This window comes from Cuculus canorus, chromosome W (assembly GCF_017976375.1).
Source record: "Cuculus canorus isolate bCucCan1 chromosome W, bCucCan1.pri, whole genome shotgun sequence".
Classification (NCBI taxonomy): Eukaryota; Metazoa; Chordata; class Aves; order Cuculiformes; family Cuculidae; genus Cuculus; species Cuculus canorus.
The window spans coordinates 7,317,252-7,389,340 of NC_071440.1; the positions used below are offsets into that span (position 1 = coordinate 7,317,252).

At 43.4% G+C, this 72,089-nt stretch overlaps 1 protein-coding gene across 1 annotated transcript; it reads right to left on the reverse strand.

Annotated features, from left to right (window-relative positions):
* Positions 1-5,375: 5,375 nt before the first annotated feature.
* On the reverse strand, positions 5,376-57,011 carry LOC128850205 (creatine kinase S-type, mitochondrial-like). Its single transcript, XM_054053190.1, has 8 exons — positions 56,901-57,011; positions 26,118-26,339; positions 22,658-22,732; positions 13,700-13,770; positions 13,343-13,466; positions 10,181-10,315; positions 9,659-9,784; positions 5,376-5,495 (listed from the first exon to the last, which is right to left on the reverse strand). Exons 1-8 carry the CDS (start codon positions 57,009-57,011, stop codon positions 5,376-5,378), a joined length of 984 nt encoding a protein of 327 aa, XP_053909165.1.
* Between the last annotated feature and the right edge of the window lie 15,078 nt (positions 57,012-72,089).

Genomic DNA, 72,089 nt, shown 5'->3' on the forward strand with positions numbered 1-72,089 from the left:
TGCCTTTTGCACATTTTGCCCACGGGGAACAGCCTTTCTTATTCCCTGTATTATTATATTCCGCAGATCACCCATATGGGTTCGATGCTGTGGGTCTTGGTTGTTCCATTGGGGATTCTGTAGGGGCCATTTAGTGTCTGCTAATGGTCCCTGCTGGTGTTCATCATCCCAAATTCTCATGCCCATTTCCCTAATCATTCTCCTTTCCTCTGCAGAGAATAAAATTCCCAAGATAGATTGCATTTCTTCCCAAGTATAAACACTAGGTCCTAAAAACTGATCTAACCGTTCTGCCACTCCCAGTGGGTCTTCTAATAAATGTCCCATTTCCTTTTTGAATTCCCTAACATCCCCCGAATTTAATGGGATGGATACATACCCTATTCCCAAGATCTGGGCGGGCTGCCCTGGTTGTGCTGCATTAGGGTTGGGTACCACTCCCATTCCATGCTCTCTAAGGGGAAACATACCCAATTCTCGCTTCTCTCTTTTTCTAGTCCGGCTTCTAGTCACCCTTCGAGGTATTTCGGGGGTACCTTTGTCTGACCCTTCGCCCTCCAATCCCTTTTGTACAGGTACCGAAGGACCTGTATTATTTAGTGGCGAAGGTTCTGGGAGAGGGGGATATAGTTGCTGTGGTGGGGGTGGAGGTAATGGAGGAGGTAGTGGTGGTGGTGGTATATAGGAAGGAAGGATACCCGGGGGTAACTCTACCTTGTGTGGTCTCTTTTTCTTCCCCCTAACATTAAGAGCAAATAACTTTGTCCTTGTTTCCCCGACTATCCAAAGGGCCGCATACTCACTTTCTTCCAAATTAAAGGGTTCTTTAGAATTAACATAAATATTCAAGGCCTGGCATATCCAATCTTCGAAAGACCCGAATATCGGCCAAAATAACTGATCTCCTCTTATTTGCTTTCCTCCCCAGACCTCCATGCAGTAATGAACCATCTTGGTTCTGTCTTTTCCCTTCCTAGAGGGGAAAGCGTTCCAATACTTAATCATTACTCCTAATGGACTGTCCTCTGGAATGTGGGGAAGCTTTACAGGGGTTCCCCCCCCCTCCCCATGGGTTCGGAGGGCTTGCTTTTCCTCTGACCCATCTTCTGGAGTGCCTTCACACACACACACACACACACACACACACTTCCCCCAATTCGTGGCCCAGTCCGTCGCCGGATATGGGAACCGCACTACTATGGGGTCCGCACTTTCCTCATCCTAGAGGGACGTCTCACTCAGCACACTCCAGGATCCCAACCCCCAACCGAGCGGATCCTACTTCCCCGAAGCAGGACACCTCCTACGGACACAAGGTCCTTCGGAGAATACTTACACCATCCGATGTCTTCGCCCGGGGCTTTGTGCACAAAGATTAAGGGGGTTGCCAGCAATTCTTTGCTTGCTATCGGATTTTAGGTTTGTCGGTCAGGGCTTCAGGGAAGATTTCTCATGCGGGGCTTGCCAAAAAGAGACGGCAAGGGCGCCTCCCCGGGTGGAGCCTTCCACCGGGGCTGCCTGATCCGAGTCACGGCACCAAATTTGTTATATGTTAGAGGCGAATAATTGATTCAGCCTTTGAGGATCAATTCACAATTTTATTAATTACAGCAAGCGATAGCAAGCAAACAGCGCTGGGTGCAGCCGGGGGGTCTGCGCTCCACCAACGGCTCACACCTTTTCCTCTCCAGCAGTCCCCTTTTAAGGTTTTCTTGATAACTTCCGTGCACGCATCTCTTAGGAAAAGACTTCTGTGTTGTGCTGATAGGCAAGGGCTTCCGTGTTGTGTTGATAGGCAAAGGCTTTCTGTGTTGTGCTGATAGACAAAGGCTTCCGTGTTGTGCTGATAGGCAAAGGCTTCCGTGTTGATTTTGCAAGTAGGGTAATAGGCCTCTTCCTTGTGGTTGTCAGTTCCTGCTAAGTCTGCAGAGCTTTATGTCATATATAATCATTTTATTATTTCACAGTATTTGTCTACCTTCATATTTTATGGTTTAGCCTTTACATAGTTCCTCCTGCATTCAAGTTTCCATTCTTGATGAACAAACGTGTTATTGTTATTTTTCACAGGAACTCCACATGCAACATGTGTTTCTTTGTCCAGCAGGTCCAAAAGATGGTGTGCATCCACGCACAACACACAAACACAAGACAAGACAAACAGAGAAGGACAAACAGACAGAGACAACAGAGAGAACAGAGAGACAAGGCAAAAGAGAGGGGCAAACAGACAGAGAGAGACAAGACAAACAGAGACAACAGAGAAAACAGAGAAACAGAGAGGGACAAACAGACAAACAGAGAGAGGCACAGACAAAAGGAAAAACAGTGTGTTGCAGGCCTTTGTGGGGATTTTTAAATTCTCTGTCCCTGCCCTTCACCTCATCAGGTGGGGAGGGCAGGTAACAGGTTCAGGCATGTCCCTCCTCCCTAGACAAGTCCAGACATGCTCTCCAGCACTTCCTGCCTTACCACTGAGGCTGGGGGACAATCACCTGCTTTGAGCCATTCAGCTCATGCCAGGCCAGGTCCATGCATGTGTGCACATAGTTTCTCAATACCTTTCATACTACAGGTACCTTGGAAAGGTTTGAGAGTTGTTTCAGTCTATTTTTCTTCTGTCTGGAAAGCCAGGACCATGTAGATAGCATCGCTTTCATAAACAGCAGTAGAACCCCTTAGGAATTAAAGTAAAAGCATGTTCTCAGAAAGTCGCCTTATAAAAGCCTCAGTACACTGACTCCAAAAGCTTAAGGGACAATCTGAGTACTTCATACATTTTGTTTTGTGACTCTGGCATCAGTGGTTAGTGACAGGAGACCGGACTTTAAACCTAGACAAGGGATGGTCCAGAATTCTACCTTTCTTTAAACTTCTCTTCAAGACAGGTTAAGTTCTGTAAATGAAGGAATGTAAGAGGAGGTAGCTTAGAACTTTCAGGAAGGAAAAGAGGAAACTTAAAAAGTTGGTTTATGTGAAGTGGTGGTGATCGTTACTTCCATAGCTTTCCATAAATTTCATAGGATGTGGCACTGGTGAGCAGGAAGGAGGTGCAGTGAGGCCACTCTTGATGAGATGAACATCCTTGTCATTAAGTGTGAAGCGATACAGAATCTATCAAAATAAAACAAAACCATCCAACTGCCTTCTCTACCATCAGGATTTTGGAACATATCCAAAACTCTAGGCATCCAGGTTTGAGGAGCTTAACTAGAAACATCCAAAAGACAGTAGAGTTTTGAAAAAGCACTTACCAATTTTAAGACAGATTACTTTGGATGCCATATATATTACCTCCCAGAACCATCTCCCCAAGCTATGTAGTCCAATAGCTGGTCTTTAAAAGGCACAAAGGAGTTTGAATAGATAGCTGTTAGAATTCTTAGAATTAGAATGTTTCTTTTTCAAACAAAAGTTTTATTGCAGTGCTTATTGTTAACTACAAGTACTCTGTTTCACAATGTACTAAAATTTATTTCAAAATGCATTTCAGCCCGTTAACCCATATTTGCAACCCCTTTAGTATTTTGGGTCTATGTCCAAATTATGTTTAATAAATGCCTATATATTTAGGGCTAGATCCAAAGGAAGTTAGCTACCTACTTGCCAGCATAGGTGTCGAAATCCAAAATTTAAATTCTCCAAACCCCTGTCCAAACATATCTTGGCTGTGAAGACATTTAAGAGGATGTCCTAATAAGAAAGGACAAAAAACTGAATTTGCTCTGTCCCATAGGCAGAAAATGCAGGGTGAGCAAAAAAGCTGATGGATGAGAAGCTCAGCATGAGCCAGCGACGTGTGTCTGCAGCCAAGAAGGCCAACCATATCCTCGACTGTATCAAAAGAAGCATGGCCAGCAGGTCGAAGGAGGTGGTTCTGTCACTCTACTCTCTTGTGAGACTTCACCTGGAGTACTGTGTCCAGTTCTGGAGTCCTCAGTATAGGAAAGACATGGACCTGTTGGAATGGGTCCAGAGGAGGGCCACAAAAATGATGTGAGGGCTAGAGTATCTCTCCTACGAGGACAGCAATTTCTACCCCTTCTCAAATACGTTATCCCAGTGCTGCTACCAGCACTGCCGATTGGATCAGCTTTGGCCAGTGGTGGGTCCATCTTGGAGCTGGCTAGAACTGGCTCTGTCCTACATGAGGGAAGCTTCTGGCATCTTCTCACAGAAGCCATCCCTGTAGTTCCCCCCCCTCAAAACCTTGCCATGCAAACCCAATACATGAGCAGATACTCTCTTCTTTTACATAACCTTACAGATACTACTCCCAGCTCAATAGCAACACAGACAGCATATTCACCAGAGTACGTTTTGATTTTTTCTTCAGAGAAAAATTGGTGTTTTGAAAGGTTACTGTGAAACACTGCATATGTTTCAATATGCAAAAGAGAAGCAAAGAGACAGCAACTGCCTGCTGTTTCTCCAAGCTGCTCACCGCATGGAATAGTGGTGAGCACTAAGATTTTACTCAGGGTGGCAATACATCCTAGGTACTTGGATAACTGGTGCTAGAGCCTGGTCTCCATTACCTGGGACCTAAAAGCTGCAGGAAAATATTGGAATAGGCCATGCTGCACAGGTTTCTGCTGGATACAGAATATCAGCAAACTGATGTTTGTTACTGCTCATTTTTAGTTCAGCTTGCTGCAGCCTAAAGCCACGGGCCAGAGGTAGCGCTCTAAGAAAACACCTGAGAAGTGACCTGGTGAACTGTCCAGGGATAAGAAAGTCTAAGGGCTTGGGATGACATGATAAAGAAGTTTGTCTACAACCCAGCCCCAGACAAAGAGACAGCTCCCATACAGAGATACCAATGAGTTTCAGATGACAGGTCAAGTGGTGAACTTCAGAGACTGAAGCCGCTTGCAGCTGCCTACTCTACTTAACTATTGAAGTTGCCATGGTGTTGAATGCTGAAAAAGTAATTAGCACTTTGTAGCACCTGCCCTTCAGACTGCCAGATTTTGGATGTCTGGATAGTCACTCGAGAGAAGCACTTCTGTGAATAAAAATCAGGTTCCCATAGAAAGCTGCGTAAATATGGCCACATAAATGCACATGCAGGCTAGAATTAAGGATTTGTGCTTTTTGCATTATTCAAGAAACACTTTCCTTATCATCAGCCAAGAAAGAAAGGTTCAAAGCCTAGGTAAAGCTTGCTGAGATAACAAAGGGAAAAGAGAAGCAGTCCCCACAAAGTGATTGTCTTACTAAAGCTGCACTAAAACTGTCAGTACAATCAGGCATCTAGAGACACATCAGATATTAGTGTTTTATTACACAAGGTATTTATACAGAGATATACAGAGGTGTCTTTCTGTCAAAATGGCAGCCATATTTACCATCAACAGTCATCAGCCGCAAGATCACTTTCTGCCAAACTGAGGTAATGGTGGTGGTACTTTAATGTCTTGACCTCTTTCCAGTTTCTTCTCACAGTCAATTAGATAGTTGACCCCATCAATGACAATCTGGACTATTTCTACCTACAACAACAAGAAGCAAAACAGTAATAATAAAAGATTTAGGTAACATTGTTAATAGAGGAAGGAAAAAAATTGGCTTGTATGGCAAAGACAGCAAGTAAAGCCAGACACAAGGATGGCCATAGAGGCCTTGGCACAGAGGTCACATATGCTGTGGCACAGGGAATATGAATCATGCACTGGTCCAGTGGAAGCCCATGGTAATTCCCTTCTCCCTACCCCTTCTGCTGTTCGTGCTGAGTTTGGCCTTCTGACAATAGAAATTTTCAAATAGGCCCCTAAAGGTATTTCCACCAAATTCTGCTCCTACACATATCCCTATGTAAACAAACAAGCAAACAGAAGTACTTAAATAAAATCTTTAGGCATGACTTTAGAGACTTCTTTCAAATGTTACCACTCTGAGGGTACGAGATCACCCCTGGACATTTGCTGAGAACTGCAGCCTGGTACAGCCATGGGTTCCCATCTGCTGTCTTCTCAGCATTCATATATTAGGACAAAGAAACTGAAAAGGCAGTGCCATGGATGTTGAGAGCCACCGGGCAGTTCTCTCTGAAGCAACAAATGCCAGTGTAAGTAAAGAGACTCTGTGTTGTGGGATTTTGCCAACAGCATCTTGTGAGGTTTGGATTAATTCCTTTATCCAAATGCCTTTGGGCTTAAAAGCTATTGAACATTGGTCTGACATTTGGTAAATAACTACAGAGACTATCTTTCTGCTGTAGAAAGGAGGGGAGTTGTATTTTCTTGATGGCTAGGAATGAGAGATATGAGCAGTACTGAAATGATTTGAAGAATCATGCAGAGCCCTGCCTTACTGTTTAGCATGCCTGAAGAATCTGTACATATGTGCTTACTTCTTGATGTTTTAGACTCTTGCTTTCTTATGTTCTGTGAAACACAACAGTTTTATCCAATATACAGTCAGTACTGTAGAAGAAAGAATGCATTGCATCCAAATGGACATCAGTGAATTCCAGAGGATAATCCATTCTTATGCATGTAAGATATAGATATAGAATATGTAAACATTTACTACAAAAAGACAAGGAAGTAAAAGACATAAGGATCAGTAATCTGTTCAGTTTATGGTTAAAAAACCAAAATAGTTCTGTTTAGAGGAGCCCTCAGAATGCTACATATACAAAAGAATTCAAGCAAAAGCAGGCCTTCCTTGTTCCTTTCTATCTCTAGGCTTAAATCAAAATTATAACAATAAGAAAAACGTCATCCTGACACTCTGGCAATTAATATTAGCTATCTGAAGATCATAGGAAAAAAAATTAACAAAGCTACCATCAGTCATGCATAAGTACAAATAAAGACTCTGACACTTCTTCAGCAGACAAAACTTCTCTTTTAGGGGTTTGAGAATTATAAATATTATCAGGCAGAACAAAAAACAAAGTGACTTTTTGAACTTTCTAAAGAACCTGACACTGCGACACATTCACCTGCACAGCCCTGCCTGTATCACATACCAGACTACATGGAATGTCTTTATATTCCTTTTCCAGTTTACTGCAGGCTTTGTCTGGACTCTACATATGCATCTGCCTAAACTACCTCAGTTTCTTACTCTTGTATCTTTTTTTGCCTTTCCTAAACTTTGTATCATCTATAATTTCTTTGTTTTCAGCATATGCACTCTTGATGTACACTGGCATGATCGGATTCAGACACAGAGCAGCATCAAAATTTGCAATTCTATATCACATAGAATAGTGACATCTTCGTAATCTTTTTCAAAATTACTTAGGAATACAAGATATCTTGTCCTCAGCATAATTCCTCCACAGGCAGTGACATGCTAGGACTCCAGACCCCATGGCATTGTTATCTTCACAGTAGCCAGCAAGATGTTACTGATTTTTCTTAATCTCCATGAATGGTTCATTAGCAGTCTTTAATGGCTGGTTTGTCAAAACTTAATGCAAAGAATAAATCCCACTGTGTCTTTATTGTGACAGTGATTTATTTTCAAGAGATTTGTTTTTAGTATAAAGCATTCAGTAGCTTAGCAGTTTATTTTACTGTCTTTTACAGACTAGCGAGCAAAAACGGGAATCCAACTGGATGAATGTGAACCAGTTTTAATCTAGTCGCAGTCTAAGTGCATTAGCCCAGGGTTCTATTTGTGTTGTGAACTCCTGGCAAGAATCAGTCTGAACTCAGGTGCTGTGATGTAGTAATAGGACCAAAACTGCATACATACCTGAGCTGCTAAAGCCTCTCATCTCTATGCTGGTCTGTATAAATATACCTTGACAGTACACTCTATTTTGCCGTGAAGTTTTAACTTGCAGCAGTCTCCACAGTAATTAAAATTTTGCTGCTGTGCAGGCAGGCAGCCTTTCAAATCCTGACCCATACAAGCAGGTTGGCATCTGAGACCAAACCCTGTTTTGTGCTGTTAGTAGAGTCCAGTGGAGTAAGAGTCCTCAAGAGACATCTATCCCACTAGGGCCTGCCCAATTGACCATAATGGAGAGGTTAGAGTACTCAAATAGGAAGTGAAAGACATGTTTGACAGAAGATTTGAACCTATATTTCCTATCTACTAGAAAAGTACTCGAATCACTGGGCTTACAGGGTCTTGCAAGGTTAATTTTTACCATCTCAGTTGTTCCTGACGTGTCCAAGGATGAATACAGCCCTGACCTCAGTGAGGAAAGGGAAGCTGTATAACTCTGCTACAGGATTTAGTAAATGATTTGGAGTAACGATTTGGCTCAGGTGGAGCTAATGGAAGTGGGCTACAACTATTTCATACTGTTGGTTTTTCCCTGTTCACCTGTAGATTTGCTCTTTGGAGCTGTACTGCTGTATAAAATACTTAAATATTAAACTGAAAAGAGGTCTGGGACCAGTCTTACAGGAAAGCAACTTCGACAACTGTCACCCAACACTAAGGGGACACCATCAGACAATAGGGCCATTTCCACTCTCTTTCTGGCTCAGCGAATATGCATTCAAACTGAAATAGCTTCAAAAGAAGTATCTGAGACTAACCCATTTCATCTTAGCCTATAGTCCAACAGGGAGGGCTCAGATGTAACAAATCAAATCTCTGAAGGCAGAAGGCTGATTTAAACCCAGCTCTCTTGCATCCTGTGCTCAATGTGATGGTGGACATGGCAAGATGGCATCAAGTCATCCTCCTCCATTTTTTTGATGTGAAAGGATTGGGTCAAACTGTAGATGTGGTGGGTTGACCTTGGCTACCTACCAGGTGCCCACCAAGCTGCTCTATCACTCCCCCTCCTTAGCAGGACAAAGGGGAGGAAATTAGATGAAAAACTCGTACGTGGAGATAAAGGCAGTTTAATAAAGAAAAGCAAAGGCCGCATGCAGAAGTAAAGGTAAAAAAAAGTTTTCTCTACTTCCCATCAGCAGGCAATGTCCAGTCACTTCCTGGGAAGCAGGTCCTCAGTATACGTAGCAATTACTTTGAAGACAAACGCCTTAATAGCAAATTCCCTCTGTCCTCCTCCGTTCTCTTAGCTTTTATTGCAGAGAATGATGTCATATGGTATGGAATATCCCTTTGGTCAATTTGAGTCAGCTATCATGGCTCTGTCCCCTCCTTACCTCTTGCCCACCCCGAGCCTATTGGCCTTTGGGGTGGGGAGGGTGGGGGTGTGTGTGCGGTGGAGAGACAGTTTTGATGCTGTGGGAGCACTGCTCAACAGTAGCCAAACCACTGGTGTGTTAGCTATTCTTAGATACCTAACTCATGTCCAGCAGTGCAGAGAGAACTTGAACACCTAGGTCATCACTGTGTACTCTAGCAGGCATTCAGGTATAACAGTTGATGCTGACAAACATTGTCCCAAGGGAATTCTGTTACTATAGCCATATGTTTCCAGTACCTGCACACCTTCAACAAAAAACCTCAGCACATGGTGTAAACAAGTCACATTTATGGAACTTGATCAGTTGGTTCTTTTTTCATTGTCATATTTGGCAAACACTGCATGCACAGTAGTAATTTTTCATCGTGTAAGCCTTTCCATTGGATGGAATTCGCCACGAGAAAAAACTGCTATAGCTCTAAAATGTGACTCTAAGATCGGAGTGAACCCAAATGGAGGGAAACTGACATATCTATCAGTGCAAATTTGAGTTTAAAAGCAAGGAAAAAAACCCAAACAGGTTACCTCTGATCGACCCATGCGGTCCAGGTTGGAGATATCATACACATCTGCTACAGCTGCTGTGTCCACTCCACCAGTGCCGCGCTTCTGCAACCTCAGGTTCTCCAGGATTTTTGAAAACCTAGGATCCTAACAAAAGAAATAGGTTTGTGCATATTGCCTTTTGCCTTGCTTATTGTTATTATCTTATCCTAAATCCAAAACACAGCTGCTAGGAAGAAAATTCATTCTATCCCAGCTGAAACCAGGACACCATGATTTAATAGCATCTCCAGAAAGACAAATAGAGTTTCTTCTGTCTTTGGATTATAGCCTGTCTTGGTGGCTGTCTGCTGAGTAAATTAATTTCCATAACAAATACAATAATTTACAGAATAAAAGTATTCTCAATTAGTCATGCGTTATGCCTAGGACCTAGTTGTTGCACAGCATCCAAATGCTGTAAGGTGTCATTTTTTATTTGTTCCTTTATAAATCAGATGAAGACCTGATTTATGTCACTAGCTTTTTAAACAACTTATGTACCTTGCTAAGCTTTGGCAGCCTAACATGGACTCCAGCACGTAAACCAGTTCCCAGGTTGGAAGGACAAGTCAGGACATATCCAAGATGTTCATTCCACATGAACTCCCAGCCTCGTTCTTTAATTAATCTTTCAACCTATGAAAACGAATAAAAAGAGAAAAGAAAAAGAGAGACCTGCATACAAATGTCTCATCTTCTGACACTTGTTTATAGCTGAAATTCTTTTCACCTTGTATCTATGTTGATGATGAACCTCTGTTCTGGTTTGAGCTAAAGCAGAACCAATTTTCTAACTTCTCAGCTAAGCCTTGCCTAAGTAACTTCATTTTCTGAAAGTTAACTGCATGTTTTTCAGACAGTGTCTATCTCTAGGAGTGATAACGCTTAATATTTATAGTTATCACCAAAGCAATGGGGCATTGGCATGCAGAAAGGTCATTGCTTATACTTATTCCTGTAGTAACCTATAGTAGTCAAAGGAGTGAAAAAGGATCACACCTGCAGGGAGGAGCGGACAAAACAGGTGACTCAAAAACTGACCAACAGAATATTCCATTCCATATATGTTATGCTCAGTATAAAACTGAGGGATCACGAAGGTCAGGTCCTCTTCTTCAATGGCTGGCATCTAGTAAGGACCTTGTCCATCCTTCTGCACCCTGATCCCAAATCTGTGCCTTCCTGAACCCAGTTCTTGACTCCAGCTCCCACCTGCCACTGAGTCCAGTCCAGGACCTGTCCCTGTGCCTGCTCTGCAGCATCAGTGGTATCATATAGTCATTGGCAGGGGGGGTCGATTTTGTATATTTTTATATATATTATTATATATATTATTATTTTTATTTTCCTTTTTATTATTATAGTTTCATTAAAGCTGTTTTAGTTTTAATTTCCAACCCACAAGTCCCTCTCCCCCATTTCCCTTTCCCCTTGCCCTGTGGTGATGGGGGACTGGGACACAACGACCGTGTTTAGCTGCCAACCAAGCCAGGAGGGGGGCTAAACCGTGACAACTTCACTATTCACTGATGGAAATGCATAAATATATAAATACATATAAATAAATAAAGCCCAAGTAGAGTCTGTTTTGGCTCTGGTGTGAACTTTTGTATTCATCAGGCACCAAGTTCCCCAGTGAATATTACAAGGGTTTCTTCATCATTTTCTCATTCCTGCTGACTTGAAGGCTCTTTGTGACTTTATCACATAGCCTTAGCCCGTGCAGCCATATGTTTACATAACAATTATGGCTTTTACCTAGAATATAAATGAGTTTCTAGCCTTGATGCTTTTAGAGCAAGGTGGCAAAGCACAAGCCCAAATAACTCAAACACTGTGGAGCAGACAAAAGGAGCCAAAGTCTAATTTTAAATAATTTTCAAGGTGATTCCATGATGATAGGTGAAGGACACTCAATTTTAAATGCTTAAATTTCACAGCCCGGTTTCCACTATAAAAAGACTACATAGCTTCTATATATTACTTTTCATTAGTAGTTTTAAAACTCAGTTACAAAGGAGACTGAAATCATTATCCTCAGAAATATCACAGAGGTGTATTGCCCTTTGAATAAGCCACTATTCTATCCATTCAGCTATACTTCCAAGACTTATTTCTGTGATCCCAATACAATTTCAGTTCAGTAAATTCACTATCTGAAGAGAATCAGATACATATGCCAGCTCAGATTCACAAGACCTCTGCACTACAGGCAAATAATTCTATTCTGCAGAAGGATACAAAATAATGGACTCTCCTGACATCATTTGTCCATTGTGTGAGGACATCAAAATTGTTGGTAAGAGATTAGACCTGATTTCTTGCCTCAGACACCTGCTATGGTCACAGTTCCCAAAGCTATTTGACCATTTCTCATTACAAGGTCCATAGGTCTGCTTCTGTTGAACAAGAACTAAGCACAGTAGCAGAGGCAAACCTGGAAACATTCACAGGCTATGTCACTTAAGCCATACTCCTGTACATTATTCAGTCTCATGGGTGTGCCTGAAAAGCATACCAGATCCCAGTGAACCACTCAGACGCCAAAGAAGCGCTTTGGTTTTTCCATGTTTCCAAACTCAATACATGCTCAAAATTTCTGATATGGGAATGCACAGTTATACGAGCTCTACAGCAGTTGGGGATTTCCTGAGACAAAGGAGTCTCTAGAAAAACAGAGAAGCTGGAGTGAAAGCTGTTTTGCCAGAGTGAGAGGAACAAAGCAAGTGGTCCAAGGAACAAAAGCAGTGTGATGGATATAAACATTGTTCCTCTACAGTGCAGATGCATTGAGCACGTTAAGGACCTCAATGGGGAGAAATAATTTTTTTATGCAGCCTGAGTCTTGGAGACAATATGAGCCCAGTTTTAACCTTACATAACTTAATCTCTGGGATATTATATATCGTGGTAATCTATTCAGGGGTGATGTGGACAAGCACAGCGGAGAACAGCATTCTGACACATCACCTATCCCACTCTGCCTTTCTTCGCTAGTATTGCTTCTGGGAATGCTTTTTCTCTGTTAAAGCAACTTTTTCTTTGCCAGAGCAGTACACAGGCCTGCATTGGGCCCAGAGACAACTTGCTGTCATACCTGGATTGTCTAGACGAAACTATTTTAACCCACACATCATTCTATGAGGGCTTTTTTTTCTTTATTAATAGCTAGACCAGAATAATATCCAGGAGCCCTGGCTATCAGTCCTTAGTATTCTAGTCACAAATCCCAGTATGTCCCCAAAGGTGGCAGTGAGCTCAGGAGTTCTATGTCCTGTGTACAACCTCAGCAACATCCAGTCCACTCCCATAATCAGGGGTGAAAACCAGTAAGGTAGTCTTCCAAAATGAAATGCTTTATTTATGAACTCCTACAGTCTGCATACATGAGGTGGCAAAGAAGAACCATTCCTCTAGCCAGCCAGTGCTGAAGATTCTAATATAAAAGCTAAAATGACATTTTATCTATTTTTCCCTACAACTCAGCTAACAATTTGTCTTTGTTTCCTTCTTTAACTGCCATTAATGTGAGTTTCTATTTAAATGATGTTGCTTTGTTTTTTTCACTTCTAGAGATGTCAGTTTGGTGTTAACCACACTAAGTAGTGCTGACAACAGCCCAACAATAAACAAACAGGCATAATAAATTAATTGAGTTACTACCTCTTTCAGACCTCGGCAAAATCTTTCAAACACCCGTTTCATGTTGCCACCCTTTTCCATGGAGATCACCCTGGTGTGGTCCTCTTCATTAATCCAGATAAGAAACGTCTTGTCATTGTTATGCCTGGTTGTGAGAAAAATGAGCAGCTTTAAAGCACAGGATAAGCCCTGAAAATAATCCTCAGTATAGTTTGTTTTATCACACTCTTTCAGGACTATAAAGAGGTTAAGCGCTGCAAAACAGCATTGCTCTGCACAGCTAAGGGCATGAGTTACGTTTACAACTTGATCCCCCATGCCAGTGGAATTATACAGGTTTCTTAGGTCGCAGTGAGAAGAGCGATTTTCTCTGATCACATCATGCTGCCCTGACGCTGAGCTATGAAGAACATATCATCAAACATGAACACAGTTAGGAGGTACAACTGCTAAGGGAACAGACAAAGGGAGAAGCCAAATTCTGCATCATCAGTCACTGGGGATGTTTTTTATTGTTCTTAGAAAATTGTGCAGGTAGAAAAAATACTGAGGGGGTCAGCCATATGACCTTACTTAATTGCATTGTCTCCTGAACTAAATCTCAGTGCCCTTCATATCACTTAGTAACACCAGATTGCCACATCAGTTAAAATATATGTCTGAGGAAAACAGCTACATATTGTTTCGAGACACTGCATTAAAGATGCTGTCTTGTCAATCAAGATAAAAATGCCTAAAGAGGAGTTATCTGCTCTTGCTTCAGACAGATCAGTTAGGGCTTGACCTGCTGAAAAGCAGCTCTGCGGAGAAGGACCTGGGAGTCCTGGTGGACAACAAGTTAACCATGAGCCAGCAATGTGCCCTCGTGGCCAAGAAGGCCAGTGGTATCCTGGGGTGCATTAAGAAGAATTTGGTCAACAGGTCGAGGGAGGTTATCCTGCCCTTCCACTCTGCTCTAGTGAGGCCCCATCTGGAGTACTGTGTCCAGTTCTGGGCTCTCCAGCTCAAGGAAGACAAGGAACTACTGGAGAGAGTCCAGCGGAGGGCCATGAAGATGATTAGGGGACTGGAGCATCTCTCTTATGAGGAAAAGCTGAGAGACCTGGGTCTGTTTAGCCTGGAGAAGAGAAGACTGAGAGGGGACCTTATTAATGCTTATAAATGTTTAAAGGGCGTGTGCCAAGAGGATGGGGCCAGACTCTTCTCAACAGTGCCCAGTGACAGGACAAGGGGCAACGGGCACAAACCAGAACACGGGAAGTTCCATCTGAACCTGAGGAAAAACTTCTTTACTGTGAGGGTGACAGAGCACTGGAACAGGCTGCCCAGAGAGGTTGTGGAGTCTCCTTCTCTGGAGATATTAAAAACTCGCCTGGACGGGATCCTGTGCAACCTGCTCTAGGTGAACCTGCTTTAGCAGGGAGGTTAGACTAGATGATTTCCAGAGGTCCCTTCCAACCCCGACCTTTCTGTGATTCTGTGATTCTGTGATTCCATGGCTAGTTTTACAAAGTGCTAGGTCAAACCTGAGGTTACTTTTCCTGGCTTTTCTCCATTTTGTTTATCTTTTACAACAGTCTTTCTACAAAATGTAGAAGGTGATTGATAAGATTAGGCTTGTTCATACGAATAGTGGAATATGACCAAGTTTGAAACACATGAAATTTGAAACTTCATTGAGAGTCTAACTTGCATCTTGTCTTTTACTGCAACTCACTTTTCACACTTGGAGTTTGCCAATGCAAAATCAAACAGGTGCAAACATCCTGTGGCCTGACATTAGAGTTACAGAGAGGTCAGTTATCTAATTTTCTTTCATGTAAAAGTATTCAGGGTAGGGTTTTCCAAAGAGGTTGATTTTGGCCTGACTCAGCTCCCCCTTTAATTAAATGAATCTTCACATTGCTTTAAGGAATGCAGTATGAGACAGCACTGTGGGGAAAAAAAAAATCTATTCTGTGGCAATACTGGATCATGTTCGCAAACATATCCAGTATTATTCTGATAAGTTAAACTTGCTTTGCTAGGGAGCAGGCACTGTGAAACCTGATCAAAATCCTGTTGGAAATCTGTGAGTTTTTTTTTATTTCAGTCATCTTCCGATTAGTTCCCCAGTGCCTATTTAAATAGGAGGAAGAGATTTGTTCTGGGAAAATGATAAATCTGAGGCATTCTGTTCATTGCCTCTACCACCAAAGAGAAAAAGCACCAACAATGTAAATGCTATCCAGGGATCCCCTGAAAAAAACCACATATATCTGATTTTGGCTTGTCTTACATGTAAAATATCAGGCAGAATGGGGAAAAAAAACCCCAACAAAAACAATGTTAGTGTGACTGGAAAATATTTCAGTGAGCCAGATTTGGAAACCCTACCCTTCTTTTACAGGAAATTGTTGTCTAAAAGAGTACACATTATGACATCCTCTCTGAAAGTCTTGAACCTGCCTAGGGCAAGGAGATAGGACAGAAGGCTTCTCAGAATCCCTTTTAGTCTAATTGTCTAGAATTATAGCATCTGGTAATCCCTAGAAATATATCAGGATGGATGCAGATGCTAGGCACTGTACAGCTGCCTCCATCATGTGATAAGGTGTATGTGTGTGCGCGCTGTACTGGGGGCTATTATCCCTTCCTCTAAATATGTTCTATTTGAGCACAAAAAAATACCAGGGTTATAAAAGAAGAAACAGACCTAATAAAAAAGGAAATTCAACTGTTTCTGTATTCACTCTTTATCCAATTTATTTGGAAAGAAAGGATTGCTTTCAACTTGGAGAACTAAAATAACATGCTGTCTCTCAAAACTGGGGAGGAGGAGAAGGAATTTACAGTGTAATAACCTGCAGCTGTATTGCCAGTGGTTCCTAGCTGAGAGTGTTGCTATAATCCAGTTTTAGGCTGCATTTATAACCTAACTCTGCCGATTTCATGGTGATTCACTGGGTCATTCTCAAATCAAATTTTTATCTTGAAATAGGAAAAACGGGTATAAAAAGAACATAGAAGCAGACATGCTTAAGATGCTACGTTGTGTTGCTGATATTAATGATTGCTTACATAGAATCATAGAATCATTTAGGTTGAAAAGACCCTTAAGATCATCAAGTCCAACCATAAACCTAACACCGCCAAGTCCACCACTAAATCTTGTCCCTAAGCACCACATCTACCTGTCTTTTAAATACCTCCAGGGCTGGTGACTCAATCACTTCCCTGGGCAGCCTGTTCCAATGCTTGACAATCCTTTCAGTGAAGAATATTTTCCTGATATCCAGTCTAAACCTCCCATGGTGCAACTTGAGGCTTATCACTTGTTACTTGGGAGAAGAGACCAGAACCTACCTTGCTACAACCTCCTTTCAGGTAGCTGTAGAGAGCAATAAGGTCTCACTTCAGCATCCTTTCCTCCAGACTAAACAATCCCAGTTCCCTCAACTGCTCCTCATAGGACTTGTGCTCCAGAACCTTCACCAGCTTCATTGCTTTCATCTGGACACACTCCAGCACCTCATCCACCTGCCCCTTAAACACCTCCAGGGAAGGTGACTCAACCACCTCCCTGGACAGCCTGTTCCAATGCCCAATGACTCTTTCCATGAAAAATTTTTTCCTGATGTCCAGCCTGAACCTCCCCTGGCGGAGCTTGAGGCCATTCCCCCTTGTCCTGTCCCCTGTCACTTGGGAGAAAAGGCCAGCTCCCTCCTCTCCACAACCTCCTTTCAGGTAGTTGTAGAGAGCAATAAGGTCTTCCCTCAGCCTCCTCTTCTCCAGGCTAAACAACCCCAGCTCTCTCAGCCGCTCCTCATAAGACTTGTTCTCCAGCCCCCTCACCAGCTTCGTTGCTCTTCTCTGGACGTGCTCCAGGGCCTCAACACCCTTCTTGTGGTGAGGGGCCCAGAAGAGAACACAGTACTCAAGGTGCGGTCTCACCAGTGCCGAGTACAGAGGGAGAATCACCTCCCTGGACCTGCTGGTCACGCCATTTCTTATACAAGCCAAAATGCCATTGGCCTTCTTGGCCGCCTGGGCACCCTGCTGGCTCATGCTCAGTCGGCTGCCAATCAACACCCCCCAGGTCCTTCTCCTCTAGGCAGCTTTTCAGCCACTCTTCCCCTAGTCTCCAGCCCTAGCTGTACGGGGTTGTTGTGCTCCAATTGCAGGACCCGGCATTTGGCCTTGTTAAACCTCGTGCCATTGGTCTCAGCCCAGAGGTCCAGCCTGTTCAAATCCATTTGCAGAGCCTCCCTACCCTCCAGCAGATCCACGCTTCCACCCAGCTTAGTGTCATCTGCAAACTTGCTGAGGGTGCACTCAATGCCTTCATCCAGGTCATTGATAAAGACATTGAACAGGGCTGGACCCAGTACCGAGCCCTGGGGAACCCCACTTGTAACTGGCCTCCAGCTGGAGTTAACTCCATTGACCACCACTCTCTGGGCCCGGCCATCCAACCAGTTTTCAACCCAGGAGAGTGTGCGCCTGTCCAGGCCAGAGGCTGACAGTTTCTGAAGCAGAATGCTGTGAGTCCAAGAAGACTACATCCACAGCCTTTGCCTCATTCAGTAGTCGAGTCACTTTGTCATAGAAGGCGATCAGGATAGTCTGGCAAGACCTGCCTTACGTGAACCCGTGTTGACTGGGCCTGATCACCTGGTTCTCTTGCATGTGATTCATGGTAGCTCTCAAGATGACCTGCTCCCTGACCTTCCCTGGAAGGAACTACAGGCCTGTAGTTCCCTGGATCCTCCCTGCAACCCTTCTTGTAGATGGGCACAACATCAGCCAGCCTCCACTCTAGTGGAACTTCCCCAGTCAGCCAGGACCACTGGAAGATGATGGAAAGGGGTTTGGAAAGGACATCCTCCAGCTCCTTCAATACTCTTGGGTGGATCCCATCCGGCCCCATAGACTTGTGGGTGTCTAGCTGGGCAAGCAAGTCTCTAACCACCTCCTCTTGGATCATGGGAGCCTTATTCTGCCCCTCTAACTCCTGGGTTTGTACACAGGGAGAACAACTTCCCTTACTATTAAAGGCAAAGAAGGCATTAAGTACCTCAGCCTTGTCATTATCCCCTGTCACTGTTGTTCCTTCTGCATCCAATAGGGACTGAATATTCTCCCTAGTCCTCCTTTTCTTGTTGATGTATCTGTAGAAAGATTTTTTATTATCTTTCACAGATTTAGCCAATTTGATTTCTAGTTGGGCCTTAGCCCTCCTGATTTTTTCCCTGCACGATCTCACTTCCTCCCTTTAGTCCACCCAAGACGCCTGTCCCTTCTTCCAAAGCTCATAGACATTCCTCTTCTTTTTGATGTCTCTCAAGATCTCCCTGCTCAACCAAGCTGTTTTTTTCCCCCACCAGCTCCTTTTCCGGAACACAGGGATGGCTTGCTCCTGAGCTGCTAGGATTTCATTTTTGAAGAGTGCCCAGCCCTCGTGGGCTCCCTTGCCCTGAAAGACTCTCTCCCATGGGACTTTGCCAACCAGCCTTCTGAACAGTCCAGTCTGCCCTCTGGAAGTTTAATGTGACTGTTTTGCTAATCTCCTTCTTCATCTCACCTAGAACTGAAAACCCTATCATCTCATGATCGCTTAGTCCCAGGCGTCCTCCAACCGTCACTTCTTCCAAAAGGCCTTCCCTGTTCACAAACAGCAGGTCCAGGAGGGTGCCTTCCCTTGTCAGCTCGCTCACCGGTTGTGTGAGGAAGTTGTCTTCCACACGCTCCAGGAACCTCCTAGACTGCTTCCTTTCTGCTATATTGTACTCCCAGCAGATATCCAAAAGATTGAAGTCACCCACGAGGACAAGAGGTAGAGATCTAGAGACTATTCCCAGCTGTTTATAGAAGAGCACATCAGCTGCTTCTTCTTGGCTGGGTGGTCTGTAGCAGACTCCCATCACAATGTCTGCCTTCTTGTGGGCTCCTCTGATTTTAACCCATAGGCACTCAGTCCCTTCCTTACCATAATCCAGCTCAAGGGTATCAAAGCACTCTTTAACACAGAGGGCTACCCCGCCTCCTTTTCTACCTTTCCTGTCCCGCCTGAAGAGTTCATACCCCCCCCTATAGCTGTACTCCAGTTATATGAGCCATCCCACCATGTTTCCGTGATGGCAACGACATCATAGTCACCTTGCCCTACAACAGCTTCCAACTCCTCCTTCTTATTGCCCATGCTGCGTGCATTGGTGTAAATGCACTTCAGCTGGGCTGACGAACCTTCAGCCCTCATAAAGGGAATAGAGTTCATTCCCGATTGACTGGTCCTTGGAATAACTAACTCCACAGTGCCAGTTTCATCTTTACTGTCCCCAGCTGTACTCGCCCCCACTTGCTCAGTGGTGATGTACTGGCGGTCCTCTCCAGCACACCATATCTCAGCCGCTGGAGTCCCACTTCCAGGCTCATTCCCAACCAGCCTTGTCTCCTCCCCCTCCCCCTTCACATCTAGTTTAAAGCTTTATTTAAGAGCCTAACTAGATTTTTAGAAAGTACTTTAGTCCCCCTTGGAGACAAGTGTGTCCCATTCCTAGTAAGAAAGCCTGGGAGTGCGTGGGTCACTCCACGATCAAAGAATCCAAAGCCTCTCTCCTCACACCAGGCTCAGAGCCAGGCATTAATCAGCTGTTTTTCCTTGACCTCCTGTTCCTTATTCCTTAGTGTTGGGATGGAACTAAACACCACTTGTGCTCCAGAGCCCTCCATCATTTTCCCTAGAGCCCTGAAGTCTCTCTTGATGGCTTTCAGCTTTCTGCCTGTAAGTCATCATTGCCTATTTGAAATACTAGCAAGGGGTAATAATCTGTCTCCTTCACCAAGGAAGGAAGTTTTCTAGTGACATCCTTCACTGATGCCCCCGGTAAGCAGCAGACCTCCCTGTGGAGCGGGTCTGGTCTGCAGATGGGTCCCTCCGCTCCTTTTAGAAGGGAATCCCCTAAGACAATCACTCTCATCTTCTAATTTACAGAGGATGTTTTTAAGGTCCTCTGAGGATGCCGGAGCCTAGGGAATGTTTCTAGGCTGTGGGAGGCATCTTCTTCATCCTTGGGGATAGGATCCCCCTGCAGCACTTCATATTTGTTCTTGAGGGTGATTTGGGGGTTTGTTGTCTGGGTGGGGGGAGCAGGTTTCCTCCACCAGACAGGAACTTGCTGCCATTCCCCATCTCTTGTTCCTCTAGCCTTGCAGTCTGTAGGTAGGAGCTGCTTAGCCACACTGGCTCCAGCAGCCTGCTGAGTTTGTGAGAGGGCGCTGCTCCAGCGATCTATTTCCCTCTCACATTCCCTGATGGTCCTTAGCCTATTTACTTCCTCCCTCAGCTCTGCCACCATGTGAAGGAGTTCCCCAACGCAAGCAGAGCTCCCACAAGTATAGCCAGTACCAGAGGCATGAGCTGGTGTGGCAGGGGGGCATTGCTTACAGCCCAGGGTCTGGGTAGCTGCATGTACCCACTGAGGTTCTGTGTGGGTGGCAACATCCATTCTGCTCGCTGCAGCACCCGGACCAGTTTTAATCTTCTGCCTGGTAGCCACCAATGGCCTCAAGCTGCACCAGGGGAGGTTCACGCTGGATATCAGGAAAAAAATTTTCACAGAAAGGGTCATCGGGCACTGGAACAGGCTGCCCAGGGAGGTGGTTGAGTCACCAGCCCTGGAGGTATTTAAAAGACAGGTAGATGTGGTGCTCAGGGAAACGGTTTAGTGGCAGATAGGAATGGTTGGACTCGATGATCTAAAATGTCTTTTCCAACCTAGTGATTCTATGATTCTATGATCACCAAAATCCTTTCTGGGAAATTAGCATGCCTCTCTAAAGTTCCTGTACACTAACGTGTGCAGCATGGGGAATAAACATGAGGAATCAGAGATCTCTGCACAGTTGCAGGGCTACGATCCTGTTGGGATCATGAAGACATGGTGGAATGGCTACCAGGACTGGAACGTTGCAATGGAAGGATACAAGCTCTTTAGGAAAGACAGTAGAGGAAGACAAGGAGAAGGAGTTGTCTTTTATGTTAGAGAACAACTGGAATGTATGGAGCTCTGTCTGGGGATGGACGATGAGTCAACTGAGAGCTTATGGGTAAGAAATAAAGAGCATACAGGTATGAGAGACACTGTAGAATCACAGAATCATAGAAGAGTTTGGGTTGGAAGGGACCTTTACAGTTCTAGTCCAACCCCCCTGCAGTGAGCAGGGACATCTTCAACTAGATCAGGTTGCTCAGAGCTCCATCCAAGCTGACGTTGAATGTTTCCAGGGATGGGGCATCTACAGCGTCTCTGGGCAACCTGTTCCAGTGCTTCACAACTCTCATCCTCAAAAAAATCTTCCTTATATCTAGTCTAAATCTACCCTCTATTAGTTTAAAACCAGTACCCATTATCGTTACAAGCCCTACTGGAAAGTCTTTCCCCATCTTTCTTATAAGCCCCATTTAAGTACTGAAAGGCTACAGTAAGGTGTCCCTGGAGACACCTTCTCTTCTCCAGGCTAAACAAGCCAAACTCTCTCAGCCTCTCCTCGCAGTGGAAGTGTTCCATCCCTCTGATCATTTTTGTGGCCCTCCTCTGGACCTGCTTCAACAGGTCCATGTCTTTCCTGTACTGAGGACTCCAGAGTTGGACGCAGTACTGCAGGCGAGGTCTCCAGAGTGGAATAGAGGGGCAGAATCACCTCCCTCGACCTGCTGGTCACACTTATTTTGATGCAGCCCAGGATATGGCTATTTGGTCGTAGCTTTCCAACAGCATGGTGGATTCACCTCTTCCTGTTTGTTTCCCATGCTGCATTCATTGGTGTAGAGGCATTTCAGCTGGGCTGTCGGCTGTGTCACCTTCTTAGAGGAACATCCCTTAATTCCTTTGAGGTAGCCCACCGGTGTTTCCCTGTTGGCTCCTATTACCTCAGGAGCCCCTGGTTCATCGCCGTAAGACTTCAACTGTGCTCCAGTGCACTCAGCACATCTCAGAGCAACAGGCTGAGGGCCCTCACTAGCACCCCATCCCTCTAACCTTGGCATGTCATCCCATAGCTTGCCATGGGCAAGCCTGATATTATCCCCCTTGACATTGTAGTGGATATCTGCTATAGGCTGTCTGACCAGGAAGAACAAGTGTATGAGGCCTTCTAGAGACAGCTAGGATCAGCCTCACGTTTGCCAGCTCTGGTCCTCCTGGGGGGCTTTAACCACCTCAGTATCTGCTGGAGGGACAACAGAGCAGGACATAAGCAGTCCAGGAGGTTCCTGGAGAGCATCAACGACAACTTCCTCACCCAAGTGATAGAGGAGCCCATGAGGAGAGGCACTCTGCTGGACCTCCTGCTCACCAACAAGGAGAGGATGAGAAGGTCAAAGAAGGTAGCCTTGGCTGCAGTGACCATGAGATGGTGTAGTTCAGGATCCTGAGAGGGGAAGGAGGGTGAAAAGCAAGCTCACAGCCCTGGAATTCAAGAGAGCAGAATTTGGCCTTTTCAAGGATCTGCTTGGATGAGTCCCATGGGATAAGGCCCTGGAAGGAAGAGGGGCCAAAGAAAGCTGATTGATATTCAAGGGTCACCACCACCAAGCTCAAGAGCGGTCCATCCCAGCGAGCAGGAAGTCAGGCAAAGATCCCATGAGGCCTGCATGGATGAACAAGGAACTTCTGGCCAAAATCAAACGCAAAAAGGAAGCATAGAGAGGGTGGAAGCAGGGACAGGTAAACTGGGAGGAAAACAGAGATACTGTCTGAGAATGCAGAGATGAAGTTAGGAAAACCAAAGCCCACCTGCTGAATGGTGCATGGGATCTGGTGACACAGGACATGGAAAAGGCTGATGTGCCAAATACCTCAGTATTTACTAGCAAGACCGCCTTTTGGAAATCCCAGGCCCCAGAGACCAGGAACAAAGGCTGGAGCAAGGAAGAGCCTTCCCTCTGTGGAAGAGGATCAGTTTAGGGAATACTTCGGCAAATTGGACATACATAAGTCCATGGGCCCTGATGGGATGCGCCCATGAGTGCTGAGGGAGCACCAGGGGTCAATACCGGGTCCAGGCCTGTTCAACATATTCATTAATGATCTGGCCGATGGGGCAGTGTACCCTCATCAAGTTCACATATAACACAAAACTGGGAGCAGTGACTAATAGGCCAGAGGGTTGTGTTGCCATCCAGAGGGACCTCAGTAGGCTGGAGACATGGGATGAGAGGAACCTCATGAATTTCAACAGGGGGAAGGACAAAGTCTTGCAGCTGGGGAGGCATATCCCCAAGCCCCAGGGTATGCTGGGGGTCACCCAGCTGGAAAGCAGCTTGGCAGAAAAGGCCCTGGGGCTCCTGGTGGACACCAAGTTGAACATGAGCCAGCAATGTGCCCTTGCCGCAAAGTAGGGTGATGATATCCTGGGCTGTGCTGGGAGGAGTGTTGCCAGCAGGTCGAGGGAGGTGATCCTTCCCTTCTACTCAGCACTGGTGAGGCCACATCTGGAGTCCTTTGGCCAGTTCCTGAGCTTCCCAGTACAAGAGAGACATGGACATGCTGGAGAGAGCCCAGCAAAAGGCCATAAAGAAGATGAAGGAACCTCCCTTTTGTTCTCAGGTGAAGCAGTCATCTACTACTCCCCTGACTTAGTCCAGGATTAACATCTATCTTTTATTTTCTGTCGGTACCACCCCTCAAGTGGAGCTTCCAAGTTAAGACCCATTTTGTGTTGACACATGTAAATCTAAAAAGACTCCACAAGTATCATTTTCATATTAATATAGGGTCTACACACAACAAAACAGAGAGCAGAAGAAAGGAAGTCAAGCAAGTAAGTCCAGACTTAACACCAGGGACCTTATCTCCACTCACCGCAAAACTTAAGGTATAATTCTCCCCACTTTAGCCATACAAGAAGATGAAGCTTGCTGTCTTTCACATAGACTCACACTCTTGATAGGTAAACATATAAAATGTAGAATTTTAGGCAACTTAGAAGAAGCTTAGTTCATTATAAATTGTGCCATATAAGGGAAAAAGCTCAGTGCAATGCTTGATAGCAGAGGCCTTGAAAGCTGATAAGGGGGGGAGCCAGTATGCTACTTCTGCTGATAAAAGAAGAGCTGGAATGCAGCATCAGCAGTCTCAAGCTGGAAAACAACCAGAAGGGGACGGCGCCTGTGCACAGTTCAGGGTTAAAAAGTTCATCCTAAGGAAGACTGCTGACTTCATCCCTGAGACCCCGGCCCACAACCACCAGGAGGCACTGTGCAGGCACGAGACTGGAGAGATCCTTCCAGAACTAATTATAATACAAAGCGGGGAGAGGTTATGAATATGTAGTAGGCGCTTATAATTCTGCATGTCTTTACACTATAGGTAGCTGTTTGTTAAGTCATAAGGTGTGCGAGTTGGGCAGAGTTATCTCCCTCGTGCCCACCGGACGTAATAAACATACCTGCTTTATAACTCATTTCAGTTTATAGGGTTTGATTCTGCAAAACACTCTCTCACTCTTTCTTTCTCTTTTCCTAATGCTTTCAGAGACTTCTATCTTTAGTTAGTCATCCTTGCTGCAAGTTTCTTTAAATAGTAATTGAATAGTCTTCCAGATTCTGGAAGGCCCTTTTGTCAGAGGTGTTTCTAGAGATTTAGCCACTATTTGATGAAAATGAGAGTTGCAAGATTAACAAAGGACTGACTAAAGATCTGAATACTTGCTTGTAGTAGAAATATTGTTTTACCAACAACTGTTTTTAAGGAACCCTATACCAAAATATTTATGTTTATGCATTCATGTTCTCATGTTCCTGTATTTTAATTTCTGTCAATTTAAACTCTGGATTTATGAATATCACGATCTGTGTGCATGTGTGTGTAGCACTGAGAATTTGGATCTTAGCTTGCACACTTGCTACCCTCAACCTTAGAGGTCCCAAATTTGTTGAAACAAAGAAACTTATGCTTAATAGTTTAATTTAACCATTAAGGCAGGTACACTTTATACAGCCCTGGAGAAGACTCGGGATTCGTCCTCAGAGTGCTTCTACCCAACAGTGATTGCAGAGAACTTTATATTACACAGAGGTACTTTCATATTCATATTTTTCCCTGAAGTGACAAGCACACTTCATTCCTGGAACCTCATTGCATATCCAGGGGGGATGAGACCAATCCCACCCAGTGTCATTAAGGTGTAGCCATGTGGCAATGAAGGCATGGACTGCATTCGGGTGCGGTAACAAAATCGAGTTTATTATGCACAAGCAAAGCTTTATATACCCTTATCTGCCTCATTAGCCAGCTACCCCAGTGATTTTCCACTTCTGAAGTCCCACGGTTACAGTGATTCAGCATATCTCTACTTGCTATAAATGTATCTTTTGTCTAGCAACCAAAACTCCCAAAAATTCTTCTCACATAGCTCAGCTCCGTGCTTTTTCCTTCCACTTAACTGTCTCATGGTTTCTCACTTAACGATCCCCCGGTTTCCTGCCAATGAGTGCGAGGACATCAGCCGTATTATCCTGTACATACACGGCAGTGGAATCTTCCATGCCCACATAGCCATATCTGTGTGGTCTGTCTCAACGACTCAGGGTGACAAGAAGGAAAGGGTTGTTATCATTATCTTAGTCATTAATCTTGTTTTTTAACACACTGCAGTTGACATTCCATGTCACCATTTACAAATCACCATCTCAGTGTAAGCACCACTTGAACTAATTTCCCCAAATCAGTTTCATTTTTTCATTTTCTCTAAATGTACATGTGGCTTTCATACACATGTAAAAGCCCTACATGTAACATGGAGTTATACTTACATCAATAAGCTGCTGCTGATCCTTCTCAGACATATTGGTCAAACTATAGTACTTTCCAGAAAGGTCTCCTTTCAGCCCAGCTAGAGCAGTGACCACAACATTTTCCACTTCTCTTCTCTCTGCTCTGGTACAAGCTGGAGGAAGGCTGAGGCCCCGGATGCTACGCCCAGTATGTACACGTGATGAGAGGACATAGCGCTCATCAAATTGACTGTGAGTGATCTGAAGGAAGAATGTTTTTCAGTTTACACACAGTCTACCATTTTGCACACTAACATTTAAAAAAAACCCATCATACAAAAATGGGGCATCTTTCTGCCCAGGTATCATGACCTCTCCTAGATATCACAGAACATTAGGAATCCCTCAGTGTTTCAGATACTAATGTTTTTTAGGAACTCCAAAGTTCTTTTGCTGATTGAATGTGGCAAAGTAACCAGCTGATCCTTCTTAGCTCCAGTGTGGAATATGAAAGGATCTGAGCAGCTTTTGGAAACATAGATATGAAGACAGAAAGAAGGCCAGGTATGGAAGATCTTTGAAAAGAAGAAAGCCCAAGATGATGCTAATCTACAACATTATTGAACTATGAAGGAAATACTAAGCAATGGGTAAGATTTGATTGTGTGTGTGCAGGAGGGGGAGTTGGGGGGGGAAGAAATGCTTTCACTCTGATCCTTAAATACATGGCTATCTTTATTTCAGTAGCGGACTCACAGTGACTGTGGGAGTAAGACTGAATGCAGGAATGGGGCTTAATGTCAGGAGAAATGGGACTGGGTGGACTCTCAATCCATTCACTGCCCAGCCTGTAATTCTGCTTGGAATTGCCCTGACCCAGGTGCAGGACCTTGCACTTGGCCTTGTTGAATTTTATGAGGTTCACACAGGTCCACCTCTCAAGCCTGTCAAGTGTTTTGTGGAATCAAACCCTATAACCCAAAATGAGTTATAAAGCAGGTATGTTTATTTCCAGTGCTGGGGTGCAAGGGGGTTCTCCTCCTAGCTTGCACACCATATAACTTAACAAGCAGCTACTTATAGTGTAAAGACATGCATAGGTATAAGCACCTACTACATATTCATAACCTTTCCCTGCTTTGTATTATAATTAGTTCTGGAAAGTTCGCTCCAGTCTTGCGCCTGCGTAGTGCCTCCTGGTGGTCATGGGCCGGGGTCTTAAGGATGAAGTAGGAAGTCTTCCTGGGGATGAATATTTTTCTTTTTGAACTTTGCGCAGACTCAGTCTCCTCTGGCTGTTTTCAAACTCCTGAAGCAAATGCAGCCAGCTTTCTGCATTCCAATGCCCACTTATCAGTAAACTTCTGCTAGCTGGCTCCTTCGTTCTCAACTTCCAAGGTCTTCAAGGCGAACAACGCCAAGTTCTAGTGAACACTCCCAACCCCCCTTGTCTGCTTTCACTCATCACAAGGTCCCTCTAGATGGCATCTCTTCCCTCCAGCGTGTCAACCACACCACAGTTTGGTGTTGTCAGCAAACTTGCTGAGGGTGCCCTCAATCCTACTGTCCATGTCTGTGACAAAGATGTTAAACAACACTGGCCCCAGTACTGATCCCTGCAGAATGCCATTCATCACCAGTCTCCACCTGGACACTGAGCCGCTGACTGTTTAGTGTGACCATCTAGCTAAGTCCTTATTCACCGAGTGGTACATCCATCAAATCCATATCTCTCCAATTTATTGACCAGAATGTTGTGTGAGAGTGTCAAATGCTTTGCAGAAGTCCAGGTAGATGATGTCAGTTACTCTTCCCTTATGCACCAAAGTTGTAGTCCCATCATAGAAGGCCACCTAATTTGTCAGGCACGATTTGCCCTTAGTGAAGCTATGTTGGTTGTCACAAATCACCTCCTTATTTTCCATGTGCCTCAGCAGAGTTTCCAGGAGGATCTGCTCCATGATCTTGCCAGGCACAGAGGTGAGACTCACTGGCCTGTAGTTCCCCGGGTCTTCCTTTTTCCCTTTTTTAAAAATGGGGGTTATATTTCCTTTTTTTCCAATCAGTAGGAACTTCACCAGACTGCCATGACTTCTCAAATAAAGTGGCTTAGCGACTTCATCCCTCAGGACCTGTGGATGCATCTTCATCAGGTCCCACAGACTTGTGCACCTACAGGTTCCTTAGATGGTCTTGCACCTCTTCCTCTCCTACAGTGGGTGGTTCTTTGATCTCTCAGTCCATGCCTTTGCCTTCTGCAACTTGAGTGGTGTGGCTTGAGCCCTTACCAGCAAAGATGGAGGCAAAGATGTCATTAAGTACCTCAGCCTTCTCCATATCCTGGGCAACCAGGTCTCCCATTTCTTCCTGGAGAGGGCCCACACTCTCCCTAGTCTTCCTTTTATCACTGACATATCTGTAGAAACTTTTCTTCTTGTCCTTGGCCAGACTTAATTCTATCAGAGCTTTTGCTTTCCTAGCCTGATCCCTGGCTGCTTGGACAATTTCTCTGTATTCCTCCCAGGCTACCTGCCCTTGCTTCCACCCTCTGTAAGCTTCCTTTTTGAGTTTAAGTTTGTTCGGCAGTTCCTTGTTCATCTATGCAGGTCTCCTGGCATTTTTGCCTGCCTTCCTCTTTATTGGGATGCATTGCTCCTGAGCTTTGAGGAGGTGATCCTTGAATATTAAACAGCTTTCTTGGGCCCCCAGTATGCCAGGGCTTTATCCCATGGTACCCTAGCAAGCAGATCCCTGAAGAAGTCACACTCTGTTCTCCTGACATCCAGGGTAGTGAGCTTGCTGCATGTCCTCCTCTCTGCCCTAAGGATCTTGAACTCCATTTCATGGTTACTGCAGCCAAGGCTTCCCTTGAGCTTTACATTCCCCATGAGCCTTTCCTTGTTGGTGAGAACAAGGTCCAACATAGCACTTCTCCTCATTGGCTCTTTTATCATTTGGAGAAGGAAGTTGTCATCAACGCCTTCCAGGAACCTCCTGGATTGGTAGGACCCTACTGTGTTCCTCCAACAGATATCAGGGTGGTTGAGAACCAGGGTTTGCAAATGCGAGGCTGCGCCTATCTGTCTATAGAAGGCCTCATCCACTTGCTCTACCTGGTCCTTTGGCCTGTAGCAGACTCCCACTGTAATGTCACCTGTCCCTGCCCTTCCTTTAGTCCTGACCCATAGGCTCTCAGTTGGCTCCTCATCCATCCCCAGGCGGAGCTCCGTGAACTCCAGCTGGTCATTGACATAGAGGGCAACACTCCCTCCTCATTTTCTCTGCCTGTCCTTCCTAAAGGGCCTATATCTCTCCGTCCCTATATATATATATAGGGCCTATATCTCTCCCAGCAGGTCCAGGGAGGTGATTCTCCCTCTGTACTCAGCACTGGTGAGACCGCACCTCGAGTACTGTGTTCAGTTCTGGGCCCCTCACCACAAGAAGGATGTTGAGGCTCTGGAGCGTGTCCAGAGAAGAGCAACAAAGCTGGTGAGGGGGCTGGAGAACAAGTCTTATGAGGAGCGGCTGAGAGAGCTGGGGTTGTTTAGCCTGGAGAAGAGGAGGCTGAGGGGAGACCTTATTACTCTCTACAACTACCTGAAAGGAGGTTGTGGAGAGGAGGGAGCTGGCCTCTTCTCCCAGGTTACAGGGGACAGGACAAGAGGGAATGGCCTGAAGCTCCGTCAGGGGAGGTTCAGGTTGGATATCAGAAAAAAATTTTTCACGGAAAGAGTCATTGGGTACTGGAACAGGCTGCCCAGGGAGGTGGTCGAGTCGCCTTCCCTGGAGGTGTTTAAGGAACGGGTGGATGAAGTGCTTAGGGACATGGTTTAGGGAGTGTTAGGAATGGTTGGACTTGATGATCCAATGGGTCCTTTCCAACCTTGTGATTCTGTGATTCTGTGATTCTGTGATTCTGTCCCAACACTCCAATCATAGGATCCATCCCACGATGTCTCCATGATACCAATGAGATCATAGCCCTGTAGGCACGCACACATCTCCAACTCATCTTGTTTATTCCCCATACTATGTGTGTACGTATAGAGGCACTTGAGTTGGGCCCCCGATGAAGCTGTCTGACTGGCAGGAGATCCTTTGTGTTTCTCTTCAGTGCTCTCCTGCTGCCCTGTGTTCCTTCTCCAGGCTCTGGGCATCTGTTGCTAACATTGGCATCAAATTGGGATGGATTGAGGTTCCTCTTCCCCAGCAACTTTAGCTTAAAGCCCTTTTCACCATCCTGGCAAGCCTATGACCGAAGATGCTCTTCCTCTTCTCTGACAGGTGGACCTCATCAGTTCCCAGTAGACCAGGTTACCCAAAGCAAGACCCATGGTCTAAGTAGCCAAACCCCTGGCTGTGGCACCAGTCCTGCAGCCATTTATTGATTTGCCAGACTCGACTGGCCTTTTCAAATCTCATCCCTTTGACCAGGAGGATTGATGAAAAAAATTACCTGCACTCCAGAGTCCCTTACCACAGCTCCTGTCATCAAAAATCAGGAATAAAAACTCCTTAATAGCAATTTCTGCATTAAGAAGCTGGCATTCCTTTATTTACATTGCTGGATGCACGAGGCATCATTCCAAGCCATTCATGCATGCTGGACCCCTCAGCCGATTCCTCTTTTATTACAAGAAAACATGTATATTCATTATAATTCCTGGAATAATCATACATATTAATTACATTACCAGAACTAATTCTAATATTTCTCCTCCCCCTTGCACATGCCCAGTTATTTGAGGGAGGGGTCTTCAAGTGTCTTGGGTGTTTTGAGCAATCCTTGATGGCTGTCCTCCAGCTGAACTTTCCTTTGAAGTCTTCACATATGGCCTGCAAACCAGGTTGTCTCACCTTCTAGCTACTGTTGCTGGTGAACCCAAGCAGTCTCTGCTGGCTCCACATCTCACAAGAACTGTTCAGTGTCAAGCTTGCTTTGTTTTAAGACTTCAAACCATACAACACTCCCAGGGCTTTGTAATCTCTCTTGGTACCCCCTCAGACTACCCTTAACTATATCATTGCTGCCCATGTGAAACAGCAGCAGTGGATAGTAGTTTGTGGACTACACCGGGCTTGGTAGCCTCTTGGTGATATCCAAGGAGGAATTATGAGGAATTTTTATTTTTTACTTTTCTCAGTGGAAGTTTTTCAGAAATTTATTCTCTTACTTTCACTCTCAGAATTTAAAGATCATTTATGGCCAAATCTCAGTCCTGCAAAATGACCAGAAAAATCACTATGAAATTTAGGGATTGTCAAGGGATGTTTGGTCTTGTGGCTTTGATCTTTCAGAAAGCTCCAACTTGCTGTCAGAATCTTCCTGTCATGGCATCTGTTGACAGATCTGGCTTCCAGTTATTGCTCCTTGCTGGCACATTTCATGCTTTGGGTTATTTTTTCTTCTGAGGAGAGGTTTGGGTGCACCCAGGGGTGAGGCTTTCCCATTGTAGTTTGGAATTAATGACTACAGGCAATGTTGAACCCTTATCTTTGACCCAGTATATGGTCATTGTAAGAGTGAAATATGCATTTAGGCATACTAAATGCATGCTCCTGGAATTTAGTTGTGTGCTTGTTGGCCAGTCTCCCACAAATACTGCCTGCTGATAGTTTCCCTCTCTTTCTCACCCCCATGCATGCACTATTTTCTCTGCAGATTTAAGACTACTGTTGTGTTTGTCTCATGGAGAATGACTTGCCTCTGAACTTTGGTAAAGGGATAACACCTCTCTGTTAGGCTGTTTACCTCATCTACACGAATGGCTCTTTAGGCTGAGTGACACTCTGATGAGGCCAGAGGTGTGATTTGACTTACAATGAGCCCTGTTCACAGAATAGAATCATTTAAGTTGGAAAAGACCCTTAAGACCGAGTCCAACTGTAAACCTAACACTGTCAAGTCCACCACAAAACCATGTCACTAAGTGTCGCATACCTCCAGGGATGGTGACTCAACCACTTCCCTGGACAACCTGTTCCATTGCTGGACAACCTGTTCCATTGCTTGACAACCCTTTCAGTGAAGATTTTTTCCCTAATATCCAGTCTAAACTTCCCCTGGCACAACTTGAGCCCATTTCCTCTCATCTTCTCACTTGTTACCTGGGAGAAAAGACCAACACCCACATTGCAACAACCTCCTTTCAGATAGTTGTAGAATCATAAGGTCTCTCCTCAGCCTCTTTTTTCTCCAGACTAAACAATCCCAGTTCCCTCAACTGCTCTTCATAAGACTTGTGCTCCAGACCCTTCACCAACTTTGTTGCCCTTCCCTGATCATGCTCCAGCACCTCAATGTCTTTCTTGTAGTATAAGGCCCAAAATGAATGCAGGATTTGAGGTGTGGCCTCACCAGTGCCAAGTACAGGGGGACAATCACTTCCTTGGTCCTGCTGGCCACACCACTTCTGATACAAGCCAGGATGCTGTTGGCCACCTGGGCACACTGCTGGCTCATTTTCAGTCGCCTATTGACCATCACCCCTAGGTCCTTTTCCATTGGCCAGCCTTCCAGTCATCCGTCCCCAAGCCTGTAGCATTTCATGGGGTTGTTGTGACCCAAGTGCAGGACCCAGCACTTGGCCTTGTTGAATCTCATGCAGTTGGCATCAGCCCATTGACCCAGCCTGTCCAGAGCGTTCTGCAGAGCCTTCCTACCCTCAAGCAGATTGACACTCCTTCCCAACTTGGTGTCATCTGAAAATTTCCTGAGAGTGCACTCGATCCCCTCATTCAGATCATTAATAAAGATATTAAACAAAATTTGCACCAACACTGAGGCCTGGGGAACACCAGTGGTGACCGGCCACCAACTGGATCTAACTCCATTCACCACAACTCTTTGGGCTCAGTCATCCATACAGGTTTTTACCCAGTGAAGTGTATGCCCATCCCAGCCATGAGGAGTCATTTTTTTCATAAGAATGTTGTGGGAAACAGTGTCAAAGGCTTTACTAAAGTCTAGGTAGACAACATCCACAGGCTTTCCCTCATCTACTAAGTGTATTGGGACCCTTGAGGAGGACATCATATTGAAGGAGTTAGTGATCTTGAACAGGCCATTTCTGCTCTGTTGGATCTTGTATTTAGGACTTGAGAAGCTTGTTTGCTATTAATATAATCTGTAAATTGTAATATCTTTGAGAAAGGTAAGTTGTATGTGGATCAAGGAGTAGAATGTAGTGATTCTGACTGGGACACCAATGTACATTGAAGAGTTAGTGATCCACATAAGATCTAACCTAGGTAAGCCTAGGTCCATGCTGTGCTGCACGTACAGCGTGGACTTTAGGCCTGTGTTGTGCTGCACAATTCCTTTGGCCACGGGACAAACTCAGTCATCTCATTGTAACAGAGGAGCCTGCAGGCAGCTCCCACTTAGTACTGGCAATTACACCACTGCATGGACTTACCTTGAAGCAAGAAATTCTCACGAGAACATAGTTTCTGTTTGACAGTAGAAATGATGAATAGATTTCTTTTCTCGTAAGAGAAGCTTGAATGATCATAAAAGGCGGAGCTACTCCACAAACAAAATCTGCGCAGCATGTCCTGGAAAAGTCCATCCAGGGTCTGTCTGATGCTGCACAACTGTGGGGATCCCAGCATCTGAAGTGATGTAAGATAGCAGGGAGCCAGAAGACCTCGAATGAGTGCCAGGCTGGCTCAGCATAAAGGTATGAGGGTCAGTTGCACAGTGTTTTCCCCCAGTGAGTTGGAAAACTGAGAAGGAATTATTGTGGTGCCCCACTCCTGTGGATGTTAAGAAATGTTTAGTGGAACAAGGGATAGAATGGGGCAGAGGGCAACAAGATCTAAGTAGCATCAGATTATTGTTAACCTGCCTTTGGCAACAGGAGACCTTAGAAAGTGAACAAATGAAAACAAGGGACTTCCAAGCACAACTGGAAAATCTGGAGACCCAGTTGTGCTTGGATAAACTGAAAGCCCAGGCACAGTGGGATATACTGGAAACCCAGGTACAGACAGCGAGAAAGGGGCAGAGTGCCTGCACTGGGTGACAGGGGCATAGGGGTTGAGTAGTGAGTTACCCCAGTGATTATTAAGATGGTAATGATTGGGTTTCCTTTCCCAAGGAATGGACAGAAGGGTCTGAGGATGTTAGAGTGATCCCATCCCTGTGTGCCATTTGGTTGTTAAAAAGCAAAAGAACACACACACACGCACACACATCCTGGGGCACCACAGCATACAATATCAGTGCGAGACTATACTCAGACTGAGATACAGAATGTGGTAGACTTGCATCGACAGAAGCCTGGAGAAAGAATAGGACAATGGTAGGACACTTCTGCGAGTGTAGGACCAAGGAGAGCATGGTGTACAACTGAGTTTGCAAGAAGTGATTCATCTGGGAGCTAGTTCCTCAAATTCATTGGTGATGTAATGATTAAAAGGGGTCAGCTAAATGGAAATGTGATTTATTCTCTTTGGGAATGATTGCGGGGTAAGTAAAACTACTGCATCCCTCCCCATTTGATTGGAACGATATTCTATTGTCCCTTTGTCATTGGGCTTTTCTTATTAAGATCCAGAAAGAACCCTGCAACATCTCTCTCACCACCACCCCTCTCCTCCCTTGCCAGTGTAGAACACTATGTTTCTGCTGAACTACAAATCAATACAATCCTGTTTGCTTTTGCTGTTTGTTCTCCCACTTTGCTTATCAGTGTTTATACTTGGCTGCTTAGCTCATGTTCTTTTTACTCATGCTATTTATCTAGTGCCACCTTTTATTTTATTTCTGAAATTTATCTGTCCCAACAGAATATATTATTTTCAGTGCTACAGAATATATTTGAATCAGACTTCCTGCATCCAGGAAGCTTACAACAGTCCTGTTTAGTATGTCTCAGGGTTACTTCTGCATCACTTAGCGTACTTTGAAAATTAATTTAAACTCTTATTTCAGTATGGATGTTGGTATTTGTTTTGAAGCTTAACTGTGAAGAATGGATCAAGGACTAAAGATGGCATATTAACAGTGCTTTTCTCATTTTTTATTGATGCAAATGACAAAGAAGAGCTGCTCATCTTCTCCCAAGTTAAATCTACTACAAAGGTGAGCTCTCATCCTCAGGAATAGGATGAATGCATACATGCAATTATGTAGTACAGCCCAGCACACTCCATGTCATACAGACAGCCACTGACAGCTTTCCTCGGAAAACAAGAACTAAACAAGATTGTGCACTGATAAGCATCTTTTGGGGGAAGAGAAAGCTTCTAAAGGAATGTTTGCCTCTGAGTGAGCGATACATCATAATTAACTTCAGCCTTCCAAAACTGAGAAGCTGCATGGAGTGCCACCAGCTTGTGCTGGAAACAGAGGGCAGGAAGGGCAATGGCTGCATAAAGTGTGAGCAGGTGGACTACCTCCTCAGCCTGGTAGAAGAGCTGAAAGAGGAAGTAGAGAGGCTGAGGACCATCAGGGAGAGTGAACTAGAGATAGACTGGTGGAACCACACCCTGAGCTCCAGGATACAGGAGCAGAATCAGCCACAGGAAAAAGCCCAGGATCAAAGGGATCTGGTATCTTCCACTCATCAGGTTTGTACACCACCTCAGGTGTTTCTCCACAACAGATTTAAGGCTCTCGATGTGGAGGACAGACTGGAGGGAAACGTGGAGGAAGATGCACCTACATCAGAGCAAGGGCAGAGACCACAACAGCATATATGCTGTATTAACACTACTGCCACGAGGACAGATAGGAGAGTCATAGTTGTAGGAGACTCTCTACTGAGAGGGACAGAGGGTCCGATATGTCGAGCAGACCCCACTCACAGGGAAGTCTGCTGCCTCCCAGGTGCACGGATTAGGGATGTTGCCAAGAAACTTCCAAACCTTGTGAGGCTCCCATATGAGGACAGGCTGAGACAGTTGGGCTTGTTCAGCCTGGAAAAGAGAAGGCTCCGAGGAGATCTTACAGCAACCTTCCAGTACCTGAAAGGGGCCTACAAGAAATCTGGGGAAGGACTGTTCATAAAGACCTGTAGTGATAGGACGAGGGGGAATGGGTATGAACTGGAGAAGGGCAGATTTAGACTAGACATAAGGAAGAATTTCTTCACCATGAGAGTGGTGAGGCACTGGAACAGATTGCCCAGGAAAATTGTGGATGCCCCATCCCTGGAGGTGTTCAAGGCCAGGTTGGATGGGGCCTTGGGCAGCCTGATCTAATGGGACATGTCCCTGACCATGGCAGAGGGGTTGGAACTAGGTGATCTTTAAGGTCCCTTCCAACCCAAACTATTCTATGATTCTATGATTCTAGCTATCTGTACAGGTCTTGTACAATCTCCACTGACTACAGAAGATGCAGGAAACTTAATGAAACTCTTGAGTGTTAAATGGATGAAGTTACTTCTATAAACCCTGAATGAAGAAAAAGAAATAGAGTTAGTAATGTAGTCTGTGGGAATCAACATAGGCCAGCTTTCCAATTCCTTTGACATGGAGATCTCAGCATGTGTTTTCCTGCAAGTAATGCGCTAAGCACTCAGAGCGATGTGAATACTGTAATTGAATTATTTGCTATGATGTCAACTGTCATTAACTTATTGCTCCAATTATGGGATTTTAAGAGTCAGCATAGACAGAAATGAAAATATTATTTCCATCAGTGAATTTTCATTTTATAGTATGGCAACTGGTGTGCTATGTACTAGATAAGGCAGTAAGGCTCACTAGTATCCATAACAAACTATTGCAAGGGAAGGACTGACTCTTCTTTTTTTAAAAATTAAACAAAAAGTCCCAGCTGTTTTAGCTTCAACCAAAAAACCCACACTCAAGTGCTTTCCTTAAAGAGCTGCTTAGAGGAACATCCACAAATTAAGAATCAAGTTAAAAACATGTACACCCATTCCTACGCAGTCAAGCAAACAAATCTGGGAAATATGCTCAAAGTAATTTAAACTGCCAGTAGTCATTTGACTGAAATTGACAACTGATATGGTAATGTTCTACAAAACGGTAGACACCTGTCTTCAAAAAATATTAGGTGGTCCTTGGGTTAAAGGAGGTCGGGATGCACTAATCTGGAGATCCTGATTATTCCAGTAAAAGCTGTATGTCATCTCTTAAAAGCAAAGAAAAAGAGCTTTTTCCAAAATGGTATGTCTTTCAGGATAACAAGTCCTCTTGCCTTTTGGTGCAGTTTATGCACATCAATTGTGTGCTTCCAAAAAATTCTACCCTGGGCTAGCGTAATAATAACAGAAGGGACAACCTTGCCACCTTGAAAGGCAGATCACATCTGTTTGCACAGTGCTTGCTTCTGATTTACTATAGCCATGCTCTGTTCCCCAAATCAATGTGCACTAAACCAGGAATTCTTCCAAATTTCCTTCATGTTTTGAACACTAGATAAACGTGACTTGGATTATCTGGTAGGTGGCATATTTGGAAAGAATAAAATGTTCTGTGCAGTGCTGAACTGTGCAGCTGTCTGTGGGCTCTAGCTACTGTGTTATTGTGATAGTACTTTTTTATTGGATTTTTTTTTGCCAACTTAAAGGGATGTTGTCAAGTTAAAAGTCAATCACTGACTCAGGTTAATCTGGTGAAAGTCTAATGTACAAATACAGTTCTTTAGTTATTTTTAATACATCTCCAGCATTTGTCTACCTATAAGAGATATTTTTTAGATGTTTCGATTAGTGACACAAATTTGTTAAAATAGAATGTCTCTGTGTGAATATAATGGAGGATTTGGTGAGGAGGAATTGTAAAACATGCTCAAGTGACCTTGCAGCTGGAATGTAGAAAAACACATAAATCATGCTAATCATTGCCTTGTCTTGCCTACTTGACAAGTAGAACCTTTGTGTTTAGGTAACATAGACCTGTAATAAACTCAAGGCCATCCTGGAAAACAGGCTTGAGATTTCTGCCCTGCTGTGAGAAAGATCAAAGAACAGTGGAAAACTACTCTGCCTTTCCCTGATAATACACAGGCAAAGCAGCAATTTGCTGATTCACACTTTCTAGCAAGGACTGAGCTCTGCGGTGCTTGCATTCCCACTTGTGTTTCGTCTGCCTGGGTGCTGTTTCAGAGTTGCCTTGGATCGTGATGTAATGGAAATAAATTTATTCTATTCATTTTATCTGTGGCTTTGCGGTTGTTCCTGCATTCTGACTGTATTTGGCTCACACACTCGGTGCAGTCGGCAGGATCCAGGAACAGCCATACAATGGATGTGGAAAAAAAAATCAGAGACTGAAGAGGCCACGCCGGTGACTCCCTGTATTCCAGTATAGCCCAGTACTGAGGACTAGATTTCTGTGGCCACTTTCCCGGATAAATTGGCTCTGCCAGAAGCATCGCCTGAAATTGATGACAGAGCAACAGTTACCTCCCAGGCAATTGAAATGACTATGGGCGGGTTGCCATGGAAAGTGGCATTGGATTGGTCTCACAAATTGGTGGGGAGATTGGGATGGTTATTAGGTACCAATTTTAGAGCTCTTGATCATGAAGTTGTTGCATTGCAGAGTAAGGTGGGAGAACTGGAAAGCAAAGTCAGGACTTTGCAGGATGCAAAGACGATTGTGCAGGAGGTGATTGCTGTTCAGACAGAGCAGTGCTATGTGTTTATCCAGCTGTATGCATGCTCTGAAAATCAGCATGCTGTGCTAGTCCCTAAATTTACTTTTATTCTGTTACTTCAGAATGAAGTTTGTACCGAATTCTCTTTCCTGCTTCTTAATCCTAGCAGCTCAGGAGCAAGCCACCCCCATGTTCCAGAAAAGGAGCCGGTGGGGTAAAAAGCCAGCTTGGGAGATTTTGGGATGCATAAAAAAGAAGAAGAAGGTCTATGAGCTTTGGAGGAAAGGGCAGGCGTCTTGGGTGGACTACAGGGAGGAAGTGAGATCATGCAGGGAAAAAATCAGGAGGGCCAAGGCCCAACTAGAAATCAAATTGGCTAAGTCTGTGAAAGATAATAAAATATCTTTCTACAAATACATTAACAAGAAAAGGAGGTCTAGGGAGAATATTCAGTCCCTACTGGCTGCAGAAGGAACAACAGTGACAGGGGATAAGGACAAGGCTGAGGTACTTAATGCCTTCTTTGCCTCAGTCTTTAATAGTAAGGGAAGTTGTTCCCTCCCTGAGTACAAACCCAGGAGTTAGAGGAGCAGAATGAGGCTCCCATGACCCAAGAGGAGGTGGTTAGAGACTAGCTTGCCCAGCTAGACACCCACAAGTCTATGGGGCCGGATGGGATCCACCCAAGAGTATTGAAGGAGCTGGCAGATGTCCTTTCCAAACCCCTTTCCATCATCTTCCAGCGGTCCTGGCTGACTGGGGAAGTTCCACTAGACTGGAGGCTGGCTGATGTTGTGCCCATCTACAAGAAGGGTTGCAGAGAGGATCCGGGGAACTACAGGCCTGTCAGTCTGACCTCAGTGCCGGGGAAAGTCATGGAACAGGTAATCTTGAGTGCTATCACGAAGCACATGCAAGAGAACCGGGTGATCAGGCCCAGTCAACATAGGTTTACAAAAGGCAGATCTTGCCAAACTAACCTGATCGCCTCAGCAAGTTTGCGGATGACACTAAGCTGGGAGGAAGTGTCGACCTGCTGGAGGGTAGGGAGGCTCTGCAATGGGATCTGAACAGGCTGGACCACTGGGCCGAGGCCAATGGCATGAGGTTCAACAAGGCCAAATGCCAGATCCTGCACTTGGGGCACAACAACCCTATGCAATGCTACAGACTGGGGGAAGAGTGGCTGGAGAGATGTACAGAGAAGGACCTGGGGGTAATGTTTGACAGCCGACTGAACATGAGCCAGCAGTGTGCCCAGGTGGCCAAGAAGGCCAATGGCATCTTGGCTTGTATCAGAAACGGTGGGACCAGCAGGTCCAGGGAGGTTATTCTCCCTCTGTACTCAGCACTGGTGAGACCGCACCTCGAGTACTGTGTTCAGTTCTGGGTCCGTCACCACAAGAAGGGTGTTGAGGCTCTGGAGCGTGTCCAGAGAAGAGCAACAAAGCTGGTGAGGGGGCTGGAGAACAAGTCTTATGAGGAGCGGCTGAGAGAGCTGGGGTTGTTTAGCCTGGAGAAGAGGAGGCTGAGGGGAGACCTTATTACTCTGTACAACTACCTGAAAGGAGGTTGTGGAGAGGAGGGAGCTGGCCTCTTCTCCCAGGTTACAGGGGACAGGACAAGAGGGAATGGCCTGAAGCTCCGTCAGGGGAGGTTCAGGTTGGATATCAGAAAAAAATTCTTCACAGTAAGAGTCATTGGGTACTGGAACAGGCTGCCCAGGGAGGTGGTCGAGTCGCCTTCCCTGGAGGTGTTTAAGGAACGGGTGGATGAAGTGCTTAGGGACATGGTTTAGGGAGTGTTAGGAATGGTTGGACTTGATGATCCAATGGGTCCTTTCCAACCTTGTGATTCTGTGATTCTGTCCCAACACTCCAATCATAGGATCCATCCCACGATGTCTCCATGATACCAATGAGATCATAGCCCTGTAGGCACGCACACATCTCCAACTCATCTTGTTTATTCCCCATACTATGTGTGTACGTATAGAGGCACTTGAGTTGGGCCCCCGATGAAGCTGTCTGACTGGCAGGAGATCCTTTGTGTTTCTCTTCAGTGCTCTCCTGCTGCCCTGTGTTCCTTCTCCAGGCTCTGGGCATCTGTTGCTAACATTGGCATCAAACGTTATTTGTGGCTATCAAAAGTAAATCTTTCCCATTCCAAAGCCATCTCTATAGACTGAACCTCATGTGATTCTTAGACTGCTCTGTTTTACAGAGACACACCTGAACTTTGAAAAAAAAGAACTCAAATCCCTGTGAACTAGATGAAGTAAAATGGTAGACAGAGAGATCTCTCTATTCCTGAAGCTCCTATCCCTAACTGTTTTGATTACATAAACATAGAATAGGCTTTTATAGCTTGGATGAAGTTTCTGCTAATTTGTTGGGCAAGCACAAAGCCCATGTTTCTCCACAGAGCTTGCCTTTCACAGTGTAGAAGGCTACAGGCTGTTTCGGTTGGTGAAAGGAAGCCAAGCTTCAGAAAAATACTTCAGTAAAGAAAATATTTCAGAAATAATGAAATGAAACCTAAAAAGAACCTCTTGAAAACTGATAACTTCTGTAGCTGTGATACTAAAACATGGGTGTTCACCTTTCAGTTTTGCATTGGTTGGCATATCATAATCAAACATATAGATACAACTGAGATTCATACCTCATCAAATATTACTTGCTCAGTGTCAAAATTAGGTGAGATACAATCACAGAGTGACAGTTTTATCTTAAAATCTTGATTAATAAGCCCACTCAGTGTTTTCACTAGGAAATCACTACTAAATTGCTACATTTCTTTGATTTCCGAAGATATTCATTTACAGCAGCCTATAAACTACTGCAGAGTTGCTCCCTGCTTATTTATGCTTTCAAAACTCCCTTTCAAGACAGCAATAACTTTCAAGTTAATTGGAGTTTTAAGTAAACAAAGGATGCAGAACACCTGAAATGGGTGAACAGCACAACAATTTATTCATACAGCAGCATTTCTAAATTTTAATTATGCAGTCACATAGAGAGAAGCTAAAAGACAGCATGCAGTGCAACGACATCACATTGTGCTTGTATCTGGTGAAGAACACTATAACATTTTCACCTAGGAAAATATAAACATTAGCCCCAGAAGAATCAAATATCCAGTATTAATGAAGCCATCAGAAGACATTAGGAACAGAGCTAAGGTCACAAAACCGACAACTTGGATTTAATCCAACCCCCCCCCCCAACCCCCCCCCCCCCCCCCCCCCCCCCCCCCCCCCCCCCCGTAAATGCTACAAAAGGGAGAGAGGACACCCAGGAAAGTAAGTGAGAAAGAGAACGGGAGAGAAGAAGAAAAAGAGAACGGGGAGGTCACCACTCTAATAGACCACAGCACTTTCTCGGAAATGCGTAATTACTGCAGCAGCAGCTACAAGAGCGACTCTTCCAGGCCAGTCCGTATGGCAGCTCTTTATAAGTCCAGTCGGGTGGGTAGGAGGAAGGGAGGGGCGGGGGGCGAGCGTAGTGCCTGCTGCTACGCTTCCTCCCCCACCGCTATAGCAGCCAGGTCAGGACAGTGAGTTCTCTCGGCCAGGCGAAGTGGCGGGAGGGGAAGAGGGAGCGGGAAGGGGGAGCCCCTGCTGCTGCGCCTCCTCCCCCCTGCTGCTGCGCCTCCTCCCCCCCGCTGCTCATTGCTGACACCACAGACAAAGGTGCAAATAAACAGTTGCCTGAGGGTTGGCTAAAACAAGCAAAGTTGGTCTTTCCATTCCACCCTATGGCTTAAACATTAGTTGCAGAATGCGAATCTAGGTTTCCTATGGTGGTGACCCTTATACAGAATAAGGGGAGAGGCTAAGGAGTAAGGTCGAGAGAGAAGGAAGAGATATAATGGAAAGAGGAAGAAAGAAGGGAAGGAAGAGACAATGCGATGGCATGGGTGATCATACAAGGATCAATAAGTAACTCAACTAGTATAAATACGAATCTAGAATCAAGATTAATATAACAATAGCCAAGTGAACTGGTACAAGTATAAATCCAACAATCAAAAATAAGATTTTCACAAAAAACAGCCCAGAGGATTGATGTTACAGTTCTTATCCTTGGTTTTCTATCCCTTGGATGAGTAGCCTTGGTAAACACATGACTCCAATCTGAATCCATAGACCACATGCAATAATTTTGGAGCACTCAAAGGGGTGCCACTTATTCTCCCAAAAGTTTTATTGTTAAATAAAAAATAGAGATAAGGAAGCATGGAAGTCACATTGCTGTGCCAGCAGAAAAGGACTGTTTTTTTCAAAGTTTGGGCTGTACCCTCTCCCTAAGGTCGAAAGTTTACCAATGAGGAAGACTTCGAGCCTTCATCTTTGGACCCCAGGAGGGGTGTTCATGACCATTCAAAGGACCGACTGCACATGCGAACAAGGCATGGAGATATGTTAATGATTTCTCAAAAAAGAATGAATATGTAATACATTTTTGGGAGATGAAATGAATATGTGTAGACCTGTAACATAAAAGACACGCGGTTTTCTTGCTTGTTATGTGTGTTTGGTGGAGCAATTCCTCCACACACCCAGCGCTGCAAATAATAGGAATAATAAAGGAATACCTCAGTTGTTACTGAGTCATTATTACTTATATATTACTTACCCAGCCACACTTAGCCTCCCTCTTTTTTGAGGAGTGCTAGAACGCAAGGGGATTTGAATCAATTTGGTGACCACAAAGCGACAGTCTCTGCTTGGCTGCAGGACCTGTTGAGAGCCAAGACTCCCTAGGGTACCCCTGGAACTTTCCAGAGGGACTCCTTGCCTCATCTGTATCACTGCAGGAGCAGACCTGCAGACAAGGACCATTGTGGATTGTAAAGGTATTCTTTAACTGAACTGTGTTTGGGGCTTTGGTATACTTCATAACTGTGTCTGTGTGTGCCTGAGATGCAGCACAGCTATGAAGTGAGTGGAGTTCTGATTCATGTTTCCGATATTCTGTGAGGGGTATGGCCGGAGATGAATGAAGCGATTGTGATTTTGAACTGAAGTTGATGGGAGGAGATGAATGAAGTGAGTGTAAGTTTTGTCTTAGAATTTTTATGACTTTGTTGTTAACCTAATAGCGTGTGAAGAACAGAAACTGGTAAATTATGTCAAGAAGTTTGGCTATTCTGACAGAAGACTGTGGCCACCACAAATACTTTTAATCTTGAGCAAGAAGAAAAAAAAAAAGCAAACTAAAACCTGCAGCTGTGTGTGTGAATGCCCCCTCCCTTCTCCTCCCTGAATATGAAGTTTTTTTTCCTCTGGGTCCACAGGAATTAACCCTGTTATCTCCGAAGGGGCATGCCAAGTTATGAGCAGTTTTATTTAGATAAAAATAATGAACACTCCAGTGATTACCAGGGAATTCTCAAACAGGCTTTATTAAAATATGAGGGGGATGACCCTTAAAAATTTTAATAGAGTGCCAACTATCAATTTATTCAAAATTTGTTGTGTGGTTATTTCTGCAGGCACTTTTATTGTTATATGTGTATAACTGGGGAATAATACACACAGGTTTAGAGTGTGTGTGTGTTATGTGTATCAATAATGTAAGAAATATTGAACACCTGTCTAATTGGCAGAGACAAAGCTTCATGTCATGAAAGTGTGATCAGTGGTGGAAAATGTCTGTGAAGAGAAGGAAAGAAAAAAAAGAGTTAAAATGTATGTGAAGAGAAAGAGAAAGGCTTTAAAGTTAATATGTTTGTACCAAGTGTGTAAGTAGCAGTGGTCATTGGGTGTATGTAAAAGGTTTAAGTAACAAAGATACGTGCCTCTGATTGGTAAACTTTTAAAACTGATCATCTTCTTAGAACGTTGCTGAAATGCAACAGAATAGTATCAAGCTGCAATAAATTTAGTAGCTGTTCCTCTGGTAATTTAATTGCTTTGATTGTTTATTTTCTATCTTGAACCATCCAAGCACTGATATGAGAACTGTAAGATTAACACCTGGTTTATTTTTCAAGAGATTCAAGGAAGATTGTTCATTGTTCAATGGTTTGTGTGTGTGTGAGGAGGTGGACTGTTTGGTCGACCCTAACCTGGGGAAAAACCTCCGAATACTTTTGAGAAACTTGTTTAAAATTGATGTGTGATTTAACAAGAAAAGAGGGTTGTTTTTTCCCTTTCACAGCAAATTGATTTAGTAGCACTCTGCATTCCAGTGTCCCTTATCAGATCAGCAACTGCTGGACTCTGGCACAGACAATAGTGAATGGGATTTTAGCAGACACTGATAAAAGTATAGTTTAAGGGCCCAAAGGAGCTAACCCTGTATGCCAGAGACAATACCCTTTGAGATTAAAAGATTGCAAAGAAATCGAAAGCCCAATTAATAACTTTTTACAGCATGGAACTATTAGTGGAATGCGAATCTGACTAGTGAAAAAGCTGGATGAAATTTACCAAGTAGTATAGGACCTGAGAGAAATAAAAAGATTGTCAAAGATCTGCATCCTGTAGTGGATTAAATTAATAACCAGATATGGTTTACAGTGTTAGATTTAAAAGATGCATTTTTCTGTCTGCCACTAGCCAAAGAAAGTCAAAAGCATTTGAAGGGGAGAGTCCTACCTCTGGTAGGAAAACCCAGCTTACTTGGATGGTGTTACCCCAAGGTTTTAAGAACAGACAAACAAATCTTGGAAATTAATTATTACAAGAAATTGAAGCATGGGATTCTTCCCCTCTAGAGATGGAATCTTTCTACTGTATGTGAATGATTTGTTAATAGCAACTGAAGCAAGACCTGAGTGCATTCAGTGGACTGTAAGTTTGTTTAAATGGATAATGAGTCTCTCAACAGAAAGCCCAAATGGTTGAAGAATGAATGACAACCTTGGGATATGTACTGTCCAGGGAACAATGTGAACTGGGAACTGAATGAAAGGAATCCATCTGTCAGACTACACTCCCACAGACAGTAGAAGAACTCAGAACCTTCTTGGGAATGACAGGTTGATGCCACTTATGGATTTACAGTTATGGAGTGATAGTAAAACCATTATATGAACTTTTAAATCCAACCCTCCATAACTGACATTGTCTAAGAGGGCTAAAAATGCATTAAAAAGGCACTTTGGACTGGAAGATACCTCATCTAGGTTTCTGAAATACCAAGCCATCCTGCTCAAATCAGATTATATCGAAATTGAAGTAACTAACATTGTGAACCCAGCTTCTTTTCTCAGTGGAATGACAACTGAACTGCTGACATGTGACTGTCTTGAAACAATAGAAGCTGTGTATTTCAGCAGACCAGGTCTGAAGGAAGAACCTGTGGAGGATGCACAAGATTCCTGGTTTTCAAATGGAAGTAGATTTGTCCAACAAGGTACCTGGTAAAGCTGGTTATGCAGTAACTGCTAGGGACAAGGTAATTGAATCCCAATCATTGCCTGCTGGGACTTCAGCCCAAAAGGCCAAAATTATTGCCTTGACCAGAGCCTTAGAACTGGTGAAAAGGAAAAAGATAAATATATGGACAGATTCCAAATATGCCTTTGGAGTCGTTCATGCTCTCAGAGTGATTTGGAAAAGAATGAGGGTTATTGACAGCACAAGGAAAACAGATTAAACATGTTGAAGAAATACTTTGCCTATTGGAGGCAATACAATTACCAACTAAAGTCACCATCATGCATTGAGGGCACCTGAGAGGTAACACTGACCAGGAAACAGATAATAGATTGGCTGATTATGAGGCTAAATGGGCATCAGAATGAATGCAAGAAAGGCAAACTTTAGCTCTAATCCTAGATAACAGAGATTAAAACTTAGAAAATAAGGAAGATATTAGATACTCCAAGTCTGATCAGGAATTAATACAAGAACTTGGAGGACAGGTCCCTTCCCAGAAGTGGGCACAATTAAAAGATGGCAGAACTATTGTACCTGCCAACTTGGTCTGGGAACTTGTCAAGAGGGAACATGATAAAACCCATTGAGAACCTTATATAAATTCCTAAATCAGAAATAGATAGGGAGGAATTTTTCAGCAAGTGACTCAACAGTGTGAAATATGTTAAATCAAATACAATTAGGAATAATTAGAAAAGGAAACGTGCCCAGAGAGTGTTAGCAAATTTTTTTTTCTGAACTCCCAAGAAAAGGGGGGTACAGATACTTGTTAGTATTCACAGATACCTTTTCTGGATGGCCAGAGGCCTTTCCTTGCAGGACAAATAAGGCAGGAAAGTGACAAAGGTTTTGTTGAATGAAATATCCCGATTTGGGTACCCATGATTATTTTGTCAGATAGAGGCACTCATTTTTGTGCACAAGTAGTACAGCAGGTTAGTAGAGCATTAGGGATTGATTGGCAATTGCACACTCCATACTGACCACAGGCTAGTGGCCTGTGGAGAGTTTTTGTAGAGACATGGCTTGAGGAGAAGAGACGTGAGAAAATACAGCTGGTGAAATAATAACAGCCTCGTACAAGGCCACAGTCTCCCTGAGCAAGAAGTTAGGCGATAACAGGAGATAAAAACAGGACCTAGAAAAACCACAAACATCCTAGGAATGTAGCAATAGAGGCAGGGCTGACACTCTGTATCGGACCAATGATGAGCCTTACTTTTGTAATATGTATGAGCCTTATTACTGCTATTATAAAAGCATGCCTATCGTATCAATAAATCGAGACTTGTTGATCATCATCGGATGTGCTTGTCTCCCGTCGACTCCGTCAAATGGTGACCCCGATGTACCCCCTGGACACCACGGACGACTCCGTCAGTGGCCAGGTGGAAAAAACAAATCATCTGATTGTTGCTGATAAAACAACAATATATAATGGCATTAGGAAAACAGCTGAAACAAATCAACACCTATATTTTGGGTACCAGGGCAAGGGGCTTGGATTATCTCATCCACCCCTTTAAACCTGGAGACTGGGTATATGTTAAAATTTTTGCAGGTGAACCAGTGGCAGAGAAGTAGAAAGTGACTTAAAGTTTATATTTTATAAGTGGTTTTGCTTGGAGAGAAAACATATATCTTAATATAATTCAACAACTTGTTACCGCTGCTAACTTATCTGAATGTTGGATATGTATAGAACTCCCTCAAGGAAATATGAAAATTCCCTTGTTTGGAGTGGCATCTTCAAATTGGACGTGGGGTCCAGAGGTATAGTTGACCCGAATAGAGAACAAGCAATGTGAATTTGGGAAAGAAATAGTATCTGGCAAAGAGCCAAGATTTGATTTGATAATATTAAATTCCAGTCAGACTCTTTTTTGTAGAATGAAACAATATAGGGGAAAATGTAGGATTTAGGAATGTTACTGGAATAGGTTGCAGTTGGGATTTTGATAATTCAAGGAAAATAACTAGTGACATTACTGCTTTGGTACAAGGAGAAAGTTGCAGTTCATCAAAGCCTAATCATCTTTATGCTGTAGGCGCAGGAGTATTCTTATTGAACCAATCATATTGTAAATTACCATATGGATACTGATGGTTATGTGGAGATGGATATGCTAGAAAGACCTTACCACAAAACTGGACAGGAACTTGTGCAGCTGGCTATCTAACTCTGCAGAATACTATCCATAAAGAACTAAAAGGAATTTTAAGACCGACCCATTGCATTTCAAAATACAATTGGGGGCAGGGAGAAATTTGGGAAAAGGAGGAACAAGGCTGGGAATAGGGTGTCCTAAGAGAGAAGAATGGATATGTTTCACCAAGGAAGGACAATGGGACATATTGGACGGTGGAGGAATCCAAGATCAATACAAAGAACAGTTAGTAAAGAATGTTACATGGCAATTAGCAAACTCTGTCCTGTCAGGGAAACCAGAAGACGGTAACCGATTAGCAAACTGTCCAGTTGGGGAAGTCAAAAGACAGTAAGCAATTATATAATGAAATCCGAGGGGAATTGCAAAAGCAACTAGGATTCCCCACTTTGGGAAAGAATTTATTTGTAGTTCTGGCTGAAAGAATAGCCAAGGAACTAAATGTGTCTGGTTGCTTGGTATGTGGAGGTCCTTTAATGAGTGAAGAATGGCCCTGGAAAGGAACCAGTCTGGATCCTCTCCAAATATTAAAATGGAATCATTCACTCAGTTCAGAAGAAAGGACGAGACCACTGGGGTGGGTCCCGAGTTCCGAAGTAATTGGTATAGAATGCATAAGTCATATAAGCTATGGAGAGTGGGTAGGAGAGACACCCTGTAAATGGATGTATACCCACAATGGCACTCATGGGACTGGTGACCTGAAAAAAACCTATGGTATTGGTCCAAAAATAATAACAATAGTACCAAGGCCACTGAGGAAGGAGTTTTTAACTGTACCAGAAATAATCCATTCCAGGGGTTACCAAGGATCCTTAAGTTTTGGAAAAACCCAGGAAACACATCTAGGAACTGGTGGAAAGCCCCTGATGCATTATTCTGGATTTGTGATAAAAGAGACTATTTGAAGCTTCCTGATAATTGGGAAGGGAGCTGTATGTTAAGGATAATCCAAATGGGATTTTTTATGTTGCCCCTGAAGGAGGGGGATGAGTTAGGAATTCCCTTGTTTAAGAACTTAAAGAGGGAAAACCGATCAGACATAGAAGTCGGAAGAACCCAAACCTGGGGAGAAGACAAATGGACCCCAGAAAGAATTATCCAGACATATGGACCAGCCACTTGGGCACAAGATAGAAATTGGGGCTATTGGACACCTATTTAATAGAATAATTAGATTACAGGCAATAGTAGAATTAATTACTAATTGGACAGCAGCCAGTCTCTGACGGAGTCGACGGGAGACAAGCACATCCGATGATGATCAACAAGTCTCAATTTATTGATACGAGACGCATGCTTTTATAATAGCAGTAATAAGGCTCATACATATTGCAAAAGTAAGGCTCATCATTGGTCTGATACAGAATGTCAGCCCTGCCTCTATTGCTACATTCCTAGGATGTTTGTGGTTTTTCTAGGTCCTGTTTTTATATCCTGTTATCGCCTAACTTCTTGCTCAAGGAGACTGTGGCCTTGTACAAGGCTGCTATTATTTCACCAGCTGTATTTTCTCACGTCTCTTCTCCTGAAGCCACATCTATACAAAACTCTCCACATTTCCCCCGTTTTCTTTCTGAGCAAGAAGGTTCGTCTGACTCCAAAACGTGGGTTCCCCTATCTGACCGCAGTCTAGCTCGTGCACACTGCGTTTTTCTCTGACTCAACTGCATTAATAAGGATACATTAGGATGGAACAACGATAATTTCCCCAAGTAGCAAGGTCCTCCCTGTGGCTTTGCCGGTATGCCATTCCAAGCTTTGTCTGCACAAATTAAAAATATCCTGGGGGTAATTTCTTCGGGGCCGTAATGTTGGCACCGTTACATTGGGAGTAAAGCTGGCTATTCACTGTTCCTGATTCCAGGGATGAGTCTAGGCTGGCCCAACATTTGCGATTCTTGTTAAAGTCATTTAGGTTCAGTGGCTCAAAACCGAACCAACCCCCCTGTTTGACATTGGATAAACTGGCATTTGCACTTCCAAAGAGATCTAATTCTTCTGGGGGAGAGTGCAGGGTGATGTTCAAGGACAGTATGATCTTACATTGTTGGCAGCCATCCTCAATCTGAGGGTTACCTCCCCACTCGGGAGACACCTGGCTACAGCCCTCAGCGCTCGATAAGTTTTTGCACAAGCTGTTTTGTTCACAAAACCACAAAATTCCCCTGGGGACCAAACAGGCAAACCTATCAGGCAAGTTCGAAAAGGATTAGTAACCCCTCCTAAGCTAAGGCAAAGCGAGGATTGACTAGTTTGGTTTGCCAATGTTACCCAGATGTTATCTCTTGGCTGATTGAAGTGTGTAACTCCTGCTACGCTGGCTATTACAGCACTAAGCAATACAATACAGTTAAGCCTCAGTTTTCTTCCAGCTTCCTTCTCCTCTTATTCCTTTTAACTCTTACTGTTCCTAGCTGTTGCAGTTTTAACTCCTGTAACTTGCTCAAGCGCTGATCCAATTCCCTGTCAGAATCTCCTCTTATGGGCCCTACCACGGAATGCTGTGTTATGGGTACCAATTTGCTACACCTCGCAGAGATAATATGAAATCTACCTTGAACTGTAACCCTTTTAACAATATTCTCCAATTCCCAACGGTAGTAAGCCAATATTTGCTGTTCAGGTGCTTCAAAAAACGCTAAGGCCGTGGTTGTTGCTAGCCTTGTTTGCTCTTGCAGCTCTCTCTGCCAGCTGTTAAAGTTATGGTTAAATAACCCCCGCAGTATAAAGCTACCCAAGCAGCGCAACATTCGCTGGCCCTCGCAGTGAAACTTCCGATAACCGTCCAATAGTTGTAATCAGTCCTTCAAAGGTCTGGCAGTGCTTCAAAGCCCTGTCAACGGCTTTTGAGTATCCTTTCAACTGTGACAGCAGCGGTCGTAGGATCAGTGGGAGCTTCTCCTCTATCCTCCTCTTGTCTTCCTCCGTCAGATTGCTTGGCAGTCGTTGCATCGAGAACAGGTTTAGTCCACCTTGCAGGCACCCATACCGGTCCTGTAGGGGTAGAGACACAAAGATATCCCCTTCCCCGAAACATAACCTTAGCAGGGCCTTTCCACAACCCTGTCTTAGGGTCTCTGTATTTCACCCACACGTCCTTTTTGTGCTCGGTAGTTTTATTTGGTTGATGATGTAATTCTGCTGGAGGGTACTCTGCATCCCCAAATATGCATAAGTGATTGATCACAAATAAGCTCTTCAATAGCCTTGCCTGGGGGTCAGCAATCTTTTCATGTTTTGCCAAGTACCTTTTCAGATTGCTGTTAGCCCTTTCGATGATAGCTTGCCCTGTTGGGGAGTTTAGAATGCCTGTGATATGCTCAATTCCCCAACTCTTTAAGAACCCTTCTATTCTCTTGCTAATGTAAGAAGGCCCATTATCCGTTTTAATCCTTTTTGGCGCCCCCATTACTGCAAAACAGCTATATAGGTGCCTTTCCACGTGGATAGCCTTTTCTCCTGCCTGTGCTGTTGCCCAAATGAACTTACTCCAGCATCCTCGGAGGGCCCTAAAAACATCCTCTGTCAAGAAAAAGAGGAGAGTGATCGTCTTAGGGGATTCCCTTCTTAAAGGAATGGAGGGTCCCATCTGCAGACCGGACCCGCTCCACAGGGAGGTCTGCTGCTTGCCGGGGGCTTCAGTGAGGGATATCAATAGAAAACTCCCTTCCTTGGTGAAGGAAACGGATTACTATCCCCTGTTAGTATTTCAAATAGGTAATGATGACTTACAGCGCAGAAAGCTGAAAGCCATCAAAAGAGACTTCAGGGCTTTAGGGAAGATGATTGAGGGCTCTGGAGCGCAAGTGGTCTTTAGCTCCATCCCAATACTAAGGAATATGGAGCAGGAAGTCAGGAATGTACAGATGATTAATGCCTGGCTCCGAGCCTGGTGTGAGGAGAGAGGCTTTGGCTTCTTTGATCATGGGGTGACCCACCCACCCCCAGGTTTTCTTACTAGGGATGGGTCATACTTGTCTCGTAGGGGGACTAAAGTTATCTCTAAAAATCTAGTTAGGCTCTTAAATAGAGCTTTAAACTAGATGTGAAGGGGGAAGGGGAGGAGACCAGGCTAGTTGGGAATGAGCCTGGAAGTGGGAAACCGGCGGCTGAGAAATGGTGTGCTGGAGAGGACCACCAGTACACCACAACAGGGCAAGTGAGGGCGATTATAAGTGGGGACAGTAAGGATGAAACTGGGTCTGTGGAATTAGTTATTCCAAGGACCAGTCAATCGAGAATAAACTCTCTTCCCTTTACGAGGGCTGAAGGTTCATCAGCCCAGCTGAAGTGCATTTACACCAATGCACGCAGCATGGGCAATAAGAAGGATGAGCTGGAAGCTGTTGTAGGGCAAGGTGACTATGATGTCATTGCCATCACAGAAACGTGGTGGGATGACTCACATAACTGGACTACAGCTATGTTGGGATATAAACTCTTCAGGCGGGACAGGAAGGGTAGGAAAGGAGGCGGGGTAGCCCTCTATGTCAAAGAGTGCTTTGATACTCTCAAACTGGATTACGGTGAGGACGGGATCGAGTGCCTATGGGTTAAAATCAGAGGAGCCCACAAGAAAGGGGACTTTGTGATAGGAGTCTGTTACAGACCACCCAGCCAAGAAGAAGCTGCTGATGAACTCTTCTATAAACAGCTGGGGACAGTCTCTAAATCTCTGCCTCTTGTCCTTGTGGGAGACTTTAACTTTCCGGATGTCTGCTGGGAGTACAATACAGCAGAAAGGAAACAGTCTAGGAGGTTCCTGGAGTGCATCGAAGACAACTTCCTTGCACAACTGGTTAGCGAACCAACAAGGGAGGGTGCCTTCCTAGACCTGCTGTTTGTGAATAGAGAAGGTCTTGTTGGGGATTTGACGGTTGGAGGACGCCTGGGATTAAGTGATCATGAGATGATAGGGTTTTCAGTTCTAGGTGGGATTAAGAAGGGGGTTAGCAAAACAGTCACATTAAACTTCCAGAGGGCAGACTTTGGCCTGTTCAGAAGGTTGATTAGCAAAGTCCCGTGGGAAACAGTCCTTCAGGGCAAGGGAGCCCATGAGGGTTGGGCGCTCTTGAAAAATTAAATCCTATCAGCTCAAGAGCAGGCCATCCCTGTGTTCCGGAAAAGGAGCCGGCGGGGGGAAAAGCCAGCTTGGTGGAGCAGGGAGATCTCAAGATGCGTCAATAAGAAGAAGAAGCTCTATGTGCTCTGGAGGAAAGGACAGGCATCTTGGGTGGACTACAGGGACGAAGTGAGATCGTGCAGGGAAAAAATCAGGAGGGCCAAGGCCCAACTAGAATTAAAACTCGCTAAGTCTGTGAAAGACAACAAAAAGTCTTTCTACAAGTACATTAACAGGAAAAGGAGGACGAGGGAGAATATCCAGTCTCTAGTGGATGCAGAAGGAATAACAGTGACAGGGGATAAGGACAAGGCTGAGGTACTTAATGCCTTCTTCGCCTCAGTCTTTAATAGCAAAGAAAGTTGTTCCTTCTGTTTACAAATCCAAGAGTTAGAGGGGCAGATTGAGGCTCCTGTGATCCAAGAGGAGGCGGTTAGAGACTTGCTTGCCCAGCTAGACGCCCACAAGTCTATGGGGCCAGATGGGATCCACCCAAGAGTATTGAAGGAGCTGGCGGATGTCCTTTCCAAACCCCTATCCATCATCTTCCAGAGGTCCTGGCTGACTGGGGAAGTTCCACTAGACTGGAGGCTGGCTGATGTTGTGCCCATATACAAGAAGGGTTGCAGAGAGGATCCGGGGAACTACAGGCCTGTCAGTCTCACCTCAGTGCCAGGGAAAGTCATGGAACAGGTAATCTTGAGTGCTATCATGAAGCACATGCAAGAGAACCGGGTGATCAGGCCCAGTCAACATGGGTTTACAAAAGGCAGATCTTGCCAAACTAACCTGATCACCTTCTATGACAAAATCACTCAACTACTGGATGGGGGAAAGGCTGTGGATGTAGTCTTCTTGGACTTCAGTAAAGCCTTTGACACAGTTTCTCACAGCATTCTGCTGCAGAAACTGTCAGCCTCTGGCCTGGACAGGCGCACACTCTCCTGGGTTGAAAACTGGTTGGATGGCCGGGCCCAGAGAGTGGTGGTCAATGGAGTTAACTCCAGCTGGAGGCCAGTCACAAGTGGAGTTCCTCAGGGCTCAGTACTGGGTCCAGCTCTGTTCAATGTCTTTATCAATGACCTGGATGAAGGCATCGAGTGCACCCTTAGCAAGTTTGCAGATGACACTAAGCTGGGAGGAAGTGTCGACCTGCTGGAGGGTAGGGAGGCTCTGCAAAGGGATCTGAACAGGCTGGACTGCTGGGCCGAGACCAATGGGATGAGGTTTAACAAGGCCAAATGCCGGGTCCTGCACTTGGGGCACAACAACCCTGTGCAGCGCTACAGACTGGGGGAAGAATGGCTGGAGAGCTGCACGGAAGAGAAGGACCTGGGGGTGCTGGTTGACAGCCGACTGAACATGAGTCAGCAGTGTGCCCAGGTGGCCAAGAAGGCCAACGGCATCTTGGCTTGTATCAGAAATGGGGTCACCAGCAGGTCCAGGGAGGTGATTCTCCCTCTGTACTCAGCACTGGTGAGACCGCACCTCGAGTACTGTGTTCAGTTCTGGGCCCCTCACCACAAGAAGGATGTTGAGGCTCTGGAGCGTGTCCAGAGAAGAGCAACAAAGCTGGTGAGGGGGCTGGAGAACAAGTCTTATGAGGAGCGGCTGAGAGAGCTGGGGTTGTTTAGCCTGGAGAAGAGGAGGCTGAGGGGAGACCTTATTACTCTGTACAACTACCTGAAAGGAGGTTGTGGAGAGGAGGGAGCTGGCCTCTTCTCCCGAGTGACAGGGGACAGGACTAGAGGGAATGGCCTGAAGCTCCGTCAGGGGAGGTTCAGGCTGGATATCAGAAAAAAATTCTTCACAGTAAGAGTCATTGGGTACTGGAACAGGCTGCCCAGGGAGGTGGTCGAGTCGCCTTCCCTGGAGGTGTTTAAGGAACGGGTGGATGAAGTGCTTAGGGACATGGTTTAGGGAGTGTTAGGAATGGTTGGACTCGATGATCCAATGGGTCCTTTCCAACCTTGTGATTCTGTGATTCTGTGATTCTGTTACTATAGGTGTCAATAGATACATGCACATACTTCAATCTACCAAAGTTAGGGACATGCGTAACATCCATTTGCCATAACTCATTTGATTGTAGTCCCCGTGGGTTTACCCCTAGGCCTAGACCACCACCTCCATTGTGATGGCTGCAAATCGGGCAGGCCCTAACTATGGCCTTCGCCTCTGCCATTGTGATTTTGAACTCTCGGTGCAAGCCCTTTGCATTTTGGTGAAATATAGAGTGAGCTTCTCTGGCCAGCAGCTGGCCTGGCAGTGGAGTGCCCTGAGCCACAGACACTAGTCTGTCTGCTCTAGCATTACCCTCACCCAAGCCAACTTCCCATTTATGGCTTCTAATATGAATCACAGCATAAGCGTGCTCCCTTAACCTTGTAGCCTTTTTTAACTGTACCAACAACTCATACAGCCTCCAGTTTTGCACCTCTTTTATAGAGGCGTCTTCGATTCTAGCTACGACCCCAGCAACATACAAAGAGTCTGTTACAATGTTCAGTGGCCCTCTTAGCTGTGACATTGCCCATACTACTGCTAAAAGTTCCATAGTCTGTAGACTGTCTGCAGCTTCTGCTTGTGAAATCTGATGTTTCCATAGTCCCTTTTCTTGCCATGTTATTGCAGCAGTTCTGGATTTTCTGCCAGCATCTGTGAATGCCGTAAGAGCATCTGCGATAGGGGAATTTTCTCGTTTTGGCTGAGTAATCCAATCCCATTCCCCAATCCATTGAACTGGCGCCTGCCAGAGCTTTTCTGTTTCAATGGGGCAGCTCGCACCTAAAAGTGCCTCCTGCAGCTCCTCGCTATTACACAAGTACCAGTCCAAAGTATCCTTTTTAATTGGCATCCTGATTACTGCTGGCTCGGTTCCAGCTACTTGTAGCATTCTCTCCTTGCCTTTCTTTATTAAATCTGCCAGCATTTCAACCTTTTGAAACAGAGTTTTGGTTTGTTGTAACGCGGGGGGAAATCCATTCCAATACCCTTATCTCCCCCGTTTTCTTTTGCAATTGAGTCAATGCCCCAAGGAGGTATTTGGGACTGTTCCAGATCGTCAGGTCTATGGATAATTCTGGATCTCGCAGACAGACCTGCCCCTGTGTAACGCAGTCCATTATTTTCTGAAGAGTGTGCTGTTCTTCCGGAGTAACACGGATCGGACTTGCTGGGTCTGTGCCTTTGAGAAGTGGACGTAATAGCAATTCTCTGTCCCTTATTAATTTGAACGGGTGGAAAAGGAGTATGCACCATAACCATAATTTCTCCGGTAAAGTCCGCATCAATAACACCAGGTAACACAAATAATCCAATCATAGAGGCAGACGATCGTCCTAATAGCAGTGCACCCACCGCTCGACCTTGTATAACAATAGGTCCCTTAATTCCTGTTGGGATCTTTTGTGGGTGCGATGTCATTAGCGTGATTTCTACTGCTGCTGCCAAGTCCAGCCCGAGGCTCCCTGTGGTGGCAGGTTGGAGGCAGGGAAGGTCGGTTGAGCTGCAGCGGCGACTGCGATTCGCGCTCCTGACGGAGTTTCCCGACCTCCGCCGACAAGCGCCAGTATTGTGAGTATCCGAACGGCACTTTTGGCACCATATCCTTGTAGCCTGGCATTCTCGGCGCATGTGATCCATGCCTCCGCAGCTGTAGCATCGCGTACGGGTTCCCGATGGAGCCGAAATAACTGCAGCTGACGCTTGAAGGGGTGCGAGAGCAGCTAACACCTGATTTTGTGAAGCCTTTGCCTGTTCCTGTAATCCCAGCCCCAGCTGCTTAATAGCATCTACTAAAAATGCTTGTAACCTACCGGCATTTGAGCCATTCTTTCTAATGTTTTTTTTTTTGTTTTTGGTTTTTTTTTTTTTTTTAGGCGGTGGTGGCGGGGGGAGGTACAGCCACCTGCGTGACCGTAGGGGGCAACGGAGTTGTTTGGGACCACTCTCTTTCATAGCTTCTATTTTTGTGTGAGCAGCAGATGCTTGCTCAGCTGCTTTCTTTTCTGCCTGATGCTGTAAAAGCTCGTTATGTACCACCCTCCATAGCTTTCCCAACTTTTTTGCTGTTTTATCATTCTGTAGTGTAGCCTCCCACAACACATCTCCGAACTTTTGCCACTCTGTCAGCTCATGTACGGTATGCGGATTTATGAATAAGCCCTTGGCATGCCCGTATACTAAAAGTCCCGGTAACTCCTTCTGCAAATCTATTCCCTTAACCTGCTGCTTTTCCAGGAAAGCGGTAAATAAATTATATGCTGCTTGCCTTTCCATACCTAATTTGTCAGCGCTGTTGCAGCCCCTCAAGGTCTCAGCAGCACGTATCGGCCAGGCCCGTCTATATGGGCACCCAGAGCACGGCGTGTCCTCAGGCTCATCTATACGGTCACCTTACTTGTATTCGCGCTTATTGCCATCCCAGCTGCTTCGGGACCCGACCCTGTCGTCACTCGTCCATGGTTCAATGCCTGCGTTTTGCTCCGGCATGTCAGGGGTCACCATTTGATGGAGTCGACGGGAGACAAGCACATCCGATGATGATCAACAAGTCTCAATTTATTGATACGAGAGGCATGCTTTTATAATAGCAGTAATAAGGCTCATACATATTGCAAAATAAGGCTCATCATCAGTCCGATACAGAATGCCTCTATTGCTACATTCCTAGGATGTTTGTGGTTTTTCTAGGTCCTGTTTTTATCTCCTGTTATCGCCTAACTTCTTGCTCGAGGAGACTGTGGCCTTGTACAAGGCTGCTATTATTTCACCAGCTGTATTTTCTCATGTCCCTTCTCCTCAAGCCACGTCTCTACAAAACTCTCCACAAGTCTCCAGTTGTTGGCCAAAGAGCAAACACTGGTGAGAGGTTAGTCCAGTGCGCTACTTGGTGTTATAGAAAAATAACTGATGATTATTATGCATGGAAATCAATTAAGATCAAATACCAGATAGAGACAGGAAAATACTTTCAGAAGGCCTCAAATGGTATCTCATAAGAAGCAAAAGAATTCACTAAGTAGAAAGAAAAGGGGGGACTGATAAATGGCAATTGTCTAAGCTTGTATACTGATCAATAGCAACTGTCTAAGCTTGTATATCTTATAGTGATATATGCCTTGAAAAATGTTTTTCTAAAGGAGGACCAGTTGTGCAAGGAACAGGCATCCTGTAAGATAAGGAAGCATGGAAGTCACATTGCTGTGCCAGCAGAAAAGGACTGTTTTTTTCAAAGTTTGGGCTGTACCCTCTCCCTAAGGTCGAAAGTTTACCAATGAGGAAGACTTCGAGCCTTCATCTTTGGACCCCAGGAGGGGTGTTCATGACCATTCAAAGGACCGACTGCACATGTGAACAAGGCATGGAGATATGTTAATGATTTCTCAAAAAAGAATGAGTATGTAATACATTTTTGGGAGATGAAATGAATATGCATAGATCTGTAACTTAAAAGATGTGTGATTTTCTTGCTTGGTGTGTGTGTTTGGAGGAGTGATCCCCCATGCACCCAGTGCTGCAAATAAAGTAATACCTGCTAAATAACGACCATCCAGTTGTGTTTTGCGGAATCCAGAGGGATATGGGACAGGCGAGGAGTATAGTCAGAAACCTGAATTTCAGGAAAGCAGACTTCCAGCTCTTCAAGGAGTTACTCAGTAAGACACCCTAGGATATGGGCGTCAGGGACAAGGGAGCGGAGCAGAGCTGGCAAATATTTAAGGATGCTTTCCATGAGGCGCAAGAGCGCTTAGTCCCCAGATGTAGGAAATCAGGCAGGGAAGGGAAGAGAACAGCATGGCTGAGTCAAGACATGCTGGTTAAACTAAAGAAGAAGAGGGAACTGCACAGGCAGTGCAAGCAGGGACAGGGAACCTGGGAAGTGTATAGGGACGCTGCCCGGTTGTGTAGGGATGGGGTCAGGAAGGCCAAGGTGCAGGTGGAGCTGAACTGGGCAAGGGAAATGAAGACCAACAAGAAGGGCTTCTACAGGTATGTCAACCAGAAATGGAAGGTTAAAGAAAGTGTACCCCTCACTGATGGTTAGAAATGGTGATCACGTATCAACAGAGGAGAAGGCTGAGGTACTTGACAACTTGCTTGACTCAGTGTTCACTGACAATTGCTCTCTGAACCCCTCCTGGTTCATGGGACAGCAAGATGGTGACCAGGAGGGTAAACCCCCTCCCACTGTAGAGGAGGATCAGGTTCGTGACCACCTGAGGAACCTGAACATATATAAGTCTATTGGACCTGATGAGATGCATGCCAGAGCCCTGAGGGAACTGGCAGATGTGGTTGCCAAGCCACTCTCTGTGATACTTGAACAGTCATGGCAATCAGGAGAAGTCCCTGGTGACTGGAAGAAAGGTAACATTGTTCCCATTTTTAAAAAGGGTAGAAATGACGACCCTGACAACTACTGATCTCTCAGCCTCACCTCTGTGCCTGGGAAGATCATGGAACACATCCTCCTAGAAGCCATGCTAAAGCACATGGAGGACAGGGAGATGATTAATGGCAGCCAGCATAGCTTCACCAGGGGCAAGTCCTGTATGACCAACTTTGTGGCTTTCTATGATGGGGTAACCGCAGCAGTGGACATGGGTAAACCAACGGATGTGATCTATCTAGACTTCTGTAAAGCTTTTGACACAGTCCCCCACAACATCCCTCTCTCTAAATTGGAGAGAGATGGATTTGATGGGTGGATGGTAAGGTGGATAAGAAACTGGTTGGATGGTCATATTCAGAGAGTAGTGGTCAATGGCTCAAAGTCCAGATGGAGGTCCGTGACAAGTGGTGTATCTCAGGGGTCCGTACTGGGACTGGTGCTGTTTAATATCTTCATCAATTATATTGACAGTGAGATTGAGTGCACTCTCAGCAAGTTTGCAGATGACACCAAGCTGAGTGGTGTAGTTGCCACACCGGAAGGACGGGATGTCATCTAGAGGGACCTGGACAGACTGGAGAAGTGGCATGTGAGAACCTCATGAGTTTCAAAAAGGCCAAGTGTATGGTCCTACACCTGGGGTGGGGCAATCCCTGTTTTCAGTACATGATGGGGGATGACGTGCTTGAGAGCAGCCCTGTAGAGAAGGACTTAGGAGTGCTGATCGATGAGAAGCTCAACAGCAGTCAGCAATGTTTGCTCGCAGCCCAGAAGGCCAACTGTATTCTGGGCTGCATCAAAAGAAGCGTGGCCAGCAGGTCGAGGGAAGTGATTCTGCCCCTCTACTCTGCTTTTGTGAGACCCCACCTGGATTTCTGTGCCCAGTTCTGGAATCCTCAACATAAGAAGGATAGAGCTGTCTTGTAAGGTGCTTCTTACTGTTGCTTCATCTCCTTCCACATGGAACAGTAGTAACAGGTAATAGTCTGTAGATCTCACCGGGTTGGGAAGTTTCCTGGCCACATATCTTACCTGGGCTCCTGGGAGGCAGCAGACTTCTCTGTGAGTGGGGGTGACTTGTCTGTATATATCAAGTCTCAGTAACTTTACTAAGAGAAATTTAAAGGAAGTTTCTGATTTGAACTCAGCAAGCTAGACAAGATGGATTGTCTTTGCAATATTGTTGATAAGGATCTAAAGAAAACTGTTTAGGGCAAGCTGAATAATATTATTGCTTATCCTTGCATCATTGCTCAGTGTGCCATGCTCTGGCTCTCCTGTCTGAAGTCTCTCATGTATTTTCAAATTTACTCCCTCATGACATCACACTTATGATGGTGAATGTCATTGTTTGTCTAAAATAAACCTAATTGTTTAAATGTGACCTGCAAATACTTCTCTTTAATTAGAATTATGTCCTGTTGTTCTCCATAAAGAAATCAACTAATCTGCAAGAACGTTTTTTTTTACCTTAGCAATACAAGTAATTTATCTACAGTTTGTCTTGAAGTTGTGAGGAATATTTATTGTAAGTACCCAGAGTTTTCTGTGAAAGGATGAAGGTGCAAAGTCACTGACAAAGATGGTCTTTATTCAAAGGGTTAACCTAATAATTGAAACTATCAACAAAAACAAAACACGGAACTTTAAATGATCCAAGTAAGAAACCCTTTCAGCTTTTGCAGATTGTGTTGTCAATTTTTTTCACTCTTTTTCCAGTTATCACAAAGTCTTTCAGTCTAGATGGGATTTGAATTTCTGATGTCAGAAACAAAGAAATTTTATATATTTTCAGGTCATTGTTGTATATTGTAAAATAGCAGTATAAATTAATTCATAGTTGGAGTTATTTTTTCTGAGTAAACAGATAAATAATGAAATTCTCCTTAAGACTGTCTCAAATAAAGTCTGCGGTAGCTGGAGACAAGGGCACAATATGGAGAAGGTGAGAGTTGAGTTTCTGTTCTGGCACCAATGTAGAAGTTCAAAAAAGAGACAAATGAGGAAAAGCTAGTGTATCTATGCTTGTTTAGTGCAGGGAAGTCTGTAGGTTAGAAAATTTCTCTGAGACAGTTTGCTGAAGTTCTGTAGCTTACCTTGGGCATGGGACAGTAGAAAAAAAGACTTTCCCTGTTATGTAGTTCCCTGCATATCCTGATTACTCAGTCTTTACATAGGCAGCTGCATATTGAAAGCATACATTGCACACATTGCACCGCGTCATGAAATGTGCTAAACTGCAGCTGTCTATTGTCTGCTAAAATTTAACACCAAGCTCTCAAAAAGGATATGAACTGGGTTGAATTTTCTTATGCTACATATGATTTAATATACCTGTAAATGGCTTGCATATTTACTGTTTGAAATAAATGATGAAACCACTAAGTGTGCTTAACAAGGCTTTACCTATATGTGTACAGCAAGTTTTGAGAACAGAAAAAGTACAGTTGTATATAATACAATCAAGCCACATCTTGCTTCAAAACAAGAATTTGCAGTATTTACAGCAATGGTGGCAAGGTTTCTTACACAAAACCTACAAGAATTTACAAAATATGCATGGATCACCGAGGTTATAACGCCAGCAGTAAAGTAAAAAGTAAATCTCTGCATAGAATATATTGTGCAATGTGAACAAAGTTGACACTAGTTTACCAATACTTTAAGTAATTCAGATAACTATGATAACCCACCAGCTATCAAATCTTCTTTTTCTCCTCACCAGAAATGAGTGTTTGCCAATCCATAAAAAGTTGTGGGGCTTTTGTGGTTTTAGACAAATATACACAAAACAGATACACTGCAATATTTTTGCAAGGGGATACTTGCCACAAAAAAAAAGCCCTCAAATGTGGTCTTTAAACATAGACAGCATATTGATCTACTCTTCTCAAGTAGCCAGTGCAAGGCTAAGAAAGTTTCTTGTAAGGATTCTTTTTGTCGTAAAAAAAGTTACCTGGTTCTCTAATAGAAAGATCCAGTTACCACTTTGTTCATGCCACAGTTCACTTCTGTATTTTAGGCCTTGTTTAGGAATTTGTGTTACTCTTCCTTAACAAAGAGTGTAAACTGCAAATCAAATCAAAGCTAGGAGTTAATTAGAAAAATGAAATACTTCTGGGGACAGCTTACATATCTAACACTGAGTACTCTCAGGATCTTGAAAAAGAAGAGAAAGCCTTGATGCTGTGCAAGCCCTGTTCAGCAATAACCAAAATGTTGGTGTGTTATCAATAATGTTTTAGTCACAAATCCAAACTAGCATTATATGGACAGCTATGAAGAAAGTTAACTCCATCCCAGACATACCCAGTAAACTAGTATACCAGGGTACTGAGGAAAACGTGCAGCCTTTCAAAAAACACACTATCAGATTATTCCCTATGAAAACTAGTGCTAAACTACCAGAATTTTCTGTTATTAAAATTAAGCCTCTTGTTTTGTCATTGTAAAATTTTATGGGAGTCCCAAGAGCTAATTGCAGTACTGTAGAGGTTGTTAAGGGAACATCAAGGTAGTGTAAGAATACCTTGTTACTGAATGAACAGTTGGGCACACTTTGCAAATATATTATCCAGTACTTAATTACTAAACTCTGTGAACAAGCCTACTTGACCACTCAATTACTTTTCTGAGAGATACACAGAAACTCACACAGCTGAGAGGCATACTAAATCATCAATTAGATACAATGAAAACACAGAGTATACAAATCAAACTTGACTTTCTGTGAATTGAGCTCTTATGAAGTCATACATCTCAGATGTTAGGAAATCCAATTTTGGGGATGTGGAAAGAACTTGCAACATAAGGTCCACTTTTATTATTTGTAGAAGATATGTAGTAAATCTTGTTTTGGTCTGATTTCCAAAAACCCATGTCTTTCAGCAAGTATTTACGATGCTGAATTCAAATGGAAAAAAATAAATTTGTTTTCTTTATTTCTTATGCATGTAGAAATTAAATAGTGGCTAGAATGTGACCATTTCAAATTATAAATGAAAACTGTATTTTTATTAAATATGAAAACATCTTCAAGAAAACCTTTATACATTTTTTATGGCAAGTTTTCCTAGTACATGAGAGGCTTTCTTATATATTTCAAGCTTAAATGAAGAAGAGTGACCAAACAGAAGTTTGGACTAAAATTGCAAGCTATTATCTATATTGACACTATTGAAACTGACAATTTAAAACAATATGAAAGGACAAGTTCACAAAAATAGTTCATGAAGTAGTGAAAAATGCTCTAATAAAATAAGAAATGGAAGAAAGCCAAATCTGTTCCAAATGTCAATACATTCAATACGTAAACATATTCCTGCATTGGCAAAATCTGAAAAGTAAAATAAAATAAAATATATGTTTAGGGAAGACTTGACTTAAGCTTCTAGATTGTCCATGCTCAAACATGATTTAAGCCTATTAGCAGTCCCACTGTTCTGAAAGAAAGTACTTGTGTTCTTAAAATTTATTTAAAATTAAGCATGTATAAGATTTATTTCAAATAAATGTGAATGTGTTTGCAGGATCAGAGTTTTAATGTGCTAAGTGGATCATCCATTTATGTGCTCTAAATTTGTTGCCATAATGTAATATTTCCAGTGTCATAGCACTAGCAGACAACTCACATGCACTCAAAGCAATATTTTAGATAAGGACTTTTAGCCTCTGTTTTTCAGGTTAAAGCATCATTTTGTTAATTTTTACACAGCTTTTGCATTTTACTCTATGCTGTATACATCTGCCAAATAATACCACATCTCATACTACATATTTTGTTCATGTCAGGGTGAAATCCTGCAAAAAAACCCCAAAACCTTATGTTAGTGGTTTCATCAAAGCTTCAGTAGGACAACTGAAATGAACAGGAGTTTATAGGATTGAGCCAATAATGTCTGGAAAGTAGTGGGAGTTGCATACACTAAAAGTTTAAATGTAACTCATATATACTTGAGTGTACTGAATTTTTATAGTTGTTTCATACAATCAAATCCTGAATTAGGTGCTTAGTGTGATCAGTTTGAAGAGAAATGAGCTATCATTGTGGAAAGAGGGGTGGTTTTTTTTTGGTTTTTTTTTTTATTATTTTTTATTTGAAAGACATGCTTCCTTCCCTAGGGCTCAATGCATCCTTAGGGTTTAGGGTCCATTCTCCAGTCAGAAGGCTTCCAATTAAAAATTGGCAAATGTGACCATAAGCAGACTGTATGACAACTTACTGATCTGAAAACTGACCTGTTCTGTCACTTTGAAAAGCCAATCACTCCTAGTCAAGGTTGGGGCATGTTCCACCGGGCAGCATAAGGTGTGTCAAAGACTGGACTCGAGATTATTGCCATGTTTTTCACATGCACCAAATTCAGTCTATAATAAGGAGGGGAGAACACTGAGTTCAACTGCAGTTCTTCCTCATGTTCAGGCTATTAATAAAATAATGCCACCTATACACACAAATATCTGTAAAATTGTTTTCTGTGGTTCAGCTGTAAAACCTATGTATAGTTATAATCACCTGATCTTACCAAAGTGCATGTAAATAACTTTAAATATGTATGTAAGCATAAGTTCATTTCCTGCAAAAAGCATGGTGATTAGGTTTACTTACATCTTATAAAAATTATAATAATTAGATATGCACTGAATATTGAAACAGATGTTGCAAAACCAAAATTTTGCAAGCTTACACATATTTTATCCCACCAGTCTATGGGGCTACCTAGGTATGAAAAGTGTTGGGCATACTTAGCAACTTGCTGTATCAAGGCATAGAATGTTAGCCTACAGAAGTAGAGCTCAATCCAGTTCTTTTTGAAGCCATCAGTGTATATACTGAGATAACCACTGTAAGATCAATGCAACAATATTAAATTTAATATAAATGTCTCGGAAAGGAAATGGAAAGGGGAAACAAAGATGTGTTGTCAGTAAGAAAACTTGTATAGAAGGGAGTTCGAAAGAATTACAGAAGAAAAAAAGTATGTGGTTGAAAAGGTGTTATGTTTCTGTAGTTAAATTAGGATAAGTGCATGATATATACTAATATATTTTGATAGCACTATTCAGTATGTGTTTGCAATACCATTTTAAAGGGCGTATTGTATTCTGTGCTCTTATTTGCCCAGTTTTAATTTAATAATGAGATTTTTTCCTTAACAGATGCCTATAAGATAAACTATTGCAGACAGAAGCAAATTCAAAAAGAAACAAAGCTCCATTTCGGAATAGTAATAGATCCTGATTCAGCTTCATTTTGCCAGTGTGAGAAGCTCCACTGGTGTCATACACTCTGTTTTGTAAGAGAGCTCTCAAGGTCAGTTGTTGCCTTGTCACTGGACACACTGCTTGCCTGCATGATCCCTGGCTTGGCTTGGAACAGTACAGGGTGCTCTCCTAGGGATGCACATCAGAACCTAGATGTTCTCAACAGTTTAAGAGCTCACTTGAGGGCACACTTACCTGATGTGTGAATGGGCTTTGTCACTTGATACATACTTCAGACATATCCATCTCTCTTAGACCAGTTGCAATGATATCATATGACCGAAACTGGGCAGAATAGAGTCCTAAAGTCTTTCTTAGAAGGGTACCAACAATGATTATATAGATGGCAAAAGTAGGCTGCAAGCATGTCTGAACTTTGCACTACTTATGGTAGAAGCTGGGGTGCACAGGAGACATAAGCCATTGAAAACAGTGGTATTAAGGACAACAGTCAAGTTCAGGATCTCGGGTACTGAAATTTTTTTTTTTTTTAATAAATAAAATAAATAGTAGAGGCTTCTGGCATCTTTTGAGACAGTAACAAACCATTTTCCAAAGATGAACAAATTAATTCAGCCTTCATAATCACTGGGAATAAAGCCAACAAACCCGTAAAATGTCTGTCTAGTTTATGATTACAACTGATCAAAGTAATTCTTATTAACAAAAAGTAATGCCATCAAAATCTTTGACATTTTAACATAATTTTCAGACACTGTCTCCAAGAGTATAATCTGAGACTAAAAACTATTACATCTTTTTATTTTCATATATGCATTATATATAAAAATAAAATTTAGTTAGGAGACTGTAGTTCACCTTACACATCCAGTTATGTGCATCTGCATTCACAATGACTGTATTACATAGACCTCTTCATCACAATTTCATGGAAAAAAAAATCTCCTTAAAAGACTGCATAGATGCATCATATCTCAGAACTGTTTCCCCTATGTAAGTGGTTCTTCTGTATGCAAAATCCAAGATAAGATCTTTGCTCTTTGCCTGTGGCATGAATTTTAGTTCAGTCACTTTGTGTCTGCATTGCTGACCGTCAACCTTTTGACAACTACACAGTTGCAAGCTTTCATTTTCTTGGGGGAGCTGGAAGTCATTAGGAACTAAAATTGCTAATAAATTTGCTATAATCTCTGTTTATAATCTGGCTTATGGATTGCTACGATTCAGTTGAGAATCATTAAAAAGGGGAAACACAATGGTAAATTGTTAAAAAATATTTCAGTAATGGCTCTACTTTATTTCCACTACCAACGCTATGGAAGATCACAGTAGACAGAAAACTCTTTTCCAAGGGCAGAAGCCCTGATACTTTATTGCTAGATTCTATAGCAATTGGAGCTCACTTATAGTACTCTATATAAACTGAGAAGTTTGTATCAAATTAAGGCTTCCATTTAAAACAGATATTACAAATATTAGGCTTCAATCAAAGAAGAAAAATAACCTCCAGTGTTTCTTTTTTTAAAGGCAAAGTGTAAAAAACAAAATCACCAAATTAGGTGAAAATTAATAAATTCCTCCAAAAATTATGCTTTCTTCTATTTCTTGAGACAATACACTTTATGATTCACAGGGTAACTGGTATCAAACACAAATTAATAAGAGCTCTTACAAGCAATTTTATTCTTATCGATAATGGCAGACACTTAGAGAAGAATTTATCATTTGAGTTCACCTTAAAAAATAACTTATAAAACAGTAATATATGCAACATAATACAGTCCAGGAGGGAAGAAGGAAAGCAAATTTTAATAATTGAAATGTAAACATAAAAAAGAAATGGAATAAAAGTCCCTACTCCTCATTTATACTTAAGATGTCATGTAACAATATTTTACAATATCTTGCAGATTTATATGTTTGTGTGTATTTCTATATCACACATACACTCATACGTATACATTAACCCATATATTTATGTAGATGGATAACTACAGTTCTGTCTTGGGCAATTCCGTTAGGCCACTGTGCCTATTGTTGTCTCAATAATGTTTGGGACCCAAATCCTTGACAAAGCTGGAGAGATGGTAGAAAAAAATGGTGGTTCTGATTGTGTCTGAAATCCTTTTGTTAAACTGTACATTGAGACAAATAATTTTCTTCTGTAATAACTCCATGAAGAGAGCCAACTCACTGTGGTCTTAATGAGGAGACTTGGTAACAGATCACACATTCATTTTCATGCTAGGGGAGTACTGGAAAAAAGAGTAATCCACTTTTTAACAGCGGTTAGTTCTCAGGTAACTAAAGCCACTTTTAGACAAAAGCAATGAGTTTAAATGTGAACGTGATATTTGAATTTTCTCCTAACTTTGTACCATAGCACATATTAAGGCTGTAGTTCATTTTGTGGGATCATAACTTCTGTTATATTGCTATCATTATGTAAAAATATAGCTATTGCTGATTAAATCAATTCACTGAATCACTGGTAAGCTTAGGAAGTGTGGGTTAGATGAGTGGACAGTGAGGTGGATTGAGAACAGGCTGTGATTGGCAGTGTAGAGTCTAGCTGGAAGCCTGTAGCTAGCAGTGTTTCCCCAGGGGTCAGTACTGGGCCCAGTCTTGTTCAACATATTCATCAATGACCTTGATGAGAGAATAGAGTGTACTCGTAGCAAATTTGCTGGTGACACAAAACCGGGAGGAGTGGCTGATACACTGGAAGACTGCGCTGCCATTCAGCAAGACCTGGATCTGCTAGAGAGTTGGGCGGAGAGGAACCTAATTAAGTTCAACAAAGACAAGTGCAGTGTCTTGTACATTGGGAGCAATAGTCCCATGCACCAGTACAGGTTACAGGTTGACCTGCTGGAAAATAGATCTGTGTAGAAGGACCTGGGAGTCCTGGTGGACAACAAGTTAACCATGAGCCAATGATGTGCCTTCATGGCCAGGAAGACCAGTGGTATCCTGGGGTGCATCAAGAAGAGTTTGGTCAACAGGTCGAGGAAGGTTATCCTCCCCCTCTACTCTGCCCTAGTGAGGCTACATCTGGAGTCCTGTGTCCAGTTCTGGGCTCTCCAGCTCAAGGAAGACAAGGAACTACTAGAGAGAGTCCAGCGGAGGGCCATGAAGATGATTAGGGGACTGGAGCATCTCTCTTATGAGGAAAGGCTGAGAGACCTGGGTCTATTTAGCCTGGAGAAGACTGAGACAGGACCTTATCAGTGCTTATAAATATTTAAAGGACTGGTGACAAGAGGATGGGGCCAGACTCTTCTCAACGGTGCCCAGCAACAGGACAAGGGGCAATGGGGTCAAACTGGAGTACAGGAAGTTACATCTGAACCTGAGGAAAAACTTCCTTATTGTGAGGGTGACAGAGCACTGGAACAGGCTGCCCAGAGAGGTTGTGGAGTCTCCTTCTCTGGAATTATTCAAAACCTGCCTGGATGCACTCCTGTGCAACGTGCTCTAGGTGAACCTGCTTTCGCAGGAGGGTTGGACTGGATGATCTCAAGAGGTTCCTCCAACCCTGGCCATTCTGTGATTTTATGGTTCTGTTAACTGTTTTTACTTGGCATCTGAAATGCAGCTTATAGTGTAGGGTCAAGATCCCTTCCTTAGCCCTGTGGTTTTCCTCACAATCTAGTTCACTGGTTTTCAAACTATGATCCTCAGATGTCCAGGAATCACTGGACAGCAAGTGAAGGGTCCATCAAAGGCAAAATAAAAATATCTAGCTAATTAACATCAGACAATTAAGTTTGCTATTCAATGAAGTTATGGTACCAAATATTTAGGAACCTACAGCTTGAAAAAGGTTGAAAACTGTGGCTTTAGTTCAACCACAGTTACTGCACCTAAAGCAGGAATTAATTAAGGGAAGTCCTGTTACATGTGTTATGCAGGAGGTCAATCACATTCGTCCCTTCTTCCCTTAAAATCAATTTATATATAGTTTAAAATCCACTAAGGTCTTGTCACATTTATTTTATATGATGCTTCCAGACTTTTATTCATTCCTTGGGGATTTACTCCTATTTTTTCTTTCTCCGTGTAGTACTAAGCTTTGAAATTCTGCTTGCCAGACCCAAAGATTCAAATTCCTGCTTTTATAGCATCTTTCTGGGCAGCTTTTATTGCCTGTATGGGGTCTAGCACTGTAGCATTAGCTTAGTTTTTCCAAAGCAAATATTTCTTTGATGACTGCTGAAATTCCACGGGCACTGCAAGAAACACTGAGTATTAATGTTTATTTAACATGCATAATTTCAATTAATTTGCTTTCCCCCATATCAATCTACTTTATGTTATATTTACGGAAAAAAAAGTCATGTTTTGTCATTTAGCCAATTAAATTAAGATCTCTGGAAAATGTAGCCATGAATTCTGTCAGCTGTAATGATTCTACCAAGACTGGATTAATTTTCTTCATTTCAGTGGTAATAGATTATCTGTTCCTTTAATATGCATTTGACTCCATTGAAATCCCATGTCTGGCCTTGAGCATCTAGCAACTTGTACCCCAAACTGTGTTAACTTCAGTGAACAATTTCTGTCACATTAATTAGTAATTTGGAAATGTACTTATAAAAAAAGCCAGTTGAACAACTAACTGATGATGTATAAAGGGAGACTGTTGTCTTAACAGGAAGAATTCTGGTAAACGCTGTACAAAATTGGAAGGCAGCCACATTAATTTTGCATGCATCAAACCCCAGAAATCTACTATTGCTTGCATGCAAAATTTTTCCAATCAAGTTCCAAAAGTTTTATATACTATTATCTACCTGAAATTGTTAATGCTATGTACAAGACTCTGCTCACACACTTTTACTCGTATCAATTAAGGTTGCATATTGGGCAGAGTGCTACTCAGAAAAAGATATTTAAAAGCTATTATATATAATGGTATAACAAAACAACACTTACTTTCCAAGTAAACATCACTTTTCTTTTAGCTGTTTGAAAAAGACTTGCATCAAATATTGTTTCCATGATGTATTTATTAAGGTTAACAAATTACAAGACTTTCAGGTAAATTTTTGGATCCAGGTTTTCTAATAATCATATTATCGCATATGCTGATACTTAATACCAGTGGGTTAAATACTGGTTTTAAAAAATAACTTTAATGGCAAACTAACGGAAATGTTTTCTACTTAAAAAGTGCTGCATTTTGGAAAAAAAAATCTGAAGAAAAATTATAGACACTGTTTAAAGATGTGATGTATGCTTATTATCTCATTGGAGGTATATATAGAATCCACTGCTGTACACCTGAGCATAGCACACCTAAGGCAACACGGTAATTTCAATCCACTGTTGAACTCTTCACAGGACCTGAACAGGATACATATCTTCAAAATTTACAAAAATGTAGCACTACTAATAGATGTTTTTCCCTCATAGCCCCCAAATGGCCTAAGAGGCATACTACTGTGGTCCTACTCTCCATGAAAGGCCATGAAAGCTTAGTCTGAGGCTATAATCACCTATGCAATTTTAAAAGGATTGTCTCATTAATTGAAGAATTATTTCTGATTTTTGAACATTTGAAAGTGTATTTTAAATTAATTTATACTATAAACTTCTATTTTAACCAACAGGAATTTAGGCCAATATTTTCTTCCCTTTTGACATGTGTTTCCATTTCATCATATCACAGTTCTAGCATGAGAGAGCATCTACAGTGACATCTTTAGTACTACCAGAACAAGTGCAGACAAGCCTTAGACTGATTCAAGGTGGCAAAGTCTATGCTGAGAGAGATCTAGCCACAATGCTGTAGCACTTAGTCCTGGGTAAACGGAAAGAAACAAGCAATTAATTCACCCAAACTTTCATTCCTTTTTTATATGGAAGATCAAAAAGAATTTTGTTACAGCAATTTCAAATGAATGAGTTATAAAATTTTAACTGAAGCAATCCTTTAATCGATTCCATATTTATAGATCAAAAGCACAAAAAATACAGAGACACAATTTTAGTGATGTTTTTATTAGTTTTAGTCAGTTACATCTGAAGATGCTGAGTACAAAACAGTATTTTACAAGGACAAATTTCTACCACTTTATCAATGCTGAATAAGCTCATTAATTCCTGATTTGAATA

Bases quoted from the DNA above. Each gene is read 5' to 3' on its own strand.
- LOC128850205 (XM_054053190.1), bottom strand. From the start codon at position 57,011: ATGCTACAGCTGCGGAGGCATGGATCACATGCGCCGAGAATGCCAGGC. The intron at 26,340-56,900 runs GTCGGGAAACTC...TTCTTCCTTCAG, and splicing joins ACTGGCGCTTGTCGGCGGAG to ATCACTCACAGTCAATTTGA. The intron at 5,496-9,658 runs GTAACCTGTTTG...TTGTTGTTGTAG, and splicing joins ACCGCATGGGTCGATCAGAG to GTAGAAATAGTCCAGATTGT.